At 43.9% G+C, this 70948-nt stretch overlaps 3 protein-coding genes across 3 annotated transcripts; 2 read left to right on the top strand and 1 right to left on the bottom strand.

The window, feature by feature from the left end:
- The first annotated feature begins 12097 nt into the window (after positions 1-12097).
- On the top strand, positions 12098-35191 carry CCHCR1 (coiled-coil alpha-helical rod protein 1). Its single transcript, XM_063291294.1, has 18 exons — positions 12098-12332; positions 15134-15220; positions 17470-17668; positions 19593-20097; positions 20668-20810; positions 20897-21017; positions 21443-21553; positions 23884-24033; positions 25194-25304; positions 27414-27520; positions 29104-29216; positions 31009-31084; positions 31883-32013; positions 32359-32568; positions 33733-33834; positions 34216-34367; positions 34445-34550; positions 35026-35191. Exons 2-18 carry the CDS (start codon positions 15151-15153, stop codon positions 35166-35168), a joined length of 2550 nt encoding a protein of 849 aa, XP_063147364.1. The 5' UTR covers positions 12098-12332; positions 15134-15150; the 3' UTR covers positions 35169-35191.
- A 3051-nt stretch (positions 35192-38242) lies between these two features.
- TCF19 (transcription factor 19) lies at positions 38243-42089 on the top strand. The gene is made up of 3 exons (XM_063296384.1): positions 38243-39668; positions 40466-41096; positions 41745-42089. The coding sequence occupies exons 1-3, from the start codon at positions 39395-39397 to the stop codon at positions 41977-41979; spliced, it is 1140 nt and encodes a 379-aa protein (XP_063152454.1). The 5' UTR covers positions 38243-39394; the 3' UTR covers positions 41980-42089.
- Positions 42090-47872: 5783 nt separating this feature from the next.
- POU5F1 (POU class 5 homeobox 1) lies at positions 47873-68706 on the bottom strand. The gene is made up of 5 exons (XM_063296382.1): positions 68077-68706; positions 57236-57347; positions 56199-56329; positions 50907-51071; positions 47873-48163 (listed from the first exon to the last, which is right to left on the bottom strand). The coding sequence occupies exons 1-5, from the start codon at positions 68704-68706 to the stop codon at positions 47873-47875; spliced, it is 1329 nt and encodes a 442-aa protein (XP_063152452.1).
- Positions 68707-70948: the final 2242 nt, after the last annotated feature.

Here is a 70948-nt window from a genome sequence, read left to right as displayed (position 1 = left end):
TTCCTGCCAAATCAACCAGACATCTATATCTCCCTTCCGCTATCGTTGACCTGGCTGTATTTCAGGTTGTAAGGCCCAGCATGGTGGTAGCATCTAGTTGACCTTGGCGGAGTCAGACCTGGTATTTCACCCCAAAAAGATCAGGATGGCAGCCGCAATGGTGCAACTGAAGCCCCGCCCCCTTTTAAAGTCCACCACTGTGGATGGGGACAGGGGCGGGGTTTTAACTGCATGATTGCAGCCCTCATCTTGACTTTTTGACGTGCCCTTACACACAAACACACACACACACACTGGACACCTCTCTCAGAGTCAGCTGCAGGAAATAAATACTGCATTTCAGATTATGTGGGAACAGAAGTAGCTGCATCCTGCATGTTGCTTTTCAAAGCAATTTCTCACTGAGCCTTCTAAACTGCTTAGCATGTCTTACATGTTAAGGCCTTGCTGAAGCTTTTTCATGGCTTCACAGTTTTACTTCAGATGCCCTCTTATAGCTTTTAGCAGACCTCCCCCCTGTATAATATACAGGCATGAAATGTCACGCAAATGCTCTCCTTCTAAACTGATTTTCTCTATGAAAAACTGTATTAATTTTGATGGAGCTCAGTTTCCAGACAGCATGAAAGCACTGCCCTTTTTCCAGAGGAAGCTATTTATGGGGGATTAAATAGTTTCTTTAGGAAAATAACTAAATAAGTAATCAGCATACCATTACACCCTCCCTCCCTTTCTTTATTCCACCCCTACTTGCTTTTTTTTTACAGCAGTCAAAATCATTATCCCCTTTCTTGCTTCTGTCTCCATTAGAGTCTCGGGGTCCTGATTCCTAGTTTCAAGTAACAGGGTCACTTTAGTGCAGCCTTCCTCAACCTTCTGACCCTGGGGGAACCCTTGAAATATGTTTCAGGCCTCCCGGCACATTCAGGCTCAAATATGGGCCAGGAGTTCCAAAATTATTATGTTCGTTCCTTGGGTAGGCCTGTCTATAGGCATTAACAATGTTCTTAAACTGAAAATAAAGACTGAAACGTACCTCTTTCATGTGAAGTCGCCCGAATTTGAAATAATTTTTTAAATAAATTGTGATCTCCCAGGGAATCCCTAGTGACCTCTCACGGAACCTGAGGGTTGAGAAACTCTGACTTAGTGTATCCTCCCAACATCCCCCATTTTCCCAATTTTTTCCTCTTTTTGGTGTAAGCCTGAGAGTACATCACAGATCCATGCCACCCCACCTTGCCCAGAATTCACTCACCTTTTATTGAGCCAAAAGATACGGGTAAAATATGCTCAGGTCTCAGCGGAAAAGCCCATATATATGTCGGGGCGTGTACAGACACACACAAACTTCCTAAACCTTTTGAAATATCTTGGCTGGACAAGGCACCTACAATTTAGTGCCTCCCAAGCTGACATTTAAAGCCTTTGCAAGTGTGGTGGGAGGTGGGAGGCGAAAGTCCCATACACAGAGAATTAGCACAAATATTCAAGTTGTTAAGATCTGATTGGCTGGTTGTCACATCAATCACTGTTTTTTATCATTATTCCTGGAAAAGAAAAGGAGTTGGAAACGTTGAGATTGCAAGCAAACCAAGGGAACACACTCAAGATTTTCAACTGGGTAAATTCTACTAACTTAAGAGGTAGGTGGACAGTAACGTTTTATTCCTTATATCAAAGAATATGTTTTATGTCATATATGCTTTGCTTGAAGCAATTGGACATACAAATAAATTGCAGAGGAATCATAATTTGAGCATTGAACAAGCTTCTCATGCAGGAATTACCAAGTCGAATCCCAGACCTCTCCAATTTAAAAAAAAAAGGGCAGAGAGAGATTAGATAGTAGATGATATGAAAGATTTTGGCTGAGTTCTGGTGGTACAGCTGATGAGTAAAGAATCTGACTTGGTATAAAGTTTCCCTGTGCAATTTTTGCAGCAATGCAGACGTTCTTCTCAAAGCAGAACTGAACTTGCCCCAAATCTGTACGTGACATGAATTACAAGGGATTTAAAAGATGGGAGAGCAGAAGTACCAAGTGGATGGAGATGGAGAATAGCATCACCATTTGGAAAACAGATAAAAAGATGTTGCAATTTAAAAAAAAAAAAATCCGGAAGGCTACAGAGAACGTGAAGCACATTGAAAAGTAATCTTGCTGTTCTTACTATAGTGCAAGCCCATCTTTAATTTCTTATTGTCTTAAATCATCTTGTCTACCAGATTCTGGAAGACCAAATCAACATGTTCTGCCAGTTTGCGTGTCATTAAATGCTTGCAAGTCATAGGTAATACTCTGGGCTCTTTTGTGCAAAGCCTACTGTTAATTCAGGATCTGAGATCTTGCTCTAGATATGAGCTGCTTGTTCAGATATCTTGATTAACTGTTTCCCAAATCATGAAAGCAGCCGTGCCTGAAAATGTCATACTATCAGATCACATATTTTCTCTCTTATCTAAATGCAGATACACTACCGGAACACCACCCACTTTCCCATGGACGGAAGAAAAGTAAAGATATTACGACAATTTCCTAGCAGGACCACAACTATTTTATATTGGTGGAGTTATTGCACGTTCCCTATGTATGCACTGCCTTACGTTTTATTCACAGCAATGGGCATGATGCGGTTACGTGCCTGAGCAAGGGATGATTCATCTTTGCATGACTAGAGAATGGCTTTGATATTAAAGATCATAATATTTTGGGTTGCTTTTAAGAAGTGCAGAAATGTTTGCAAGACTTACGTTTTTCATTCCTGTGAACACTATGTCCTAGATATATCATCCAAATTGAAATAAATTGAATTTATTTTAATCTGCCCTGCCTCCCCATTTAAGAGTGACTTAGAAGATGACCTAAAAGTGTGGTTCTTACCCTCATGTGGAAATAAAACCTTTTTGTGGAGTCCTTGGTGTTCTCTGAGCTTGGTTAAGCTACTGTATATAAACTATTATATACAGGTAGCCCTTGCTTAATGACCACCATTGGGACAAGAATTGGTCGCTAAGCGAAGTGGTCATTAACCAAACCTGACCCAATCTTACAACCTTTTTTGCAGGGTTGTTGAGCAAATCACTGCAGGCATTAAGTGACCCACGTGGGTGCTAAGCGAATCACATGGTTCCCCCTTGATTTTGCTTGTCAGAAGCTGACCGGGAAGGTCAAGAATGGCAATCACGTGACCACAGGACGCTGCGACGGTCATAAATGAGAACCGGTTGCCAAGCGCCCAAATCATGATCACGTGACTGAGGGGAACGCTGCCATGATCTTAAGTGTGAGGACCAACCGTAAGTCATTTTCAGCACCATCGTAAGTCCGAACTGTCACTAAACGAATGGTTGTTAAGTGAGGACTACTTGTATACTGTATATAAGCTACTGTATATAAACAGGGAGCAAACCCCACACTCACTCGCATTGATGTAACCCAGCTGGGTGATAAAACGTCTGCAAGCCAACAACCAAGCTCAGAAAGCACTGAGAACTCCATAGCTCAACTCTGAGCAAAAGAGATTCTCTTTTGTTTGCTTGTCCTTCCAGGGCCCATTTAAGTTCTTCCTTATTGGTAGTAATTACCTTTTTATCTATGATGCGATGACCTCGGCCACAAACCACTCCTGGAGGTTAAAGGAATGTGAAGGCTGCCTCAGGCTGGCTGACACATCTTTGCTGATCTCAGGGGAAGTTCTTGTTCAGAAAGCAGCGCCTCCTTCCAGATCCTTGGGGAGGGAATTCCCTCCCAATAAGGATAGGAAAAGAGATAAGGCCTTTAGAGTTGCCAGACTGTTGTAGACTTCTTCTCATGTGCTGGAGTTCAACTTCCATCATCCCCAGCTTTTCATGAACCACTTGGAATCTGGCGCATAACTCTGCCCATCACTTTGAAAAGGGACGCAGAACTGGAAAAGCTGCAGAAAAGGGCTCTCAAACTATTTGAAGTTGGAGCATTGCTGTCTGAAGAGAGACTATAGCTGTTTAAGCTTTTCAGCTCCGAATGAAGGAGTTGGATAGGAATGATGGAAAGGTAGGGAAGTTTTAGTGGACCAAGTTGTGGAGGGGGGCCTGTTAAGTCCAGTAAACCAAAGAATATGTCATGGTAGTATGCAACTTATTCTTAATTATATCAGGACGGCAGTATGCAAATGCAATAAATTGCAATGGAATGTGGTCGGCTGCTGGCGATGTCCATTGCCTTGAAGGCCAGAAGACTGTGGTTTCACTGTGTCCATGAATGACATGGGAAATGTGGATTAAAAAAAGAGAACTCTTTTTTTCTCCTCCTCCTCTTGCAGTGTCAGAATTTAGGTTCATTCATTGGCATTAACTATGGGAAGTGTCAGTACAGGGGGGAAAAGGAAGCATTTCACGCTGTCAAGCTACACAACGCACAATTAAATGATGGACTAAAGAACTGGTCTGCTGCCTCCCACCATTTTGTTTTCTTAGATTTCCTCTGGAGTCTATGAAAGGCCCAGAAGCATGGTTGGAGATGCAGATAATGTTTGAAGCTGATGGTTGTTTGACAGCAGTGTTTTTCAAACTTGGCAACTTTTAAGATTTGTGGACTTCAACTCCCAGAATTCCCCAGCCAGGGAACACTGTTTTACAGCATGCTAGCTTCCCGTATCTTTTCTTACATGAAAAATTCTCCATAAATCTAAAATCAAGTACAGGTGGTCCTTGCTTAGCAACCACAATTAGGACCAGAATTTCAGTTGCTAAGCGAAGTGGTCATTAAGTGAATCTGACCTGATTTTACAAATCACCACAGGGGTTAAGCAAACCACATGGTTGTTAAACGAATCACGCGGCTCCCCATTGATTTTGCTTGCCAGAAGCCAGCTGGGAAGGTTGAAAATGGCAATCATGGGACCACAGAACACTGTGACGGTCATAAATGCAAACTGGTTGCCAAGCGTCCAAATGTGATCACGTGACCGTGGGGTCGCTGCATCGGTCATTAGTGTGTTTTTTTTTCAGCACCATCATAAGTCCGAACCATCACTAAACGAATGGTTGTTAAGTGAGGACTACCTGTAGGGCTGGAAACATGGCGGGTGACATGGGAATTATTGCCAGCCAGATTGGTGTTGATAGATCCCACATAGGGCACTCACAAGTTCAGTAATGGAAATTAATATATTTTCAGAATAATTGTATAGGGCTGTATTATATTTCTGTTGAAGAAGAGATTGTTGATTGGTGGGGCCCAGGAAGCGAGCCTTCTCCCCTGTGGCCCCCGCCCTGTGGAATACTCTTTCCCCAGAGTTGAGGCAGGCCCCCTCTCTCCTGGCCTTCCGGAAAGGGTTAAAGACTCTGCCAACTTGCTTGGGGTGGGAAGGGGGGGAGCCAATCCTGGGGGTGGCTAGCGCCTTAAAGTGGTCCCAGTGTACTTTTGATTTAAATCAGAATATTTAATATTGCCATCCTGGATGCTATTTTATATTTAAGATATCTTGTTTCTATTGTATCTTAATCTCTTTTTAGCTTTACTGTAAACCTCCCTCCCATCTTGTGAGGGAGTTGGGAGGTGATGAAATTTGATAAATAAATAAAAGAAAAATAGAAAAATGTTCTTCTGTTCAGGCCAAGGGCTTCCCTGACCAAGAGCAAGGCTTTAGGGCTTAATCCCATAGTCACTTACCTCAATAGGGCTTACCTCTATGAAGGTAAATCATGTCTCATTGTTTTATAATCCCTCAAGGCTAGAGAACGTGTAAACTGTTTTGACTCATGTTACAACCGCAATATAAAACCATTCTTTGTGAACAGAAAGAGGCAGACCGGGGATGGGATTGTTTTATTAAGATCTTATGAATGACGTATCCTGTAGTTGCTCTCTTCTCCATAATATGCAGTGTTTGGGTTACACCAAGTCTGCAGTCAGGAGTCCAGTAGCACCTTTTCAGACTAACAACTTTTATTAGTCCGAAAAGGTGCTACCAGTGTCATGAGTGAGGATGGCGAGCAGGGGGCTCCCATCCAGGCTGTAAAGCGCATGCGTAGTACTGAGGAATTAGGTGGCCATTCCAAGAGACACAGATCGGGCCCGCCTTAGCCTTTGGGGTTTATATGTCTGGGTTTTTCCCACGCTTCTTCAGTTTGTTAGGATTTTCTGTCATGTAGCAGTAATAAAACACTAGAGACCTATTCCTTGTCTCAGCGTGGTTCCTGGCTGTTAGGACAACCAGACTCCTTCCAATTTTTGGCTGCCATAGACCAACACAGCTCTCCTACTGCAACGACTTTTTCAAGGGCAGTCTTCATGATACTATTATCATGACATGATTAATACATCATGAAACAATACAGTTACATCTGTCTACATCAAACCTGCAAGGAAGGAAGACACACACCTCTAAACTAAACTCTAAACTCTAAACAAATTCTTCCCTCAGCACGGTTCCTCAAGCAATGTCCTCCAGATCTATTGGATCGGATGCCCAGGAATTGAGGAGCCCGCTTCTAAAAAGATGTAGCTCCTAGCATGTCTGTTAGCCCTTCCAGGTAAACCAGACAGGAAACACGGCTAGATGGACTAATTCTACTTTAGTGTAAGGCGACATTAACAGAACCTTGCAAGTCTGGAAGTCCAAATCTCCCACCCTGCCTATGTATCACTTGAGTGGTCAGAGTGGTTCTTTCCTAAGCTTCTTCTTTAGACTGTTCTCCTCTCTTGGATCCTTTTCCTTTTATCTGATCGTTCCCCAGGCTCTTCCCTCTGTCCTCCAAGATCGCCCTCACATTCTATCACAAGTCTCTTCAAGTATAATAAGATTTCCTAAAAGGAAGAACTAAATGTAAGTTGACTTACATTGACTCAAACTCTTGATCTATCTAGCTTACCATCACCTCTAAAAATGGCAAGAGGTTTCCAGGGTTCAGGTAAGAGTCCTTCCCACGACCTCCTGAAGATATTGGATATACCTTGGTGTTAGGAACGAAGTGGTATCTAAATTAGGTAAGAAATGCTTCCTGGACAGACAAGGGACAGGGTAAGCTGAGCAGCAGAAAGCAAAGCTGGTGGGGCCCCTGTGTTCAGAGACAGCGTCTTGCAAGAAGAGGTGGGGAGTCACCACTCCGCTCACTAGGGTCTCCAGGTCACGGATTGTGCCTTGTGCTTAGTCCTTGATACGAACCAGAGTAAAACAACTAGGTAACATCTCAGGGGTTAGGACTGAAGCTGGAGAGATGGGGAGCCAGGGGTTCTCAGGTTCAAGAGAAACCTCTTGTGAACGCATTCAGGTTCAAGTGCAGCTTCCCCCTGCTCCCCCACCCCAGAACCTTGAAGAGATTAGCAAAGTATCGATCTCCTCAAAAAGGTGGGAAGAAAACCTAGAATTTAATCATAGATAGAGAGACAGAGAGATAGATGAGAAAGAGAGAGGCTTGTTGTGAACTGCTGTAGGCAGCTGCCCTACATATATATGACTTCATTTTAGTCTGCGGTAAAGTAACCCAGGAATCTCTTGTTGTGAAGCCGTTCCTGTATAAAAGATCAGTGATGTCCCGAAAATCATCTAGTGAGAACCCAACAGCGGTGAGGGATTTTTAGGTGCTGCTACTCACCACACTACATCTGTTCTAAAGTCTAAATGGATAAACTTTGAACACACACATTGCTAAACAAGTGTTAATTTTAACACATCTCTATTGTTATATTTTTCCTCCTAGCTTTGAATCCATCTCCACTTGTTATGGCTCCCTTGCAAAATGAGAAATATTACTCACCCACCAAGGAACACGTGGAGGCAGGAATGCAGCAACTTGTGTTCCTGTCTGAGCTTCTCCTTCTTCCAGGGCCAAATGAAGAGACGTGTGCTGAAACCCATAATTATGTTGACACAGCATTTAGCTACTTTTCAGAGGCTGAACAGAAGCTAGCATCTCACCTGCTACTGGTTGATTCTCAATCTGAGGCCCTGATAGCAATGAAGAAACTCTTGCAAGATGATCTGCAGGAGAAGCAAGGGGACTTGGTGGACTTGAAAGCTCAGATCGTTGCCCTTCAGGAAGCTGAGAAGAAATCACTGGGAATGCTGGAAACCGCAGCGTTGCACTTGGAAAACACAAAGGAGCAGCTCAAATTAGTTCATGAAGAAATGGAAAAGAATCGTGCAGGATGAGACATTGGTCTTCGACTGATGATCCTTCCAGGACTTGGGACAATTATTGGTGGGTCACTTAATTCCAAAACCACTAGATTTTGAATCCGAATCTACAAGACTAGAAACCCTTCCTTGCTAGAGATTTATAGCACATCTGGTATCACCCAACCACATCTGAGGTAATTTAAAGCCTGTCTTCGTTAGTTAGTCTGGCACAACGATGGTTGGATAATAAAGACGCTGTAAATCATGACTGAGATCTCATCAATTAAGTGTTGCCATCTTGTGTGACCCACAAACCCTGCCCTCTGGAACAGCATTCCTCTGGAGATCTTCCTGGTTTCTTGAAGCCTCTTAAGATGTTCCCAGGCTTGGCGCTAGGGTGGTTGTGGGGCTCCTGTGAAGTTTTTGTATGTCGGGAAGAGTTATTTTAGTCTGGACAATTATATGGTTTTTAATGTGTTTTTTAAATCTATGTATTGGACTTATATGCCATGCAGAGTCTTCTTGGAATTGGGCAGCCTTAACAAATTCAATAAGTAAGTAAGTAAGTAAACAAATAGATAAATAAAGTTAGTACAGGTGATTAAAGGTTGGTCTAATACATAATAAAGCATATAAAACATAATAAATTTTGTTGGTTTTTGCTGCTGGAAAACAATTGAGAATCAGAAGCCCTACTGTAAAATGTCAGTAAATCTCAACAGTCCTTTGGTCTGCCTCTGCATTACACACCATCACAGCCCACCTTATTCCCTTCCATATTCAAATGACTGTATCACTGATTTATCTTCGCTTCTAGGAGAGGGTGTATTAGTTGGTTACCAAGTAGCCCTGGAGTCAGCTGAAAATCTAGTCGCTGAGGCTCAACAGGCAGTGGAATATATACAGCAGAAGTGGCTGGCTATCACGATGAGATCACACACTTCTCCCAAAAGGAGCAGGATCTACAAGCTGGGATAAATGCCATGAATCAGAAGATCTCCCAGATCCAAGCCCAATGTGATGAGCTGCTTGTTCTCCATGGGGACATTATAATGAAGCAGTCCTGGATCAGAAAATGCCTTGCGTTGCTGGATACACCGGCAGGCAAGGCTCATGCGGCTGTAGTCATGTCTCACCGTGCTTGTTTCCCAGAGCTGTTGGTGGACATCTTAAGAGGACATTGCGCAAGTGATGGGTGGGAAGGATGGAGAAGCATTCCTTGAGGATAAGAAAATCCAGGCTTCAGTTCTGGAAATAAAGCAGTGAAGACCCTGAAAAGCAGGGTAGGAAAGTGCATGTTGCAAGATTGTCTCCATGGCCTCCTGCATGTTTTTAATTAACATGACTGTTTGTTCGTTCTATTTACCAGTTCCTTATACGGTGCAAACGGGGAACCAAACACCAAAGTGTACCTACCAGTTTCGTGTGTGTTCTTCTGGCACAGCTTTCCCCAACTTTGTGCTTTCCAGCCATATTGGAATACAACACCCAGATAGTATGAACGTTAACTAGGTCACATTGTCTTTCAGAAGGAACCTTTTGCTAGCAGGGTGCTTCCAGATGAGGTTTTATAATGCGATTGTCCTGCCTCTTTGTCAGGGAGGTAGATTCTGCTGCCTTCAATTTGGGACACTCTCATGTTTTCTGGCCACTTTCACCATTTTTTTCTTAAAACAGAAAAATCCCTCTTAGGTGGGAAAGGTAGAATGAGTGCTCAGTGTCTTTGCATTCATAACCCAAAGAGCCATTCATGTTCTAATTCACTTTCCCCAACCCCCTTCCTGACTGATCATTTCTGGAAATGCAAGGGGAAGATGAGGAAGTCCATCCTAATAAAAATATTATAGTCTGCACTTTTTGTAATTCAAATGTTACTGAACTCCTGCATTTACTTTTTTATTTGCAACCCTGTAAAAACTGAAAACCAGTCTTTGTGCATTTGTTGAAGCTGGCTTGTACCACAATAAATGTGTTAGTTTTAAAGATGCCGAGACTACTTGTTCTAAATGTTGATGCTTTGAAAAATGCCAGATTTTGAGTGACAAGCTCTCTCTGGCTTTGTGAACATACATCTCTCTGCCATGCCTGTAGCCTATCAACCCAGATATCTTTAGATGCAATTTTAACACTCTTTCAAGAGGGTAATAGCCGTTTGGAAAAACTCTACCAGGTAACTTGACAAGTGAGCAAACTTGCCATCCCAAGCTCCCACCTACATGCACTAAGCGCCACCACCCATAAAGGAGAGTAATTGTTTGTTTTTCCCACCAGATGATACCTGCTGGGAGGGGAAAGAAAAACGTGTATCCTGAATTGCTTTAACTCAGTATTCTTCAAATTTGGCAACTTTTAAGATGTGTGGACTTTCATTTCCTTTAATTTGCCAGCCAGCATGGCTGGCTGGAAAATTTTGGGAGTTGAAGTCCACACATCTTAAAGTTGCCAAGTTTGAAAAACACTGCTTTAATTTGTCCTGCTCTGAATCAACAGCAACACCAGCAGTCCCAGGGAAGGTGACTGGGGTGTAACATGGTATGGCAATGAAGGCAGCACAGGTTGTTTGTTCAGTTTATTGTCAAGCTACTCAATCATCCATACAATTCTAGGTGACATACAACATTAAAACAAGTAATAATAGATTATGTTAAATTTTGTTGGCATATAGGTAATCCTCGCTTAATGACCATTTGTTTAGCAATGGTTTGGATTTACAACCGGTATTCGCAATTACAACCATCACAGTGCCCACGTGGTCACATGATCACAATTTGGGCACTTGGCAACCTGTTTGCATTTATGAACATTGCAGCTTTCCGGGGTCATGTGATTGCCTTTTTTGACCTTCCTGGCCAGCTTCTGGCAAGCAAAATCAATGGGGAACCACGTGAGTCGCTTACTATGTGGTTTGCTTAACGCCCATGGTAATTTGCTTAATGACTGCCACAAAATAGGTCATAAAATCAGGTCAGATTTGCTTAATGACCACTTCACTTAGCAATCAAAATTCTGGTCCCAATTGTGGTCATTAAGTGAGGACTACCTGTACATTTCTTCTAGCTGAAGGACTGGAGGAAGGCATATTAAAGAGACCTCCTGGCTGTGTCCTAAGTGAAAAAATAGATATCCTGGGTTATACCAGTGTGTTGATCTTCTCCCCAAATGCCAAAGCTGTTCTTAGTCACAACTATTGTAACGAATCCCTTTTTATCGAACTTCAAATTACTTTCATCAAACGATACCGAACAAAAGCATTGAATAAACGACGTTAAACGTTGGAAGGGACAGATTACTCAGATTCTCAGCAGCGGCACTGTAATATCGTGTTGCTGAATGTGCGCTGTTTATTGCAACGCAACCAGTACGCCCATGGTCGATGCTGACGCGGCGCAACCCACGGCGACAGAAGGCAGAATTGCAACAGGGAGGCAAGGAGAACCAAAACGGTGATGAAGACGCACTCCTTTTGCAAAACGCTTCCACCAGCAGCTGGGCTCCTTCCTATCGAAAGCAAGCGGAGTCGGAGGTTCTACTGAGTTTGCAACCAGACAAGCGTTCCTCGCGCTGCCCAACTGATTCGTCTAAGAAAACGGACATCCCTTCCTTCTGGCGCCGCCTTTATTAGACTTAAGGGAAGAAGCCACTCCCTTAATTGGCTGTTTTGGAGCAGCGGTTATTTAAATATAAGATTCTCTGATTGGACGGAATCGATTCACTTTCACTTCGGAAAACTCGTCCCGCCTATCTTGCGCCGCCTTCGCTTATATTGCGTTCTCATTGGCTTCGCGCTCGCGAGTAGGCGCGGCTAGTGCGTCCTAGCTGCTTTGGCTCGCTTCCAACCGGCTCACGGCACTATGCGCATGAGCAGTTTGGATCCTCGTCCTTCGACGGAACGTTAGGGACCGTTGGTGATGGTTTGAAAGGGGCGAGGGGGGCGGAGAGTAGGCGTTCCCTTCTTGGCGGTGGCAAATTGGAACGAGGAACCGACCAATGAAAAAACGGGAGGATCTGGGGAGAAGGGGGTTCCATCAGCCAGCCAATCAGAAAACTCGCGGATCTTGGGTGAGCTGAAACGTGTGAGGGTTGTTTGGGGGAGCTGCTCTGAAGGGCGGGCGTTGTCTTGAGTCGCCAGTTTTGGTTTCTGCTTGGGCTAATCTCCCAGTAAGAGCTGGCTGGCAAAAATTGAGATTGAACCAAAGGAGGCTCTCACCCGAATTCCCCCATGCGCAGGTAGCTATGAAATGTACGGCAACGTAGCCGGGAGAAGCAGATTACTGTTTAATGTGGGGCTTTGGGGATGTCTGAATCTCAAACACTGTAAGGGAATCAATCCCTGGCTTTCGGAAATGGTTTATGCCGGATTGGTCAACCAGGAAACTAGATTAGAAATATATAAATTACTCCAAAGCACTGGATGAAATGGCATGAGTCGTGTTTCATCAGATGTTTTAAACCAGGGTTCCTCAACCTTGGCGACTCTGAGCTGTGCGGACTTCAACTCCCAGAATTCCCCAGCCAGCAAAGCTGGAATTCTGGGAGTTGAAGTCCACACATCTTACAGTTGCCAAGGTTGAGGAACCCTGGTTTAAACCACCGAGAGTTGTAAGACTGAGGAGCTTTAAAAATCTAATAAATGAAAAAAAAAATGCCTCGGAATTGCCCATGTAGGAATTAAAAGTAAGAATCACGTGGCTAAAATCAATGTTCCCCAATGTGGAGACTGCAGCAGCCCCATATTGGTTGTGTAGCCTAAAGCAGGCTTACTCAATCTTGGCAACTTTAAGCTGTGGAATTGGTGGCTGGGGAATTCTGGGAGTTGAAGTCCACACCGTTTAAAGTTGCCAAGGTTGAGAAACAATGGCCTAAAGCATCTGAGGTCATAGGACTGGGGAGGCTTGGTCTAAGCCAGAGTTTTTCAAACTTGGCAACTTTAAGATGTGTGGACTTTAACTCCCAGAATTCCCCAGCCAGACACTCAAATCTGTTTCTCCATGTCATCCCTCTTAGGTAATGGAATTATTTCTCACAATGCCTGTCTACAGGTTATAGGAGGCTCAGTGAGAAATAATGTTGTTGTTTATTCGTTTAGTCGCTTCCGACTCTTCGTGACTTCATGGAAATAATAAACGGAAGGAATTAAGGGATCATGATCTGGAAGATGGAAGCATGCTCCTGTTTCCCCAGGGAGAAAAATGTCTTGGTGTTTCAGGTTTCCGTTATGGTCAGCTTTTTATCAGCTGCAACTGATTTGGTAGCTCCAGCCATTTCTTGAAAAAAAAATGATCTTAAAACAGCAATATTTCCTAAAGTTTCCAACAAAACGGAATACTGCAGCGTGTGCTATATAATGGGGTAAATGTGCATACCACACATCTACACGCAGTTTAGAAATTTCAGTAAGGTGGCACATCGATTTGTTTGTTATTTAGAAAAAAAGTGATTTTTCCTTAAATAGTTGCACTGGTTTCCTGTAAATTTCCAGGTAAAATACTGTATAAAGTATTGGCTTTCACCTTAAATCCCTAAATAATTAGGCTAATGTTACCTAAGAGAAGAGGTTTTTTATATGATCTCTGCTACTCATTACAGTATCAGGAGAGTATCCTATTTCTCTATGTCAGTGTTTCTTAAACTTTTTCTCTCAGGACCCCTTCCCACTTTTAGAAGTTACGGAGGACCCCAAAAGAGCTTTTGTTTGTAATGGTTAAATTTATCCATATTTACCATATTAAAAATTAAAATTGACACATTCGCTGCTGCTACCACTTCCCACAATTGTTTGATGGGATTTTAATATTGTATTATTTTTCAACATAGGCTGGCAAATAATTTTGATTTCATGGATCCCTGAGAGGGTCTTGGGGGACCCCCTGGGGTCCTTGGATCACACTTTAAGAAACACTGATCTACATCATTCTTCTCAGGTAATTGAATTACCTGGAAAGATACTCTTGAGTGCCATCAACTAATGAGATTGTGACTTGTGATCAGTCTTCTCAGCCATTGCCTCTAGGGTTATGGGACATGTTTCCTTAATTAGGGGTCTAGCTTCTTTAGAGTCCTTCAAGAGAGCCTTCACGATTCATCTTTTCAATTATTTTAATAATTGTAATAGGTTTATTTATTTATATTTCAAATTTCATCACTGCCCATCTCGCACGAAGTGACTCTGGGCGGTTTATAATAAAACTAAAAATAAATACAAATTAAAACACGCTTAAAAAAACCAAACTTAAATACAGATATAGATATAAATATAAAATATAAAATCTAGGACAGCAGTGTTAACAATTATTAATTTAAATTTATAAATTCATAAAACCATGGAGCCTTTTTAGGACACTAACCACCCCCAGGATTGGTTCCCCCCTTCCCACCCCAAGCGAAATGGCAGAGCCAGGTTTTTGCCCCTTTCCGGATGGCCAGGAGAGAGGGGGCCTGCCCCACCTCTGGGGGAAGAGTATTCCATAGGGCGGAGGCCACGGCAGAGAAGGCTCTCCTCCTGGGCCCTGCCAACCGACGATATCTCATGGACGGGGTCCGCAACGTGCCCTCTGCCTGACCGGGTGGGATGGGTCGATGTAATGGGGGTGAGACGGTCCCTCAGGTAATCTGGACCCATGCCATGTAGGGCTTTAAAGGTGATAACCAACACCACGAATTGGACCCGGAAGCAAACTGGCAACCAATGCAGCTCCTGCAGCAAAGGTATTACATGTGCCATCCTTGGGGCACCCAAGACTGCTTGCACAGCTGCATTCTAAACCAGCTGTAGCCTCTGGATACTCTTCAAGGGTAGCCCCATGTAGAGCACATTGCAGTAGTCTATATGGGAGATGACTAGGGCATGACTGACTGACCGGAATTAACACTAAAATTAGTTTTAAAATGGATGCTGTGTTCATTTGATAGTGTAATTTTCTTTTAATCATCTGTTTAAACTTTTAAATTGCCATGAGGCATTTAGGAAGGGGTGGCATAGAAATGAAATTATTATTCAGTGATGGACAAAGTATTCATATATTTTGAAGGACTGTAAATTGAGACCATGGACAGAAGGAAGGATTCAGACAAGCAGCTGGACCCCCCTGCTGTGTTCCGGACTCCAAGGCCAACTGGTAAAGAATCAGCAAATTCCTTTTAGAGATATCCTAGCTGTAGAGTTGTTGCTACAGTTGCAGCTTCTAAGCTGGCCTACTTAATGCATTGTGTGTGTTCTGTGGAAGTGTCTCTGAAATCCACTAAGAACAAAGTAAATCTAGGTATTTCCTGGGACTAACCACAAAGAGCATAACTTGCCAGTTGTTAAATAGTGAGGCTGGTCCACTTCTGGTTGCAGTTTAAAATGTTGCCTGTGAAGCCTTTACAGAGCCAGTCTGGTCTAGTGGTGAAGGCACCAGACTAGAAAGCGGGAGACCGTGAGTTCTAGTCCCGCCTTGGGCACAAAACTAGCTGGGTGACCTTGGGCCAGTCCCTCTTTCTCAGCCCTAGGAAGCAGGCAAATCACTTCTGAAATCTGGCCAGGAAAACTGCAGGACTTGTCCAGGCAGTTGCCAAGAATCAAGACTGACCTGGAGGCGTGCACACACGCAAAGCCTTTAACAAAGCAGTCCTATAACTCACTATGGTGCTCTCTGACCTCTGAGGATTTCTGATACTCCGGGAGAAAGAAATTGATTGGGTGACCAGAAGAGCAGTGAGATATTTGTGTCTTTCCTGATTTTTCCCCCAAATCATTTCTTTCCTTAGTTTGCAAGGGCAGCACAGGTATACTTAAACCAGCACCAGGGCTGGTATAATTTTTTTTCAGTACATAGCCATGGTTCATATCACAGGGACTTAAGAGTCTCTAGCTGTAATCCCTCTCTTGGTCTCATCATTCACACTTTTCTTTTGAGCCTTATTCAGAGCAGACCTGGAGACTGATAGGAAACCAAGAACACCACATTATACTTCCTCTGTGACATTAGAGCCTTCTCCAGTCTCTGGGATGGGGGGAAGAGGTCTGTATAATCCTAAAACACCAGGGCCCGTAAGATTGCAGTCCAAGTGACTTGATACTTAACGATCTGATACTTTTTTTTAACCGTATGAACCTGCCCAAGCCTTCACTTGAGGTAGGTCCTGCTGCCAGCTGAGGTTTGGGAGGTGGTAATAAGAGAGACGGCTTTTTTAAAAAAAACTTGTTGCCCTGTATGGAATGCTTTTCTGAGACAAGAAAGCTGGCAATAACTTGGATGTCTTTTTTACTTTTTTATGTTTATGGGTGTCTGGTTTACGAGAAAGAGGGACCCCAAACAATGGAAAAGCAAAGGTTTTTATAGAAGTTGAGGGCTACAAGGCGGGAAATCCTAGGGATCTGATTGGCTGGCTACTTTGGGGGAAGCTAGCAGATCCTTGTCGGTGTACCTGGGATTAATTTGATTGTTAAGCAACATGGGCCTTTCAGGAGGACAGCATTGCTGGGGAAATCCGTTGTTAAAGGAGATGGAACATTGAGGTCATCAACTGATTGAGGACGGAAGACTGGGGTTTCTCTAGCTTAGGCTTTCCTTATAAAGGCTGCCCTTGGGCTATACTGTGAGCTTGTGAGGAGGCTTCTGTTCTTTGGTTTAGATGGGATCGCAGGGGGGTTTGTCTGTGGCAGGGAGAGTCAATTTGAGTCTGATGGGATTAGCCAAAGAGCGGAACTGGGTTTTGACCCTGGTCATATCTAAAAGACAGGAGGGAAAAAGGTGGAACCTCCATTTTGTTTGCTAGGTTTACTTCCTCCACTGCACTTTGAGCCCAAAACAGTTGCTTCCAGTTCAAATTTATTATCCTGACCTTATTAGAAATGTTCCAGAAGTGCTTGTGAAGAATTTTGAATTCGATGAAACAGCATTGGAAGAGATACTTTGAAGCTGAAATAAAGTATAAATGGGAAGTCTTACACCCATTTTGACCTTGACACATTTTGCACACCACTGTGTTCTTCCTCTGTGTATGATGTAGGCTTGGCTTAAAAATTGTCATTTGTCTTGCCTGCATAAAACTAGGCTCCCCATCCTGTGTTTTCATTAACAGGTTTTCTATTTGGTGAGTGCCTGACCTAGCATTATACCTCCAAAGAGATGTGCTGAACTGATCATGGTATCTGATCTTCAGTTAGTCACTTGCTCTCAGTTCTTGTGTGAGGCTGGTTTTAGAGTTGTTAACTATATTTGACTCAGATCTGGTTTAACCTTTTGATAATCTGTAGTAACGCCAATTCCCTTTTGAGGCTTTGTCTAAGCAGAAACTTTCTAATTCTTCATATTAGCCTGTTCTTAAGTTGCAGACTATATTTGAAATGTCTAGATGTTTTCTGTGGTTGTTTTTTCCATAGGATTTCAAGAATTGATTCCACCTTCACATTTCCAGAGCCAGTCAGCACCACCTTCAACTACTACTGGGTCCTGGGGGGGCACAGCTTACCCTAGCTGGGAGGCTGCTGAACTCAGACGAGAGAATTTGCGGTTGAAAGAAGAACTCCAAAGATGGACCACAAAAGTAGATAAGACAGAAGACACGAGAGATAAAAGCAGGTGAACAATTCTGTTTTGTTGTTTATTCATTTAGTCGCTTCCGACTCTTCGTGACTTCATGGGCCAGCCCACGCCAGAGCTTCCTGTCGGTCGTCAACACCCCCAGCTCCCCCAGGGACGAGTCCGTCACCTCTAGAATATCATCCATCCACCTTGCCCTTGGTTGGCCCCTCTTCCTTCTGCCCTTCACTCTCCCTAGCATCAGCATCTTCTCCAGGGTGTCCTGTCTTCTCATGATGTGGCCAAAGTATTTCAGTTTTGCCTTTAATACCATTCCCTCAAGTGAGCAGTCTGGCTTTATTTCCTGGAGGATGGACTGGTTTGATCTTCTGGCAGTCCAAGGCACTCTCAGAATTTTCCTCCAACACCACAGTTCAAAAGCATCAATCTTCCTTCTCTCAGCCTTCCTCATGGTCCAGCTCTCGCAGCCACATGTTACTACGGGGAACACCGTTGCTTTAACGAACAATTCTGTATCTTACTCATTTTCCCTCAACCTTTTAATTCTGTGTACAGTCAGTGAGCTAGGAGGGAAAACTACTAGAAGAAGATTGCTTTGAACTATTTCTTAGCTGAACAATTGAGAGTAGCACCTTTTAGGTTCATTTTTCTCTAGTTTTGCTCTGTTACTTATCTTTGGACACTTTTTTTTTTAAATAGTCTTTATTAAATTATTTACACAAATAATACAAACATAAAATGACAAATCAACAATAAACATAAAATGCAAAAACAAGAGAAAGAAAAAAGGAAAGGAGAAAGAAAGAGAAGAAGAGGTTTAAAAGAAAGGAAATGGATTTCCAACTCCCTAAGTAATACGGTTTTATACCTTAACTAATTAATTTCTTTTCACAGTTCACTAATTTGGTTACAATAATTCTACAGTTCTATTGAGATTATATAAGTCAAATACATAATATTTACATCTTGTATTATATTCATATGTTTTACACATTTATGTTAATTTTGGGGTCGATTCTACATAGTTGAAGAAGGGGGTCCAGTCATTTTGAAAATCTTCCACATTTTTATCATTTAGCTGGTCCGTAAGTTTTGCCATCTGCGCCAGATCCAGGGATTTAAATGTCCATTCTTCCACCGAGGGGGTCAGTTCTTCCTTCCACTTTGATGCATATGTAATTCTAGCTGCGGTGATCAAATATTGTAAAAGTTTTCCATGTTCATGTTCCAAATCCTTGTCCATGATGCCCAATAAATAGAGTTCCGGTGTTCTATTAATTTCTTTAGTCAACATTTTACAAATTATATTGTGTATAGATGTCCAAAATTTTTTTGCCTTCTTACAAGTCCACCACATATGATAAAATGTTCCTGTTTCTTTTTTACACTTCTAGCAGACATTTGAAGTATTCTGAAACATTTTGGATATTTTGTCTGGAGTAATGTACCACACGTACATCATTTTGTAAAAATTTTCTTTTAAATTATAATTTAAAGTAAATTTCAGCCCTTTGGTCCACATTCTTTCCCAAACATCATAGTCAATGTGATGTCCAAGATTTCTCTCCCATTGAATCATACATTGTTTAATTTGTACATTTGCCATTCTTATTTGTAATAACATTTTAATCTTTGGACACTCTTCCTTGGGTTCAGCTGGTATACAGCAGATCAACCCTCTTATGCTGTCTTTGACTCATGGCTTTTAGACCATGGAACTATGCGTTCCATTGTTCATAATAATGAGTGAGCAGTTCCTAGAATTGTCCTTCCTAGCCTAATGCCCTTTAAATTGTGTAGACATCAAATATCTGAATTCTCAGCAATAGCTATACTGGCTGGAAAATTCTGTGAACTGAAGCTCACATATCTGGAAGGTTGCCATCAGGATGGGAAAGTCTGCCTAGAGTATTCTCCCTGGAGACAGGAGAACTTCCTGACATCTTCCTCTCTTCTATCCAAGGTCCTTGGATAGGTTGGCTGAGCCCTCAAATGTGACCCTGGCAATGTCTCAACAGGCTGAAATCATCTCCCATCAGCTCCATGAGATCCAGCGGCTGGAGTCAGAACTTAGTGCCCTCCAAGTTTCCTCAGCCCATCTGGAGGCAACAATAGCTGTTCGGGAAAGTACCTTGTCCAATCTCCAAGGAGAGCTAACATTCCTCAAAAGCCAGAACCTTACTGAAGTTGCTGCCCTGAAGACAGAGCTGGAAGAAGTCAGGAAAAGCAGTCAACAAGAGAAAGAGGCCCTAAGGAATGAAGTAGAAGAGCTTAGGCAGCAAAGTCAGTTGCAAGTGGATTTCCTAAGGGAGGAACTTGAGTCAACCAAGGAAAGGAGCAACCATGAACTTGCCCTGGCACAGGGGAAGCTGCAGCAGATAATTGAAGAAGTAGGAGTGGAGCAGAAGAGGCAGGAGGCGAGGGTTCAGGAATGCCAACAGGCAGTCCTGAAAGAATACCAAGCAAAGGTAGCTGCTGAGTGAAAAGCATGTTGAGAGACAATGTTCATTAGAAAAGATATACAGGTAGTCCTTGCTTAACGACCACAACTGGGACCAGAATTTCAGTTGCTTAGTGAAGCGGTCATTAAGCAAATCTGATCCGATTTTACAACCTTTTTGATGGTGATTTGTTAAGCGAATCACCGTGTGGTCATTAAGCGAATCATGTGGTTCCCCATTGATTTTGCTTGCCAGAAGCTGGCCGGGAAGGTCGAAAATGGCAATCATGTGCCCACGGGATGCTGGTATGGTCATAAACGCGAAGCAGTTGCCAAGCACCTGAATCGCAATCACGTGACCTTGGGGACACTGCAGGGGTCGTAAGTGTGAGGGCCAGTTGCAAGTTGTTTTTCTGTCATAAGTCTGAACTGTCGCTAAACAAATGATTGTTAAGCAAGGACTACCGCAGAATAAATAACTTGCAAAGCTCTCTCGAAGAGAAGGCACTAGAGATTTCTAGGAGAGCAGTGAGCTTCAAATAGAGTAATAGAGGTGAGCCTGTGTACCCAAGCCTCCAGCCTCTCTTTCTTCCCACAGTTGGATGAGCTGTCTGGAGTCTATGAAGCTGAAGCTACTTCCCTGAAGCATCAGATACGCGCATCCCAGCAGGATCTGGAAGCTCAGTGTAAGGAGGCCAGCCAGTTAAAGGAGAAAAAAGATATACTCCAGAACCAACTCAGGTTAACATCTCTTCACCCCTCTTCACCCTTCTCCCTTAATGGTACTGGGATTTTATCCAAGATAGTCTCTGGTTTCTTTCTTCCAGTGTGACTGAGGCAGAACTAGCTTCCCAGAATGCTTTGGTGCTGCAGTTAAAGACCTATGTGGGGGAGCAGAAGTCAAGTAAACCTGGTTTTGAACAGGAGCAGCTGATAAATCAAGTACAGGTGAGAACATAAGCAGGGCCCTGCTGGATCGGTTCCCCAGCTGATCTAGTCTAGCAGTCTGTTCTCACAACCAACTCCATAAGGAAGCCCACTAGTCTACCAGCAGATGGCAGTCAAACTACCATTAAAGCTAATAGCCATGGCTCTCCTTGACGTCCATGAATTGGTCCAACCCTTTTTTGAAGCCAGCACCACATCTCGTGGTAGCAAATTCTAAAGTTGAATTACGTGTTGTGAAAAAAAGTAGTCCTCCTGATTCTTCCAGGACCAGGATTCAATTTCACTGGGTGACCTCTGGTTCTAGAGAACTGGGAGGGAAAGAGCATGTGCACTGAATGAGCAGGTTGTGTTTTTTGTCTGAATTGATGGGCATGCAACACTCTTTGTCTTCCAGAAGTGAACACACCATTTTTCTTTTGTTTCAGCAACTTGAGGATGAGAAGGAGGCTCTGAAAATTACAGCTGAACTTCTGCAAGTTCGTGTGACTTCGTTAGGTGATATCTTGGCTCTACAGGAGACAGAGCTTGGCAAAAAGGTGATTTCATTCGAGTACTTTGGAAGGTTCTGCTCTCTTAACTAAATGGGGTTTGCAATATAGCGATCCAGATAGGACTGCAGTAGTACTTGTAATGGAATATAAATTTGTACAATTTTATTGTAAACCGCCCAGAGTCGCTTTGTGCAAGATGGGCGGTGATGAAATTTGGAATATAAATAAAATAAAAAATGAAGCCCTACACAACAGGATGCTGTATATAACCGAGTGCCTTCTCCCGCATGTACCTGCCTGTCAGCTAAGGTTTAAGGAGGATGGCCTTTTGCAGGTACCCCTTGTGCCAAGGATCCACATTGTGGTAACCTGAGAGAGAACATTCTCAGTACAAATTCCCAATAGAATCACAGAATGTGAGGGTTAGAGAGGACTTTGTAGAGTGTCTAGCCAAACCCCTTGCTTTGTGGAGGAATCCACTACAGCTGCGGGTAGTGGAATTTTACCAGTTGTGGAACTTCCCCTGTTCGGGGACGGCTGGGTCCTAACTTTCAAGCTTTTGGTCAAGTTGAGACATAACTATTCATCGGGCTTTTAGTTAAATTGGCGCTGTTCTGGTCTGATCAGGTGTTGTTATCCTATTTTACAGTTAAGTTGATGAAGGTTGTGTTGTTTAACTATTTTAAATTGCTTTCCATTTCTTTTTAATTTTTAATGAATTGTACCCTACTTTAAGATTGCTTTTGACTTTAAAAAAGCTAGAAATTTTATAAATAATAGAGTGTGCCAAAGTAGAATCAACTAATTCTGGAGGAAACTTTATTGCCCGCTAAAGAAGATACTATCTTTGGATTAAACTTTGCCCAGCCCTTTGGTTCAGTGCTCATGATTATCTCCAGTTGTCTCCAAAGCACTACCCAGCTGTCTTCTCAGAAGGCCCTTTTTCATAAGCACTTCCCTCTTCCAAGAGTGGTGCACAGTCTAGGGCTCCTCCTGGACTCACAGCTCCTGCCGAATGAGCAGGTAGTAACTGTGGCCAAGAAAGCTTTTGCGCAACTCCTTCTGGTGCATCTGTTGTATCCTTTCCTGGATTGGAGGCCCTCCAGACAGTCACTCGTGGCTTGACTGTTTCAGCATGCTGTACACAGGGCTGTCCTTGAAGGCCACTCACAAGTGTCAAATGGTCCAGAATGCAGTGGCACGGGCAATGATGGGCATGCCAATATGCCCATGTGACACCTCTGCTCTGTGAGCTGCGCTGGCTGCTGGTTTGCTTCCAGATGCAATTCAAGATGCTGGTTATGATGTATTAGGTTGTACATGGCATGGGGCCTGGTTATCTGAGGGGCCACCTATCTTCCAGGTGTCTGCCTAGCTGGTAAGAGCTAACAAATTTGGCATGCTCTGGATCCCTTCAATTAAATACTGTCATCTGCTGAGACCCAGGAAGTGTGCCTTCTCTGTTGTGCTGCGTGTGTTCCCCCCTGCCAGAGTTTATAAACATAGTTTGAAACAAAACACTGGGCTGTAGCTGCCTGTCATGTTTACCTTCCAAGAAAACACACAGAGACAACAGCATTCTCGGCAACAGTGTGGAGATGGACATTTTGCTCCTCGTTTTTAATTACACAATTTTTTTAATGTAAAAAAGTCAGATGGGGTGGCAAGAGCCTGACAGGCTCTAAGGGTGGTAGTGCACATGTAATCCTTGACTTACAACTGTTCGTTTAGCGACTGTTCAGTTAGCACTGAAAAAAAGTGACTTTTGATTGCACTTAAGACCATCACAGTGTCCCTGTGGTCACGTGATCAGAATTCAGGCATTTGGCAACCCGAATGTATTTATGATGGTTGCAGCATCCCAGGGTCATGTGATCACCAGTTGCGACCTTCCCAGCTGGCTTCCAACAAACAGAGTCAATGGGGGAAGCTGGATTTGCTTAACAACCACAGTGATTTATGTAACGACTGTGGCAGAAAAGGTGGTTGGGCGTGACTCACTTAATGACCACCTCGCTTAGCAATGGAAATTCCGGTCCCAATTGTGGTCGTAAGTCGAGGACTACCTGTATCTATTTTCATACTTGTCTCTGGGTGCTATATTGTGGATCCTGGTCCTAGTTACAGATGCAGAAAAGGTTTCGAGGAAGAGATGTAGCCCTGATGTAATTGACTGATTCCCAGGAGCTTTCATATCGTGATAATTTTTGAATTGGGTTGTGTGTGTGTGCACCTGAAATGCATTGATCTAGCATTTGTGAGAACAAGACATATGCCACCAATGGTGTATTTGAGTTTCCTGGTATCTGCAGTCATTCCAACTGGAAAGGGATGATGCATACTTGGCTGTCTGCTTTTATGCTTTATCTTCTCAGGTGCATCTCCAGGACCCTCTCAAGTCTGAGTCATCTCAAAACCTTCAGTGCCTGCTGACAAGATGGCGGGAGAAAGTGTTTTCTCTCCTGGTGCAGCTGAAGTCTCAGGAGCTGAGCCATAGGGATGGCACTAAACATTTGGAGAAGAAGGTATACCGTGAATCGGGGAGGTAGGGGCTTGAGTGGATTAGAGTACACATGGAAAATACCATCTCTTATGCACTTTTATGCATTTTACAAATGGGAGCTCCTTAATGCCATCAGATTTTGTTGGTTTTGTTGGATTTATTAAATGCATGTACTGATCTTCCAAATAAATTTATTGTATGGGTCCATTCTCTTGAAAATCCCAAATGGAGCCTGAGCATTATAAACTAGGACTTCTAGGTTTGTCAGGAAAGATTGGGGGGAGGGGGGAAGATGCTGAACACCTGGATTTTCTAATGAGATGTGGGTAGTGGCTATGAAACATTCTAGTTGTCTGGGGAGATAAAAGTACTTGACGCTACGTGGAAAGGATGTTGGGCTTCCTGCTCAAGATGAGTGAGGTTATATGACAAATACCTGGGTTGAATCTGGTGTAGTGGCTAAGAGACTGAAGTGAACAAGGACACGTATAGTTCAGATTCTGCCTTTGGCCACGACTTACTGATAGCATTAGGTGAGCCAATTTCAACCTCAACTCCTGCATCATTTGCATCATAATACTGACTCTTTTAAACCAAGAGTGCACTCCCAAAGTCTTCTGGAATGATTGGATTGTATGTTTCACTGTTACAGAAGGGGGAAGTTATTAAAAAGTAATATGGACTCATCATATTTACTTAATTTGATTTCATGTGATTGGTTTTGATCACAGCTGTGCCTTCTGCTTTAACTGGCTCCTGCCCGTTATTTGAAGTGCAGCTCACAGGATGCCCCTTAAATTGCAGATCCAGCTCTTTGTGCTAAAGAAAATACACGGTTTTGGATTCTGGCAGCATATACGTGTGAGAAGTAAAATATATAATTTAGCACATGAAGGATTTCACATGCTTGGACGTACAGTATAAATCAGTGTTTCTCAATCTTGGCAGCTTTCAGATGTGTGGGCTTCAACTCCCAGAATTCCCCAGCCAGCATGGGAGTTGAATTCTGGGAGTTGAAGTCCATATATCTGAAAGCTGCCATGATTAAGGACATTGGTATAAATACTAAGTAGCATTATATCTGGCCTTATGCAGTCTTAAAAACTGTAAGCTGCCCAGAGTCCTTTTGGAATTGGGTGGCCTTGAATCCCAAGAAATCAGTCAGTAATTCTCCATCCCTAGGTGAAAGAACTGGAGGAAGAGGTGGAGTCTGGAGAACAGAAAGCGGTGCTGCTGCTCCACAGCCTTGAGGACAAAACTGCTGAAGCTCACATGGAGAGAGTAAGAAACAAGGTAATCCCTTCGCATGCGGCTCCTCTGGAAACAAAGATTTGTGCCTGCAGTCTTCCTGTATCATTTGGAAATAGCTGTCCCTGGAGCAACTGATAATAGTTGGTAGCTGGTGGAAGAAAACAGGAGGAGGAGGATTAGCTGTGGTTCAGGAGAGATTTCTTCAGCGAAAGAAAAGATAGAGTAACCACAAAGAGAAGGGGAAGTAATTAGGAAAGGGGGGTGGCTTTAATTTTGATCAAGTGCATCCTGCTTGTTCTTTAATATTCCCTTTGCTTGGATAACCAACGCATGTGCATTAAAACACTGTTTTTGTATGCAGGTGGTCCTCAACTTACGACCATTCATTTAACAATGGTCTGAAGTTATGATGGCCTCGGAATGGGTGCTTTACGGCCTGTAAAGCACTTCTGAACGTCATAAAACGTCACGTGCACACATATACCCCTGCGGTCACGATTGCATTTCAGGCGCTTGGCAATTGGCTCACATTTATGACCAGTTGCAGTGTCCCGCGGTCAAATGATCGCATTTTGCAATGTTTTTTGCCATTTTCTGGTAAACCGCGCAGAGTCCCTCCAGTCGGAGATGGGCGGTGACAAATTTGATAGAAAAATTAAATAAATAAAAAACACCCATTGGGGAAACTGGATTTGCTTAATGACCGTGGTGATTCTCTTTAACAATCCATGATTTGCTTAAAAATGGTGATATCGAGTGCCATTGACCTTAAACTGCGTCAGCTCATTAAATGGTTAACCAAGGGCAGGACTTTCCCTTCTCTCCAGAGATTGTTCAGTCAGCCTTCCTCAGAGACAAGATTTGAAGGACCTGGGGAGATCACTTAGTCCAAAACATTTCCTGTGGAGATATTTGTTCACACTTCCTCTCAGTAATAAAAAGAACAATGTGCAGCTTGGGTAGAGTCAGGCAGCGTCCTCCTGAAAAAAAAATTTTTTCCCCCGAGATTGGTATATTTAGATCCTGAGCTGTTTTTGTCTCCTTCACAGGCCCTGATAAATTTGCAAAGGCAACAAGAGAACTTGTTAGTCCCTCAACTTGGCTGCAGTTGATTAATAAACATATCATTGATTAAGCATGGGCCTTTTCCACTTTTTTTTTTGTTGTTGGGTCAGGGGAACAGAGATAGCCACGTGTCCTGCTCAGTGAATTAGAACTTTCCCTGGGGCTTCAGAAGTTGTGAGACTGTTCCATCCTGGACAATCACAAGGAGAGTTTTTAGCTGCTGTAGTAGCTACAGTTAATTAAAAATGAATCACTAATAAAGAGTTTTCACCGAAAGAATTCTAGGTTCCTGTAGCAGATGAACCTGTGATTATGTTGGCAATGTATTTCAGAATTGTGGATAAAATCAGCTCGGCTTTATCCATTTAGATGCCTGTCTTGAAGAGCTTCAAGCCCTTGGCTTGTAAAAACCTTGAACTGCGTATCCCAGCAGTACTAAGTACTCTATAAAGTTTTTGGCTAATGAGTATAGACTTCTGGCTTTGACAGTAAATCCAAGATTAGTTGTCATACATTCTTCTGCCTGTATCTTGGCAGTAGATGTGATGAGTAGAAATATAACATTGTACTATATGGAGGGGGTGAACTAGTTTGTTGTGTACGTTCCGAAATCATAATTAGAATGCATTAAAACACTGTTTTGTGTGCTTGACTGAACTGCTGTCATCCCAACAACGAAAGTGAAAGGCAAAGCAAGTTTGTTTTGCGTAGGAGAAAAACGTCCCCACCAAAAGAGATGATGGCAGCCTGCCCATGAATGAAGACACTGCTGGACCAGGAGGTACCTCTGTACTCTGCATTGGTGTCTGCCTAGGAAAAGGTGTTAGGAATTCTTGGTAGCCAACAGAAGGTGGGAGGCAAACCAGAAAGGGACAGAGCTGATCTACTACTGTTCCCACTTGCACGTCCAGAAACCCAGTTGAAATTGGAACGTAGAATGAGAAAGGTGGTTGTTTAGTTCTAAGATACGGCTTTATAAAAAGCATGAGTAGCTTCTACCTTATATGATATATTCCGAAGTGATCACCAGAAGGAACTATCCTATTCAGCAGGCCACATTGGTCTGGAATCTTCCTTGTCTTACAGACTCTGCAAACAGAGATGTTACGCTCAAATGAACAAATGCATGGTCTTCAACAGAGGGCAGAGGCTGGTGAAAAAGCCCTTCGGGAACTGGCAGACTTTGTCAGCAGGTAATGGGGAGCAGCAGGCAAAAAATGGTTGGATCCTTGGCTGTGCGTCAAAATATCAATTCAGTTTGCAATTCTTTGCTAGCTCCCCCAGCTGCATTTGCCCCTACCTCATGCTGCAGGATGCCCTGCGCTCTAAGCTCTTTCCTCACAGGATTGTTACTGAGGGAAATAACAAAAAGGGGACCCTCACATCAGTCACTTGAGATCCTAGAGGAAAGGGAAAATACAAATCTAAATAAGAACAGTTAGATTAGCTACCTTCCGTGGCGCCTCTTTCATTTGTGAGGCACTCTCTTGGCACAACAACGAACAGTGCAGGATCTGTTGTGATTTTTACTCCACTTCTTTTTGGTTCTCTCCCCTCCTAAGCATAAGAAGAGCCCTGTGGGATCATGCAGCTGGCTCATCTAGTCCAGTTTTCTGTGTCCATATTGGCCAGCCAAGTATATCTGGGATATTTACAATCATGGACAGGATGGCCTGGCCCTTTCCTTTTGTTGCATCATAGCAATTGGTACTTACAGTATGCTTATGATTCTGGAGAATCATAACTTGGTGCTTGCATGGGGGACCTTTCCCACATGATTCTGGAGATGGTAAAGAACTATCAGCAGCATAATCCTTCATGAATTTGTCCAGTCTCCTTTTAAAATGATCTATATTAGTGTCCATCAACACATGTGACAGCAGTACATTCCACAATTTAACTGTTCGTTGTGAAAATAAGTGCTTCAGATCTAGGGTGATCCTGATTGTCCCTGCACTTAGTTCCAGTGGATTATATAAAAACCTAATATTGTGAGATGGAAATGCTCCTACCTACATTTTCATTATCTTGCATGTTTTTACATGCTTCAATCGTGTATCCCATACCTGCCTTTACATTACACCAAAAAACTAATCACTGTAGTTGTTCTTCATTGGAGCACTCCCTAGCAATTTTTTTTTGCTTGCCTTTTTTGCATATTTTCCAGCTTTGCGGTATCCTTTCTGAGGTACTGACAGCACTGATCCAATATCGTATGTTCTGTTTGGTGCCAGTTAAGCTAGAGATGCAAATTCAGCTTTAGGAGGTTATAAAAACCTGAAATGGTAAAGGACTCAAACTCCCTATCTGGATGATTGTCAGTGTTTGTGTGATATCTGCTGCACGCTGCAATATTTCACTCACTGAGTATATCCTAGGGAAATGTTGCAAGATTAGTATAAAATGAAGGTGTAAAAAGGATTCATTACTCTTCCTTCGCATCTGGTATCTGCTGAACAGGGAGAACAGGTTAGGTAATCAGTAGTGTTTCTCAACCTTGGCAACTTTAGGATGTCTGGACTTCAACTCCCAGAATTCCCCAGCTGGGAATTCTGTTGCCAAGGTTGAGAAACAATGAGACCATTTTTAAAAGACATTTCCAATTAATTAGACACTGTATTTTGAGAAAATTGGTTTTAAGTATAGAGAGTACCAGTTTAGAGCCTTGGTGTATATTATGACTCCTCTCCTTTCCAGGTTAGAGATCCCAAATGTGTTGAAAAGTTTTGATGCTTACTCTTGATGCAAACTGAAACACAAACCAATTGCTTCTTAGGCTAAAGCAGCAGCTGATGGGGCAGGAAGAGAAATGGAAGGCAGCTTTGTCACGGCTTCTGGGCCTGGGAAATAGGGTCAGTTTTGCAACCAAGAGAGTGGATACCATCCAAGGTAAGCTACTGAACTATCTGGGCATTATTTATCTTAACTGTAATCTTGTCTGGCATGTTTTTCCGCAACCATTCTATTACCTCCTTACAACAAGAAAAGAGAATTCAACACCGTTTTTACAAAACTTTTGCTTTGAGGCAAGCTTCCTGCTCCTCTTATGGTAGATGTTATCTTTAGAAATCTGCAGATCCTGTCTGCTGAAGGTTGTGGCACTCGAGATGGAAATTCTAAACAATTCTCTTGGCTTATTGCAATACAAATACTAATTCAAATAAAGGAAACTCCCTTTAAGCCTTGTTTTTGTTACAGTAGTAATGAGTTTGCAACAAGTTTCACAAAGAAGTTCAGAACTGTTCTCAATCACTTCAGAGTATAGGACATGAGATAAAGTTTAAAGCTGATGCCAGTTGATTATTAGAAAAAACATCTTAAGTATGAGCAATTAGTGACTCCAATTATCAGGGGAAGTGGTGGGCTCCCATTTGCTTGAATGTGTTCAAGCAGAAGTTTTAATTTGGATTCCTGTATACATAGATAGTCATAATATTAACTGTATTGTTTTTGGTGTCTTAGTGCTAGTATTTGTTTACTGGGTTGCTTTTAAGTTCTGGGTTAATTTTATTAGACTGATTATTTATTTGGACAACTGGTTTGGTAAAGTTGTTACGGTGCTGGACTAGGAGCAGGAAAACCTGAGTTCTAGCCCTACCTTAGGCATGGAAGCCAGTTGGAGGTGTTGGACTAGTCATTTCCTCCCAGCACCTAGGAAGAGGGCAGTGGCAAACCACTTCCAAAAATGTTGCTTAGAAAATTACATCGACTTGTCCTTGTAATCACCAGAAATTAAGTCTGACTTGCACACATACATACATATGTATAAATATATTTGTACCCTGCTTCATTGTAACTGCAGTTAGTAACTTACAGAATATACAGTGCTTGTAAAAACCGTTAAAACATTCATGGTATGATATAAATTAAATAACATCATAAAACCCCAACAAAGACAAGAAACAAACAAACAGGGACAAAAATAAGAAATAAAAGTGGTGTGGTGTGGTGTGTAAATTAATGCTCCCCAGAACAGCTGTGGTGGCTTTTGCACACCTTAGGAAAGGTGTGAAATAAAATAAATTTAAATCAAAGTCTTACTGTCTTTACTAAGCTAGTTTGTGGAAGCCATGATATGAAACTGACATTAAACAGCTGATGAACTTGTGGTATGCCAGAAATCTTTCCCTTGTTTAAAAGGATTACAGCTGCTTGCCTACCATTTCTCATCCTGTGGTTATTGCAGGCAGTGACCACCGCCAAAACACAATTACTGTGATCAACATATAATACTTATTTTTGGAGCTCTTTATTTGGGGTATTCCTTTGCGGGAGATGGGCTCATTGCCACTGAAATGGTCACTATTTGTTTTTTCTTTTCATCCTCAAGTAAAAATAACCTTTTCAGACTTTTGCGTATTGCTGGGGTTGGGGATGATTTTAATTAAATGTAAAAATGTTGACATTCTGTTCACTGAGTTGTGCATTAGATGACTTCCTGCACTCTGGTATTTCTGTACTCATGCAGATAACCAGAGATATTTCATACATTATGCTTCTTCCCACACCGTATTTATGTACTTTTGTTCAGGTCAGCTTGAGCGGTTTATCTCTGCGGAAATTTGTGAATAAGTCTCTAGTTCCCCATCTAGCCTGGATAGGCTCTTGCCACGTTAACGCCTTGTTAAAGTATAAGATTTACAGTTGAGTTAGTTTCTAGTTTATCTGTTTTGCGTTCTAGGGCTTGTATGCCGGAGAGTAGCACTGGCAAAACTTCAGCAAGAAGAAAAACTCTGTGTTGCAGGGACAGACCAAGAGTAAGTTCAAAATTCTAATTCCCAGAAGAAGTAAAATTTTGTTTATTTATATTTCAAATTTAGTCACTGTTCATCTCACTCAAAGAGTGAGATGCAAGTTGGTTGAGCCCTTGATAATCCAGTATGTTTCTTTATTTAAAGGTGCAGTGCCAATTACTTTCCTCCCCACATTTGCGCCCTACAGATTATTCTGACTCAGGTCTTATGTGTGGGTATTGAGGCTGATAAACTACTTCACATGGCTAGTCAGTACATTTATGGCTGAAACAGTGTTTGAGTTCCAACCAAATGCTGTACTCTTCTGCAGGTAGTTCATTTTGGACTTTTAGAGGTCTAACACAGGGATGGGCTATCTATGGCCCACGGGTCACCTGTGGCCCCCAGCACCCCATTTGTGCCCCCGTAGAGCCCTGGAATGGGGTGAAATTTTTTAACTTTAAAACTCCCCAGACCTCCCCTCTCCCATGCAAAAATGTGTCAGAAATGCTTTTGGTGATGGCTTCAAATCATCCAGATCCCCTTACAGACCCCAGGTAGGACACAGAGATGGTGGAATTTCAAAGCCCAAAACGGTTTCCCATCTGTGGTCTACATATTGTGAATTATATCAGAGAGAGACAAGGCTGGAATGAATGCCTCCTCCAGCTCTCAGGAAAAATATTTTGAGTATCGTGAGGTAGGGCTAGAAACCAGAACTTCTAAGCATCGGTGAGATTAAGTCACAGTATGTATTTTTCTAGTGAACAAGGCCAAAAGAGAAAACCCCAAGTATAATTATGGCTCACCATTTCTTTTCAGGATTCAGCCATCTTATGAAGACCTGCAGGCTGAGTTACATATGCTGCATGATGAACGAGACCGACTCTCTGTGGAGCTTAAACGTGGGGCTCAACTCATAGAGAAGAAGGTGGCTGAAGCAAGAGAGCGAGGTGATTTCTGTACTGTTGTATTTCAGACAGTAGGTGCAGGCTGGCAGGATATTCCACACAGATCAGCATTCTAGAAAACGGGCAAGTCAGAGAAAATGCAATTTTAGCCTGTTCTTTACCGATATATAGGAAATCTTTCACGTGGAAGAGAATTCATCTGTGTCCACAGCTGCAATCTGAAGTAGTATGGCAACAAGGCCTTACTCATTCATTGATGCCTCCCCAGTGTTTAGGGCTGACTTGCACAGCTTCTTCCTAGCTCTGGGGAGCGAATGTAGCGATGTTGGTTTGCTGGGTCCTGCTCTCTTTTGGACCCTTCCATTTCACCCTTCTCCTGCCATACAGCGGAGTCTGATCTGAGCAAAACGAAGGAGTCGTTGCAGAGCCTGCAGGAGACGCTAGGGGCAAAGGCAGCCGTAGAGCAGGAACTGAGGCAACGGTTGGAGGACACAGAAAAGCAACTGGAGACGACCAACAACAAGCTCCATAGGAGCGCAGGCGCTGCAGATAGCTTGAGACAGGAGGTGGCACAACTGAGAGGAGAGTATGAGAGAGGTATGTTAAGTCCTTCGGAGGCAGGAAGAGTTTATTTCTGGAGATAAGCAAACTCTTGCATCTGAAGGATCTTTTTTCCCCCCCTATTATGATGAATAGAAACAGTGACCTAAAGTGTAGCTGCAGGAATGCAATTGCAACACACAAGCTCTATATTAAGATTGATCTTGTATCTCAGGTACATTATCTGTAAACTGAGTTTCCTGTGATGGGTCAGGGTCTTATTCCTGGAGCAAAAGTTTCCTAGAATACCGGATCAGCCCCTTCTTTCCTGAATAGTAACAAAAAATGTATTTTTTTAGCTTAGTGAGTAAGGCTGGGTTGCAGAACCAGGAGGGTTTGGCTTATGCCAGTTACCACCTGAGATATGAACTTAAAAGAAAAGGTTCTTATTTATTTGAAGCCCCCTTTAATGGACAGCGGGTTTATTTTTCCCTAGTGTTCCTTCTGAGATGGTTAGATTTTTCTGGCTGACAGAATGTGGTCAGATTGGAGGACTTCTGAAGTCTTTTCCAGTTCTTCCATTTACAGTATAGATTCCAACCTCTTAGATGCAATAATATTGTCAATACCATCAACAACAATATGAAGACAAAAGGCTACTGATATATTCAGGTGATGGGTGCCCCAACAATCAAATACATATACTTGATGGGCCACCCATCACTGGAGTCTTCAGGGCAGTTTCTCAACCTTGGGAACTCTAAGATGCGTGGACTTCAACTCCCAGAATTCTCCAGCCAGCATGGCTGCATTGGGGGTGTACAAACACTGCATTGGGGGTGTACAAAATACCCCAAATCTCACTAGTTATTATAAAATTGAGGCCTGCTGAACCTATGATTTGATTGAAACCGTAAGTAGCTAATGGCCACCAGAGGCCTAATAGCTGTGAGTGGGGGCAAGGGTGGGTATAGTTAATTGCTCTCTGATGAGCTACTCTGCATAACCAAAGGGCTCCATTTTGGTCTGGCAGTTGCATTTAAGCGTGGAGAGCTGGCAGTGGTTAAGAAAGGAATGGGAAGGAGCATTCGCCACCAGCAGAGATCGTACGGAATTCAACAGTGTATGTTCAGTCTAGGAAAAACAAAACGCAGAGGAGTCCAGGGGTTATGCGCAGCAGTGGGAGGCACTTTAGTTAAGGTCAGTGCCCTTTCTTCACAGCCCAGCAGGAAAAGATAACAGAAGTTGAAACACAATTGCAAAAGGATCTCTCAGAAATGGAAAAAGCACTGAATACAGCACGGAGAGAACACGCCAAAGCAGGTAAGAGTGACGCACTGGTGGCAAAGGAAGAAGGCCAAAGATGTTTTGTTATCCGTGGCGGAAATATTTTAAAAAGCCTTTAAAAGGATAACAGAGCAAAAGGGTAACAGAGGGTTTTTGCACAAGGCTGAGTTACAGTTACGGTTGCAAGATGGGCTACTCAGGTCCATGCTAAAGATTGCAATTCAGGGGGAAAACATATTCTATACAGAACTCTGAACACTTACCTGGAATGACCTTTGCCTGCAGTTCCAAGGAGCTGCTGCCATTCCTAGTGGACGGCACGGCTGATTCCCACAGCAGTCAGGTGCATGATGGTAGGAGCCCTGCGTTCCTCACTCCCAGCAATACGAATCCGTTTAAACGTGCTTACATCCTTAGTGGTTGCCCTGCGGCAGGCTGAGCGGCAGGCAGCGAGAGACAAAGCAAGGAGCCAGGAACTGGCGAAACTTCAGGAGTCTGCAGCACAACAGGAAATGGCACGGCTTGAAGGGCGTCTGCAAGAGCTTGAGAGGGACAAAAACGTGCTGATGGTACTTTCAAGCAATTAAGGGGAGTTGCTGCCCCAGGGGTGTCTGTTTCCATTAAGACTACATCCTTCCTTGTACAGGCCACCTTGAGGCAAGAAGGGCTCTTAGCTCAGTATCGGCAGAATCGGCTGGCAGCGGTCCCAGCTAAGTCAATTGGAAAGACAGGAGCTAGTCCTCCATCGAAAGGTATAGATTCCTTCTCCAGAATTCTCGTTTCTCTTCCTGTGCTGTCCTCAGTTAACGTAAGTGTCATATCTTGCTTCCTTTGCAATTCTAATTTATTTAATTTTTATCCCGCCTTTATTATTTTTATAAATAACGCAAGGCGGCAAACATACCTAATACTCCTTCCTCCTCCTATCTTCCCCACAACAACAACCCTGTGAGGGGAGTTGGGCTGAGAGAGGGACTGGCCCAAAGTCACCCAGCTGGATTTCATGCCTAAGGCGGGACTAGAACTCACAGCCTCCTGGTTTCTAGCCCAGCTCCTTGACCGCTAGACCAGACTGGCTCTTATTGATAGCTCATTTGTGAAAGTTCCAGATTCTTCTTTTCCAGATCTTAGTGTTGCTTTTCTTTCTGGCTTAAGGATGCTCTGGGGCCTTGTGGATCCCTTCCTGCCCCTAACGCATCATGCCCTTAAAGGTTTCTCTTTCCACAGAATCCCTGTTTGCTGTGTTAGATGACCTGCAGACTCTGGGTGCTGCTATCTTGGAGGAGGAAGAGGCTGACAAAAACACAAACACCATTACTGACACTGAAAAGATACAGTGGGAAGATAAAGTCTTGGAGAAGCAACAGTGAGAGATCAGGCAGATATTTGTAATAAAAAATGTAAATAACCATATATTTTAAATGATGTTTCTTTTATCAAGTGCTTACGTTCTCATAGAGACTATCATGGACCTCCCATATTTTAGGGGCGGGGAATAGTTCAGGGCCTCTGAAAGTCATACCAGCTGATATCACATGACACAACTAGGCTCTAATTCCTTACTAAGGTAAAGGTAAAGGTTTCCCTTGACGTAAAGTCCAGTCGAGTCCGACTCTAGGGGGCGGTGCTCATCTCCGTTTCTAAGCCTTGGAGCCGGCGTTGTCCATAGGACACTTCCGGGTCATGTGGCCAGCATGACTCACGGAACGCCGTTACCTTCCCGCCGAAGCGGTACCAATTAATCTACTCACATTTGCATGTTTTCGAACTGCTTGGTGTGCAGGAGCTGGGATTAACAACGGGAGCTCACCCCGCCGCGCGGTTTCGAACCGCCGACCTTCCAATCGACAGCTCAGCGGTTTAACCCGCAGCGCCACCGCGTCCCTTATATATATTATATATATTCCTTACTATATACTTCTTAACATTGTATTTAGTAGACAGTTCACACTTTGTTTGCAGGACGAATAAAGCAGGAAAATAAAATGTTATGCTTTTAAGGGAACATACCAATATGACCAAGGAAAACCTTTCACCCTCTACAGATAGTACATAGTGCTACTTGAATTCTTTAAGAAAACATCCAGCTTCCTTAGAATTCCTGCTGCCACTGCTTAAGAACCTCTGCTAACAAGTTAAATACACTTTTACAGACTGGACATACATAATTCCATACTTTGATTCTAAACCAAAATGAAATTGGGGAACCTTATTTGCAGCTATCGTTTCAAGCTCTTTAATCTGTGGATATGAGACTATAAAACTATCCATATTAATATGCTGTAAACTGACCTTTTTCCCTTTATTCCTCTCTCAAGAAAGATGAACTCATTCTTGGGCAGGAAGACTTAATCAGGATGCCTATGACTCTTGCTTCCCAAGCAGATAGCGTCTTTCCATAGGAGCCAACCTAGAAATGCTTATCACAGGAACTGACATCCTGCTGAGATTCCTTATAACCTCCTAACAAGAGATTTGATTGGCAGTGAAAGTTTCCCCCCTAGATTTTGGTTTAATTGTTTAACGTTCCCAATGCTCTTTGAGCGAGTGGCTTTGACGCTGATTTTTTTAATGGCATTGTTTTTAAGACATTTGCATGTTGGGACTCATGGCACTCATTTGTTCAGCCTATAGGGCCAGTAAAATAAACAGCTGGCAAAGGCATACTCAGTGTGTGGAATGATGATTTCCCTAAGTATTGCCAAAAGTTGCAAGTTGACCAAAGCCTATTAGTCTTTGGAAGACTTCGTTAGTATTCCTGATTTAAGGGCAATACATAGACTAGCCTTGAGCCTGGCTAGATCCTAGCAGCTTACCTTACATTCAACACAAAGATTTAAAAAAAACTTGACCAAACTCTGTCATAGGTGCCTGACCAAGGCATTCTAACATACTCCTTATAAATTGTCATGGCAGAGAAGTGTTCAGTTTAGTTGTTACTCTGCAACCGGGAACAGCAGTTAACACATTATAGGGAATCTTCGTACTCCTGAATGAACCTGGCAGAGTCCCGCTAATGTGTGGCTGAAAGAAGTACAGGACTGAGCACATTGAAGTGTTTATCCTAGAAATGACTCCTGTAGTGCTTTGTGCATGGGCAGGGTTTGGCTACTGTGAGCCTGCTGTGCTCTGTAGGATGAGCAGGTAGTAGCTGCGTTCTTGCTGATCTCCTGTCATTCCCCTGTATTCTTCCTCTGGGTCACTCAGTAAATTGGGCTCTATTCTCCCCTACTGTATTATCCAAAGAGGAGGAACCCACAGGAAGAGGCAACCACTCCCATGCTTTTACTAGGTGGTGCAGTGGGAGAGTTAGAATCTGCTTCTCCCTGAAGACCGAATGCCCCCATTTACATGCCCATGCTCACCATTTCTCCACCCAAAAAAACCCATTGGATACCAAAAGATAAACTGCCCAGTGTTTCCATATGAGCAAATTTATTCCACGTAAAGGCTCCAAATGGAAAACCTTCCCTCCCTGACCTATTCCACACCTCCCTCAGTTTGTTTCTTGAGGAATTCTTCCCCCTGGCATGCAGAAGAGCAGAATGAATTGGCAGGGCAGGGATTTAATAGAAATACGGGAAGGGAGGCACCACATCCTACCACTTCTGCCAAGAGCACTGGGCATAGGGAATTCCACCCTGCTTCTGCCTACTAGAGGGACGGGGGTTTCCCAATCTTTCCTCAACTTTTTTAGAAAAGCGTCTCTTGATGAACTGGTCTGAACGGTGGAAATGTGTGTTGCTTCGGATGATTTGGGGTGTTAAGGCGTGAAACGTAACATTCAAAGCCTCAAAAGTTGTCAAACACAGATCGTTCTCGTTTTATCTCAACATCCAGCATTTATGACACCCGCTTTATTTTAAAAGCCCCCGGCCCGGCGGCTCTATTCCGCCTTTTGTACTCCGCTTTTACGCAGGAGCAACTGCCTTCCGCTGTTTGCCAGGAAGAGGGCAGGGTGAGGCCGTTCAGAAAGTGCTGCCCACCCGGGGGCCCCTCCCTGTCGCTTGCTTCTTCCAACGGAGAGCGTGGGAGAACAGGCAAGGGCCGCTCTTCTGGCCGTCGACTGGCGGCCTCTTAAAGGCGGCCGCGTTCAGCTGCGCCTTCAAACAAACGCTTGCTTCCGCGGACCCCCGCCCCGTGGCACCTCCCTCTGCCCACTCCTCGAGGTATCCTCGGGCTGCCCTACTTGGCAACTTTCTACCTGGCAAGCCAAGCTGGCAAGGCGCGGCCGGAGCGGCGCATCCCGCCAGCAGCCGTTGCTCCTCCTGCCCCGCAAGGGCGCGTCCAATCGCCTTCTGCCGGCCGAACGCGCCTCGGCGCCGGAGCCCACCCCGATGCGCCCACCAATCAGGGCCTTCCTCCGCCCCAGCCCGGCGTCGGCCTCGCGCGCTTATGCTCCCCGACCGCCCCTCGGGTCTTTCAGCCAATGGAACGGCAGGCTTTTCCTTCAAGCGGCCAATAGGGAGCGGAGGCTTTGCCCTTCCTTCTTCCGCTTGCTGCAGCTGGGCCAATTGGGGGGCAGCGCGCGCCGCTCGGAGCCCAGGGAGCTCCTGCAAGAGCTGCGATCGGGGAAACTCCCGAATGGAGTGCCAGACGTCGCTCCTCGCCCATCGCCGCCACCTCGGCAAAAAGCGAGGCGACGGGATTCTAGAAGAGCGTTCCTAAGTAGTTCGAGGCGTCTCTTTGCGTTGCCTAGGAGACGGTGGCTCAAGGGCCCTCCCCCAAGATCGTGTTGCTACGGTGATGCCCGGGTTCTGGAACCGCGTTGCCTAGTAGAGTGGTGCGTGGGTGTTCCAGAATGCTTCCAAGGAAGGGCGGTCATCATAGACTTCGTTGCCGGGGAAACCGGAGAGACTGACAAGAACCTGCTACTTGGGCGTGCATGGAAATCCGGATTCATTCGGGGATCCTCGTCTTCTGAGAAGTCGAGCCGATTTCCAGCCAGTCCATCGAGAGCTGCATCCTCGTTCGAAAGGCCCGGCGTCGCTGATTTCCGTGGACTCGGCAGCTGCGGATTGTTTTAAGGGTCATGATGATTATTTATTGTCTTGCAGCAGATGCCTGAAACAAGCGTGCGCTAGCGGCAGAGAAGAGACTTCTGCAGGCTTCCAAAGGCAATTGGCAGAAACGGGTATTTGCACCCACAATGCGGGTCACGAGTCAGTTTGACTCAAAGAGCTCTTGAGGAAATTGTTCTGAAAAGACTGAAGTTGTCTTCCAGCTGGGGGTCAGCCAGTGGCTTTCTGAAGTCTCATGATGAGATGAAACAGGTTGCATGACTGAGGAAGCCTTGTTTGTAGCTAAGTCAATCAGGGTTAATATGAGTGAGTTGTATTGATGGAAGTACCCCCAGCTGCCCCCTTTCAGGTAGAGATGAGCCTGCCGTTGCACAGCCTGTGGTCCCGGGCACTTAGCCAGCTTTTGTAGCAATCCCAGTTGGCAGTTGACCATATCCTCTTGCATCCTGTGCTGCTGTCTTTCCATTAAAAGGTCTGCTGCTCCCACAGCTGAAAGTCAAGTTGGTGGCTTGCAGGGGAGTGAGCGGACACTGCAGATCTGCTTGTCACCTGACCACTGCCTTTGAAGTCAAGCCATGCTTTCTGAAGCTCTGCCCTGCTTCCAGTTACTCCGGATGGGCCCAGCCTCTTCTGGGGATTTGCCAAACCGGGATCTGTACACCTTCCGACCTGCCAAGCCCAGCTGCATTTATCGCCTGGGTCGCCGAGCTGAGGTTTGTGATGTCATTCTGGTGTCAGAACAGAACCCAGCCTTGATCTCCCGGGTCCATGCCGAGATACACGCAGAACGGGATGCTGACAGCACGGCTGGGGAATGGCGAGTTGGCCTGGTGGACTGCAGCACTTACGGTGAGTTCTTGTAAAAGTTATGCTGCTAAATCCTGGCCTAATTTTTGTGAGATGTCAAAGCGTTCAGAGGCTTCTTCCTAAATGAATGTGCACAGGGCTGGACTTTTGAGAGTTAAGGAGGATTGCTTCTGAGGGCTTCAAAACAAAATCCCAAACTCAGACGTTGAATATTGCTAATGCTAGTACAGTTAACACTTACATAAGGGGCTTCAACCTTTTTGCAGAACTTCTTGTCTGCAGAAGTTCAAGATAGTTCCTGAAGGAGGAGCATAGATCCCAAAAGACCTGATCTGAAACAAATTGCAACAGCTGGCACTTAGAAAACATGCTGCTTCTTCTGGTTCCTCTGCTGCTCTCTCGGTGTATTGCTGTGCCTGTGAACCTGTCTGATCCTGCAGACATGCAATTCTTTTAGATAATGCCTTGTTGTAAAGTTGAGTGTTAAATGGCTAGCAAGTACTTCTGAGCAGCAAAGCACTCTTCAAAATGTCCATCTTCTCCTCCTTTCTCATTATCTGTTTCTGCTAAATGGGATGATTGTGAATGAGAGCCTGCAGGCTGCAAGGGAGTTGTGAGGGCCTCGTGTGGCCCGTGAGCTGTGGGTTGCCCATCCCTGTCAGGAAGCAGTTACGTGTCTCATGCAAAGAACCATTTCCCTTTGTATGTCTTGCCCCAAGAGCCTTGGACTTCTTGCACGGGCAGTTCTAATGCACATTTCTGCCTGCTTGAAAAAGACGTTGATCTGGCTAGCTGACATTTAAATAACGCTTTTCCCTCCTGTCCGATTATCCTTTCAGGTACATACGTCAATGCCCTCCGCATGTCCCACGGCCAGCGGGTAGATCTGAACGATGGAGATCTTTTGACTTTCGGCCACCCCAGCCCAGTGCCTGAGGGCTGTGCATTGCCACTGCCTCACGGCGACTCTGAGTTTTATTTCCTCTTCCAGAAAGTCCATGTTCGGCCACAAGACTTTGCAGCTATCACAGAACCCAAAGCCCCGTGGGCTTCCTCCTCCGGTTTCCGGCCAGTGTTGCCTTCCGGCAACCATCGCATCCGCCCGCTCTCCTGCCATTCGCCCACCTCCCTCTCTTGCCGCCCCAAAGCCACCCTCATCCTGAGCTCCATCGGCAGCCTCAGCAAACTGAAGCCCCAGCCGTTCACTTTCTCCCTCAGCCGGAGCACGGATCCTCCCGCCCAGCCGAAAAGTTCCCGCAATCGCCGCAAGTCAGTTCATACGGTGCTTCCTGAACTTGAGGATGAAATTGCACGTCTCGAAGAGGAACAGCCGGCCCCAGACAAGGAGCAGCACTTGGGCACTTACCGGTGTTGCCCGAGCAACCATCTGCGGCTCCAGCAGAGAGGGTTGGAAGGGAGCAGAAACACCCAGGAAGATGTGGGGCCAAAGCTTCACGTCACACCGAGTGGGTGAGTCCCTTTAAAGTCCACGTTATATGCAACATGGCTGGCACCCAGCCATGTCTGATGGTCTCCAATTCGAAAGGTGACCAGCGGCAATGCTGGGAAAGATCTGTGCCTCTGAAACCTGGTAGAACGGCTGCTTGTCTGAGTAGCCTGCTTGGAAAAGGTGATGCCGAAACAAAGAGCTGTGGAGCGTTCGGTGTCGTTCCGTTTCAGTGATTCAAATCCAGAGAGTCCTAGAGGCCAGCCCTAGGCATTTTTTCACTTAGCAGAGCTAGCATGCTTTCCAAGTAGATGCCTTCAGCAGTTCTCCAGATATCAAAATGTTCATGGATGCTGAATTGGCCTATAAATGATGGTGCAGGGGGCCAAACTAGAAGGAAAATGGCTATACGTGCCAATTATACTCAGTTCTTTGTTCCCCTTTGCTTTGATGTTCTGCTTAGTTTTGACTAGATGTGACCAGGAGAAGCCTTGCTTGTCTGGCATTCTGTGTTCAGCAGTGGGAAGGCCATAAGAACGATAGAATAGCCCTTTCCTGCTTCTGTTACCTGGTACATGAGAGGAAGGCTGTCTGTCATCCTAGAGCAGTGTTTCTCAACCTCAACAACTTTAAGTTGTGTGGACTTCGGTTCTATTTTGGTTCTTTTTCAGGAAGCGTCGTGGTCGGCCCCGGAAGAATCCTCTGGGAAGTGCCAGCCAAGTTTTCTCTCAGACGCTGTCTGCCTCAGAGCCATGTGCAGCTCCCCGATGCCGCCTTCCCCAGGACGAGATGGTGGAGTGGGTCCAGTGCGATGGCTGTGACGCCTGGTTCCATGTGGTGTGTGTGGGCTGCAGCTACAGTGTGGTGAAAGAGGCAGATTTCCGATGCGCTGCCTGCCGCTCATAAGGTCAGAAGATTCTCCACCAAAAACGGGTCCCATCAGCGACTTCAAAAAGAATTTTTTAAATAATGTCCCTGATGGACATAAGTGGACTACTGAAAATTTGCACAGGGTAAATCTTTCGAGGGAAAGGAAGCAGATGTGGTGAGTATGGGTACGTGCAAAGGAAACCCCTTATGGTGTGAGCAACCTGTGACGTGTGAAGGAGAGAGACTCCTAAGATGCCAGCTCCATTTCTCTGGAAACCATTGCCTTGAGGAGAAGATGCCAAGCAAGCATTTGTGGGAATCTATCAGACGGGCTCCTATGCTATCAGCAGCCACCTGGCAACCATCTGGAGAAGGTCAGGAAGAGCCTGGAGATCGATGCAATGGACCCTTGGTGCAGAGGCCCATTCCGAGAGTCTTGCATTCCTCAGGCCCTGCAGAAGGAGTGCAGGGAAGAACAATCTGTATGTCAGCTGACTTAACAAACTCATAAAAAAGGCCAAATATGTCAAGCTCAGATGGGCACCAGCTTTCTGACCACACAAAATGGCCTGATCACCATAAGTGCCTTATAACAGAGAGGGGTAACACTGTTGTGTGAGCAGCCAGCCACCTGCTTCCTGCCTTTTGAGCAGTGTTTCTCAACCTTGGCTACTTTAAGATTTGTGGACTTCAACTCCCAGAATTCCCCAGCCAGCATGAATTCTGGGAGAATTCTGGGAGTTGAAGTCCACACATCTTAAAGTTGCCAAGGTTGAGAAGCATTGCTTTAGAGGGTCAACAGAGGCCCAAACACAGAAGAAGCCAACTTGGGAAGGCATCTCCAAGTGTTGCATCTCCATGAGGCTCTCCAAACCTCCACTAAGTTCACATGAAGAAAGAGTGGGACCATTTTCCAAGAACAGGATGTGCCTTTAAAGAGTGACACCTTCTGCTCTCTCAAGCATTTGGGTGGTGGGATGGCAGACGGAGAAGCAAGCATGGGGTTGAAAGGTGAAGACGTAAATGAAAAGAATTAAATTCCAGAGAAAGGAACGGGCTTTGACTTGAACCGATGAGGCTGTTGCTGATAGTGTTCACGATCTGCTTGATCCCTATTTAAAAGCACGTGTGTCTGCTTAAATGTGCTCCAAAAGCAACATGGAGAGACCCTCCCTCCCTCCCTCCCTCCACTTTTTACCATCTGTTTCTTGCCCCCAATACAGGGCTGGAACTGGTGGGGAAAGGAAGGGAAGGATTTTACTCTATTACCAATCCCCTTTTGACTTTTTAAGGAAAGCTTCTTGCACTTTATAAGCAAATAAGGCAGACACATAATTGGGTGCTCCTTTTGGTTACACTTGGCTCTCCTTATGCATTAAAAGCAACAGCCTTGTAGCGTCTTGAAGGTGAATGGGTTGCTTGCAACAGCAGGGCCAGTCTCAGGAGGTTCCTACAGCATTATCCTCAGTGTATATTGTGTATATTTGCAGATAGAGCTACTCTATAAAATGAAAGCCAAGTAGGGAGTCTGGTGCTGGTAAAAGGCAAATCCATACGCCCTCACAAATCAACCAATACCGCGGTCCCTTATCTAGCTAAGAGGGCAAAATGCCTGTAGGCTGCAAAAACTTAACGCTTCCATAAATTTCTTGAGCAGTTTTTTTTTTTGGCCTAAGAGTGAAGGGGCATGTGATGAAGGGGCAGGGTTGCTGTTTTTAATCTTTCTTGAGAATGCTCAGTAGCCTTGATTTCTAGCATAGGAACTGAAACCATTTTTAGCCTGGCCGTAAGCCTGTAAGCAGCAGCGTGGCTGGTAGGTTTTCCTGAGAACAGCCAGATGCGTACAGATGTGTTTGCACAAGGCATCCCAGACAGATAGGCACTTTCATTTACTGGAGAGAATGTGGAAACTGAGGAGATACCATTTCCCTTGGAAAAGTGGAATCCTGCTTCTATTCTCTGTACTTAACTACAGGTCAGTGCCAAGGGATAGGGAATCTGTGCTTGTCTAGATGTTGAACAGCAGGTCCCAGCCTCTCAACACTGGTGGAGCATATGGGGCTGCACATCTGGAATGAACAGTATCTGCCAGCTGGGGAGGGAAGAGGGAAGTGGTCAAGCCACCGAATGAAAGATCTTCAGCCTGGGGAAATGTGAGCAGCAGGCTCCATCTCCAGAGGATCTGCCCAGAAGCCAAATACAAGCCTTCTGCTAGCAAGAGGCGTTCAGGAGATCAGAAAATTAACACGTTGAAAAAAAGGGCATTTGCTGTAAACCATAGATTCTTCTGCCCTAGCAGTTGACCTGCTTTCTCAGGCAGAGTGAACTAAAGCACTTTGGCAGCTAAACAAAATAGAAAGGGTGGTTCTTACTTCAACCCTGTTTCTGTTCCTCCTGGGTTCAATATCAGGCAGGGGTTCTTAGCACAAGACAACATTTGCTGGCTTTTGCTGTCTGTAGTGCAGTGTTTCTCAACCCGAGCAACTTTAAGATGGGTGGACTTCAACTCCCAGAATTCCCCAGCCAGCAAAGGAATTCTGGGAGTTTAAGTCCACCCGTCTTAAAGTTGCTCGGGTTGAGAAACACTGCTCTAGTGAGTAGAGGCTCATCCTGGGAAACCTGCCTTTCATGATGCCAAAATCAAAAATAAGCTACTCCTGTAGGTTTACAGGGAAATTTCTGCTGCAAAAGCAAACAAGAAAAAAATCAACCAAAGACTCCTGTAGTTTAGGGAAGAGACATCAGGTTTATTCTTGCGCATTTGGCAAAGTTGTTTTGTCTTTGGGAGGGGAAGGAAAGAAAGGTGTCCTTTTCCTGTAATAAGGTATTTCTTGTCTTGCAACAGGCCTGATCTTAGTACTGAAATAAACCTAAACTGCAAACTTAGCAGCTCCATGCATGTTGTGAGAGAACGCACATTTACGCTAGCTGTGTTCAAGCTGTTTTTCCTTGAAAACAATCCTACGACAGCAGGACTTTGGGTCTGACCAGTTAAGAGAGTGCTCAACATTCTCATTGTGTTCTCAGATATCGTAAAGTTCCTTGCAAGCAGCTTAAAAAAGTAGACAAGCCTTTTTGAGTGCTTGTCCACCTGTTCCTCTTTAGCTTCCTCTTTGGTATGAAATGGCCCTTGGATGTCTTTTGCTCACCATAAACAATGGCCAGCCTCAAGTGCTGGCACCTAGGATATTCTGCAGGAATTCTGCAGGAATTCTGAAATATGCCAGTGTAAAGAACGGGTTCTGCTTGAAAGGTAGCAGCAAACAGAGTTCTGGTTCGGCACCTAGACAAACTACCTTTTATACAACTCCATTCAGTTTTGTCACTTCCATTTTTTTTCCCCCACACAACTTGTCATTCCACCTCCACTGGATACGTTCAGGGCTTGTTCAGCTGTTTCTTCCTATCCTCAACCACTGTTCCCCAACCTTGGCAACTGCTAGATATCTGGACTTCAACTCCCATAATGCCCCAGCCAGTGGGCATTGCTGAGCATGCTGGGAATTGAAGTCCACACATCCTGAAGTTGGGAAATGCTGGGAAGAATTGCAGTTTTTGTGCCACTGAAACCCTTGAAGGGATTGGCAGGGAAGACCCCGCGCTTGGAAAATCAGTGCACCAGCAGCCTATGGGTGCTAATGGCAAAACTACAGAAATACAGTAGGAAATTATCTAGAGAATTAAAAGAAGGCCAAGATAACATGGAAGCTAAATTTGATCTTTGACTTGAGTTGAACAATTTGCCAGGATGCTGAGCCCAAATCATGTCATGGCTTGCTGTGTTGTTTTAACTTGGCTTTTATGTCCGTCTCCACTTACAGAAAAAAATATCAATGCATGGACCAATAATTTTGAGAAGAGAAGCCTAATCCAGAAAAAGCTAGAATAAATGAAGTTCTAGATCTGATTGATAAACATCATTGGGTAACAATGATGCCAACAAACAAAAAATATGTAACTACAGCCATGGAAGCTTGCTGGGTGATTTTGGGCTAGTCACTCTTGGCCAATCTACCTTGCATGTGGTGATTGTGGAGGAAAAAAAAACGCAGGTTTGCACTGCGCTTAGATACACGCACTTGCCAAATAGAGAATATTAATGCTAAAACACTATCATGCCCCCAAGAGTGATCTCTCTGCAAAGGGACTGGCAAATGGCCAATATTCAAATCAATATAGCAATATGTAATAATAGGAGAATCCCCTTATCTGTTACTGATTAGAAAGAGAAAGTATGGAGCAGGGATACATGGCAGCTGTCGTAGAAAGCTTTAAGCAATGCGCACTGCACACACACACACCCAATATAGGCACTGGGATTTGGAGAGATGTGGATGAACAATGAGGTAAGTCATGTTTATGGACAGCACTTTTATGCATGGTGTGCTATTGTCATGAGCCATAAATCATGCCCACAAGCTTTAAACTATGGTTTGAATAGCCCCTAGTGTCCTGGTTTTCATGCAACACTGATCCGTAACATGCACTAATACTGTGTGCAAACTAGGCCATTTGAACTAGCATGACGTGTGAACTCGTCCACATGAAAACAAAAGGGGGGAAAAGGGCGTTTGGTATATCTGGCCAACATCTTCGGCCTGCTGGGTACATGGATGCACCTGGTTTTTGCAAAGAAATCACATTCACGCCTATGCTAATCAGCACCTTTTTTAATAGAGGCCTCTTATGCATGCAATTGAGTGCATTATGCAAATCAAATACAATGGCAAATCATTATGGATTTGTGATTATAAAAAGAATACAGCCACCAACATTCTTCTCCCATGCCAGATACAATAGTACATATGAAAGACAAAGAAATGAGGAAGGGGGCATGGCTTTCAACATTTCTGGCTAGATGCCATTCCATGTTTTGTTTTTCCTTTAACATATTGCTGTTTTTGAATTTCTGACAGGGTAGGGAAGAAAAAGTGGGACGTCTGAGCCCCTTAAAAAGTTTCCTGCTTAAAAATATATTTTGTATTGTGCAGTCTTAAGATCATGGTTTTTCAAAGAGGGAGAAGATGGATATCCAGACTTCTGCCTCTCTTCAACCCCATCACAGACAGCATATCCTGGTTTCAAAGCCTCTTTCTCTGTGTGCTCAGAAGACAAGGGCAGTGTCTAAAATACGATTGTGAGGAATGCAATGGCAGTCAAGGTCAAAAGACATGCTACAGACACTCCTCGTTCTGTATCTTGGGTTGCAGGGGGTACAAAGAAGCAAACCAAGATTTCCTAGTAAACTTCTAAGAACTTTTCCTGGTTGGCTCCTACACGTTAGAACACAAGAACGCTTTTACATACATCTGTCAAAGAAATTCTCAGATTTACTAGATGAGATGGGTGGGGAGGTAGGGAGGATAATAAAAACAGAAACCCAAATCCTTTCCACCTGCAGGGGAGTTGTGTTCTGCAGAGAACCTCAAAGTCAAATCGCTTTGTATTGGATATTTATGAGAACAAGGCCCACTCTTAAACCTTTATAAGCCCCGCTGATCTCAACATGCATCAATTAAAAGTGGGAATGTAAGTCCAATTACGCTAAGTTCTCCAAAGTCTGTTAAGATTCTTTGGTCCTTGGGAGATAGAAGCATCTGGATTTTGTGTGCAGGGGTGCCTATCAAACTAATAAGGGTCAGCTGTTACTGATCTTGTAGAGGCAAAAAGGTTTAGAAATAAGAGTGGGTTCTAGAAGCAGCTTTTATTTTGAAAATATAGGGGAAATCATTTTAGAATCTTTTAAAATTCTGATTTAAAAAGTGTTACCAAAAAGTTCTGCATCCCTGAGTGTAAAAGACAGATGGGCAAACACCTAAGCTTTTGCCCCTCCCTTTCCTAAAGGATAAAAAAGTTAAGAAATAGAAAGTAGCTGGAGGGCCTCCCCAGGATTAAAAATTAAGATGCAGAGGTTTACTAAACAGACTCCTCAGCTTGAATGCATTGGGTGACCCATCACTGCTGAGCTGGATGTGGGAGAGACAAAAGCATCTCCTTCATGGAACTGGGGCAGGTAAACCGCAGCAAATGTAGTTGTGTTGTAGCCCTGTGGTGGTGGAGGCAGCTGGTGATGGGCAGGACCAAGCCCAGGGGACGGAGCTTGGAGTGGGCCATGAGGACATACTTGGGGCAGGATAGGACCCTCGCACTCATCCCGGGACCCGGCTCCTGAGCTGCGCTTGCCCTTCTGACGGCGGTTGCAGAACCACACACGGACCACCTACGAAGATGGGAGACAAGAGAAAAAGCACATGCAACTTATTGTCCAACCAATATGACGAGGGGCAGATGACTGTGTGCTAATGCTCTCCACAATGGCCTTCTCTCCATAGCTCCTTGCACAGCCCATCCTCTGGAAGGGCTCTGCATGACCTGCCTTTGAATGTTGCGACAGCAGAGGACTCTCTGGGCCAAGTCACCTATCCTTGACATCCCTGAGTCTAATGAACAGTGCACTCTCAGGCTTGGTTCCTGGCTTTTAAGGAGGAATAATGGGGAGGTTTTGCAGTTGTTAAGTATTCGGTATGTTAAAAGGGGTGTGTGTGTGTGTGTGTGCGTGCACGCGCGCAAGCAATTTAAGAGACAATGTAGAAGGTGGACATCCCAATTGGGTTCACACATTGTAATCAAGCATGGTTTATTTCACCAGGTGGATCTTGGGTAACCCACTGACAATTCAATTCACACCAGCTAAGCAATAATCCATGGTTTCCAAATGGCAATGGCTGAATTCACACAACACCCACTGAGCTTAAAAGCAAACAACTGTATGAATCATAATGAAATGGCAATCCAGTGAAAACAGGGCATAAGAAAGCTTGGTGAAAACCTCTGTTCAAATTCTCTGTCGGTTTTCCAAGGGATTCACTATCTCCCAGTTTCATCCACCTGAGAATTGTAATAATAAAAGTCCACACCAGGGTGCTTTGGACATGCATCACGTACAGGCACAACACTTGCAGCTGTGGCTCGAGTATGGTGCCATTTGTGAGCGATCAACAAGCATGTAACAGCCCCAACTGATACCCTCCTGAAGTCCAAGCACTCACTGGGTTGTCCTTCCCTGGCTTGAGGATTAGAATCCAAATCATCAGGATGACAGCAAGTTGGGGAACACCATACATTTGAAAACGGATACAGGTAGTCCTCGCTTAATGACCACAATTGGGACCAGAATTTTGGCTGCTAAGCAAAGCAGTCATTAAACAAATCCAATCCGATTTTACCACCTTTTCTGCAGTGGTCGTTAAGTAAACCATGTCCTCATTAAGCAAATTATGCAGTTCTCCATTGATTTTGCTTGCCAGAAGCTGACTGGGAAGGTTGAAAATGGCAGTCATGTGATCACAGGATGCTGCAATGGTCATAAATGCGAACCAGTTGCCAAGCACCCAATCATGATCATGTGACCATGGGGATGCCTTACAACTAAGTGTGAGGACTGGTCATAAGTCAGGTTTTTCCAGCACCATCATAAGTCTGAACCATCACTAAACGAATGGTCGTTAAGGGAGGACTACCTGTATCCCTGCTGTCACCCAGGTATCACTTACAGGGCCTAAGTTATTTGTGGACAACGGAAGAAAAGATCTTGGGAATCAAAATACGAAAGATTTCATCAATTAGGTGTCTTATGGCAGTAGAACCAACATTTCATTTTTAATTAGCGTAATGCCAACACATAAATGTGCATCATGCAGCCACTCTTGGAATACTGTAGACAGTCTAGCAACCTCTCAGATAACTACCAAACAGAGCTGGAGAAGAGTGCAGGAAGTGGCAACCATCAAACCAAGAGACTACATCTAATTTCACTTCCTCAGTAGGACTTCCTTATGTGTAGAGCAGATGACTGGAAAACTGAGCAAGAAGATTCTTTTGCCCGTCTTCCTTAGCATCTGGCTGGCTATTACGGGACATCTGATGCTAGGCTATATGGAACCTGAGCTGATCATCAGGATTGCTCTTCTGTTATACAACAAACATTGTGAAGGAAGTTGCTGTGGTCCTTGTGTGTTTCCAGAGGCATCTGTCTGATTGATGTTAGTAGGACACAAGGTCAATGGTCCCATGATGAGAGTTGTGACGGATGACCCTTAGGTTTATATAGGCAATCATCACAATGTTAAGAGCCAGAAGCAGGAATTCAGCTTAATATATCTAAACATAAACAATGGCCAGCAGAAAAAAAAAATATTTTCTGCATCTAAATTAAAATTAGTCTTGGCATCCCAGCTTAGAATTATAGAAACTACAGTCCAACACATTTTACTGCCACCAAGTTGGTGAAAGAGTGCCTACAATCAGGTATAATGGAACTGTAACTCAACAGGCAAACTTTTTTCCAAATTAAAGTGGTTAAGGTTATTATGACAAAAATGAAGTTGTCATGTGAGGGGGACAGAATGTTCCAGATCGACATGTTGAGTGTTCTTGAACTCAGAAGAAAACACATCATGTTCTGGAATTTTGTCCTGAGTTAGGTCAGAATGTGATGGCATATACCAGAACATCTTGCATGGTTTCTGCAGTAGGCACTCTGTTCCCTTGCTTTTTGTCCTATGACTGAAAGAGTAGGTAGACTGATGATCTCTGCAGAGCACTGCTTACCCCAACCTAAAAATCATTTTCTAAACCGATTTTTCTGTAAATTAGGTGGTTGGAAATATTCAGATTGGACTATCACCCTATCTTCTTCTTTGGGCCCAGGACAGAAAGAGAGTTTTAAATTCCCACTGTTTTCTAAGGCAAACAATTTTAAAAAATATTTTGTCCTTTTGGTATGCAACCCACTCAAAACTGTCAGCCTGATTTCTTCCAAGCTCTGAGTCAAAAAACAAAACAAAACGGTTTTGCGTGCACCACCCCACATCAGACATCAAAATCTGACCCGGGAGAGCAAGGATTTAGTGCCGCAAAGTGGTGGATGCTTGGGGAAATGGAATAAGATGGGGGTCACTCACATCCTTCTCCAGGCTGAGGTCATCAGCAATCTGCGAGATCTCCTGCAGGTTGGGCTTGGGGCAGCGCAGGAAGTACGACTCGAGTGAGCCCCTCACGTTGTTCTCAATGCTGGTGCGCTTGCGTTTCCGAGCCTGGATCATGGCCGACTCCATGGAGCACAGTTGCTGCACAGAGGGGGAGAGCCATGTTGGGTGTCACTGCTTGGCGATCACAACCCCATCGGACCCACCCAACAGAGAGCTCCTTCTCCTCCTCAAGGCACTAAAAGGTTTGCTAAATATACAGATTCTTCTAAGCATCCTGAGCCACTTCAAATGACTCCAGGGTCTACCGTACTCCTCTACTACTTATGTGGCTAAGCAATGCCATGCCGTGATCTGTTCCAGACTGTCTCCCTTGGGTACCTTTTTGTCGTTTTAATCCTCCTCTCTGTATATCCTTCTCATTTCTGCATACTAGCACCCGAACATTATCCCATTCCTCCATTCAAGCCTGCTGCCATCTCCCCCATTTGAAAAGCCCCCCTCTTTGACCCATGTTTCAGTGACTGACAGATCTAAACCAGGGATTCCTTTTACCTCCAAGCTCATGAAGCTTTCCAGTCACCAACTTTTCTCTACCAACTCCAGCTTTGCACCCCTGCCCCCAAATCTGTGTACATCTTCTTCCACGTGTCAAGATACCAGAGCAACCCTGCTAGATTACGTCAACGGTCCATGTAGTCGAAAAATCTGTCTCACACAATGGCCAACCAGACTTATTCAGAAAGCTCGCACGCGCAGACAGATTGCCCTCTTCCACTGTTATTCTAAACCAGCTGTTATCTAAAGTCTGCTACCTATGATTCAAGAAATAGTAAACAACCATAACGTTTAGCAGCCATGGATGGCCTGGGTCTACTTGAATGCATCCAGTCCTCTTTTGAAATTATCTGAATTGGTAGCTACCACCACATCTGATGGCAGTGAATTTCACAATTTAACTCTGGGTTGCAGCACGGTGCTGAATCTCTCTGCAATCCCTTTCAAAGGATGACACTGGCCTTTTCCTAACAAAGGGATATCCATGCTGTTTTCACACTTTTTCCAGCTCTACAATATACTTTTGGGGATGTAGTGACCAGACGTGAACGCAGTATTCCAAGAGCGATCTTTCCATCTATCGTTAGCTTAATTCTAAATTCCATTCTCAGTGATTCCAAGCATAGAATGTCCCCTTTTACAGCAGCAACACTGTGAGTTAACATGTGATCCACCACGATCCCAAGATCACTGCTAGCTCAGGTCCCCGTCATGTACATGCAAGTTGGATTTTTCATGCTGGCGTGCATCATTTTGCATTTACTTATATTGAACTGCATTTGCTTTTCTGAAGTCCATTCACCAGCTTGGAAGGATCCTTGCGGAGTTTTTCATACACTTATTTAGCTTTTACTGCCCTGAATAGTGTTTGATGTCATAAGTGGCTTCCTTACCTTACTGCTCACCTGTAACTCCAGAACACATAGAAACTATTTAAAAAGCAATCGATCCACTTTGAACATCTCTCCAGTTTGAAAAGGGTTAATTTTTATTCTTCTGTTTTCTTAGACAGCATCTCTCCTCTTATCAAATGGCTGTTGTATATGATTAGGAACTTTACATGAGAGAATTGTCAAAGGAGAGCCAGTTTGGTCTAGTGGTTAAGGTGCGGGCCTAGAAACCAGGAGACTGGGAGTTCTAGTCCCGCCTTAGGCATGGAAGCCGGCTGGGTGGCCAGTCATTCTCTTTCAACCCAACTCACCTCAGAGCATTGTTGTTGTGGGGAATATAGGAGGAGGAGGGAGCATTAACTAAAATTCACTGCCTTGAGTTATTTATAAAAAATAATAAAGGCAGAATAAAAAATCTAAAATATAAACCAAGTATGTTGTCTAAATTACCCCTATCTACATTTTTGCTGACATCCTAAAAATAAAAATCTAGTAAGACAAGACTTTGAGGAAGCCATGTTATTCCTTTTCAGCAAGACATGTTCTTCTGTATCTTTAAATTATTTCCTCTTTAGTATTTTCTACATTTTATCCAGAATGGACATTAAGCTAATTTTTAATTAATCCATTAGGCTTATCCCTTCATCTCTATTTATTTCAGTTCATCCGATTTTCTCTTATGAAAGCTTAACTCAGTCAGGCATGTTCTACATCTTCAGCAATGGAGACAGAAGCAAATACTTCCTTCAGTTTCTCTATAATTTCCTCTCTTTTTTTAGCACACCAAATTCCATCATTCAATGACCTCCTATTTATTTTCCTTTCCAATATATACATAATTTTTTAATTTAATTTAATTTTTTTATTGGCCATTATATCTTTCTGACAAATTTCTGCAACTTTTATGTAACACTTGCATTTTTTAATGTTTTGCTTTTTCAGTTTTTCATTCATTCTGCTCAGCTTGTTTCCGCTATGTCATTACTCATTACTCAGGCTATGTCGTTGCTACTTACATATTAAGTAGGAGGGGGAAGAGGAGAAAAGGGGAGGGGCTCTTCCCTAAACAATATGTTGCATCTTTTCCAAGGCAAAGATGCAACATATCATTTAGGGAAGAGTTCCCTCCCCTTTCCTCTTCCCTCTCCTACTTAATATGTAAGTAGCAACGACATAGCATGAGTAATGAGTAATGACATAGCAGAAAAGAATGATAAGGTAATAAAAGAGTGTGGATTTCAATGCCACAGTAGCATATTTAAAGAACATTCAACTGCGTGTTACTGAGGAATCAGTGAGGATATTAGGGAGCTTTAAGTATTGAGATGGCAGAGACACATTAGACTGATCATCCCCCCCATAGAACCATCCTGGTCTCAATAAACTGAATGAATGAATGAATGAATGAATGAATGAATGAATGAATGAATGAATGAATGAATGAATGAATATCAGCAGAAACACTGAGTGGAGAAAGCTGATCCGCATATTCATCAACCAAACTGAATCTTTGCTGAGCAACATAGCAAAACTTCTCCCAACTTGCTTTTCCACTTTCTCACTAGCCTGCCCTTCCTAGGCCTCATTTTATCACTCCAATAATTTTGAACCCTACTGCACAATGTATCCACCAAGGATCTGCAAAATGTATCAGTTTGAGAAAATAGAATATTCTGTCTTTGTTTTGGGCTTATTTGACCATTCTGAACATTTTCCAGCAATGAATCTTTTGAAATAACGAATTGTTTGTGGCATTCTGGACCATCAGAATTCTGAAGGGTGCCTTATATATTAAAAATATTAAACAAAACAGACTTCCGGTGGGAACGTGGCCGACTGAGCAGCTGTGTCCGCGGGCTCTGTGGGCAGAGCTGACAACGTGCACTTTTTTGGGGGCCCAGGCAAGCTTTTTCCTGGACCCCAGAGCTTTATCATGAATGAAGAAGCTTGGAATCACCCTACCTGCTCTCCTGAACTTCATTTTGCAGCCAGAGAATTGCAGTGTTTGTGACAATCCAGTAGGAGCGGGGACGGCACCATTTCCTAGCCGTGTTTGTAGCCTGAAAGGGACATTAGGTCGAGCCACCCCATTTCTAAATCACCCAATGCATATATTTTTTTTTAAGTTTATGTACCCCAAGAGAGGCTTTCTACATCAAGAAAAAGCGGACTCTCTTGGTGCTTATTGTTATTTCTGGATTAAATTTTAAAGATTTTTTTTTTTTTAAGTTTTGGCTTGTTTTCCTGTTTAAAAATTGAGGACTGAGAATGGATAATTGCCTTCCTGTTACCATTTTTGTACTGAGTTAGAAGGAGTGAATGTTTTCCTGCACGTTGGACTTGCCATTTTGAATCTTCAGTTTCTGTTCACATTCCCTGGGACCTGCTTGTTAGTGCACTTTCTCTTGTGCCAATTTCATTCAGAACTCCTGTATTAACTCATTAACCCCTATGTGCAAGAATCAAGTATCTAGGGGGTGCCATAATCTACTGCCTGAAACATGGAGGATTTCAAGGAGGCTTTTTCAGAGTCTCATGGTGAGTCAGAGCAGACCTTCAAAGAGATTTTTTCAGAGTGCTATCAAGCTATTCTGCAGAATATTTGGGACATTGGGGAAGAAATTATTTCTAAAGTGTGTTATCTGGCTGAAGATGTTATGGAGGAAGATGAGGATTTCGGTGAAGATGGAGATGTTTTTACTGACAGTGAGATTGAAGTAATGCCAGGCGAAGACTACATTTTGGTGAAGGGGTTAAAGCGACAGTCTTTGCTACAGACTACAAAGACAGTTGTTTTTCTGGGGGATTGTTATGACTTTCTGAGGGATTGTTAGGGAAGAGAAGAAAACTTGTTTTGTGGGAGTTTTTTTTTTGCTGAGAAGTCTGAGTTTTTAAGGAGGGCAGTTGGGCTATTTGATTTCTGTATGAAAAATGCCTTGTGTGTAGAATGGAGATACGTAAAGTTCTTGGTATATTTCAAAGTGGGATAAAAATTTAAGAATGTTTAATTGGATTGACACTGAGGATTTTTTATGATTTCATGTCTTTTTAAGAACTTGGATTAAGATTTCCTGGTCTGTTTTTAAGGTTTATTTGATTTTTTAAGATTTACAAGGTATCTATAAGGTATAATAATAATTGTTTGGTTTTAGGTTTAATAGGGTTAAAATTGTTGTGGCATTATTAATTATAAAAGCTGACAATATATGTTTTTATAATTTGATTTTTTATTACAATGGACAGAAATATATGGAATAGTGTTAGGAAGAAAATAATTGAATAAATGTTGTGTTTAGGGAAGGGAAGCTGGTTTAGAAATAAGTAATATATACACACACACACACACTTTTCTTTAATATAAGGGGAAGGAGCAATTATTTCGTGATTTCTATGTGTGCTGATGGATTGATTTATAGAAATAATGTCATCTTGGTTTGATATAGAGTAAGGGATTGATTATGGAAATTGCTGTATATCCTTGCTGAAAGTCGGAAGTAACTTCTTTATGTAATCTTTAAAATTACATAAAGTGTTTCTCACTTTTTTAGTTTTCTTCTTCTCTTTGTAGTTTTTTTGCTTTTTTGTACTTTTTATCTTTGCTTTAACCTTAATTAAATTCTTATTAGTAAACACTAAACAAAACAAACCCTTTAAACGTTATACTCCTTGGGGCAGAGGAGGCATGTTCATATTTGCCTAGAACCCTCAGCAAGGTGCCATTGTTAATAATTACTGCTAACGATTAATAACTCAACCTCCTAAATGAAGAATTCCTTCTGCCCCTGAAGACATGACATCCATTCCCGTCCTAGGAACTCACCTCCTGTAAATTCTCATTACTGTCAGCCTCTTGAAGCCAGCGCTGAAGGAGGGGCTTCAGCTTACACATGTTCTTGAAGCTGAGTTGCAGAGCTTCAAAGCGGCAGATGGTGGTTTGGCTAAACATCTTCCCTGCATGAGTGAGTGAGAAAATTAAGCAGACTGATATTTCGAAGAGGAATCTAGTAGAACAGAAGTTGAGATGCAGTGAATATTATTTAAAAGAATCCTACAAGTATCTACTCAGAGCTCAACCTCGTTGATTTCAAGGGGCTTTTTGTAAAGCTTTTACGTTTTGTAGTAACTCAAGAAAAGTAGGGAATATTCAGTATTGTTGTCAACTAGTTTGCTAATAATTCAAGAGTTGGAAGAACCTTGGAAAGTCATCTAGGCCAACTTCTTGCCCGGTGTTTTCAACACACTTTATATTCAAACGCACAACTATTTTCAGTAGAAAAGCAAATAAAATTAGGATCTCTATTTCATTTTACTTTCACTGCTGCAACAAAGAGCAGAAAATTACTTTGGTCAAGGCTCCAGGTCACAGAGAAATTCCTCCTACAAGAGCAGGCAGTGAGAAGTGGCCTGTGGAAGTGCGGCAACAAGATTTAATTGATTAGATAAATCAAAACACTTTAAATTTAAAAAGTTCCCTGCAAATCAGGTGCCAGTTATACTTTTTACTATAAATGTGACAGAAGAAACATCTCGTTAGACAACAAAGAAGAGATGCTTCTGATTTTGGAATTATTGTTTGGACTCAGGCGCCAATCCCATCAACAGATCAAGATTAATTCAGTTCAATCCAAAACATCTCTTTACCTCAGCCTGCTTCTCTCCAACTCTTTTGAGCTACGAGTTCTATCATCCTGAGCCAGAACTGTTAGTGCCACAGACAGACTCTTAATCTGAGTCAAGTCTCTTAATCTTAGACAAGTCCATGAGGCAAAAGTTGAGCTTTCTCCTCATCCTAGTTAAAAACACCCCCAGGTATTTCTTTGATACCTTACATGCCTACAACCCATAGCTTGCACCCACCATAGAGTAAACCCAGGGCCAGTCCCACATCTGCCTGAGTGAAGCCCAAGGTAATTCTTTTGTGCTTCAACTCCTTCGCAAACTGTTCCAGCTCCACTGTGGTGGTGGTTTCCTAAGGAAAAAAGCAAAGAAAAAGAAGACCTTGAGAGACATCCCATTTCTTTGTGGGAAGACAGCAATAAGACCTCCCCCGTACACACTCATTTTTCAGAGAGGACGTTACAACTTTTGGCTACTAATACCCCATCTAGAATTCATTTTACTGATTTTTAACCTTTTTTGCTACTACCACCTCATTTGGAATGCATTTGACTCATTTTTAAAATTGTGAATAGGTTCAATTCCACCCTCCCATTCAGAAGCTGACTGGATGATTTTGAACCAGTCATTATTCCCTACCTATCTCACTGGGCTGTTGTTTCAGGGGGAAACTTGGAAGATGGGATATACATCTAGCCATTAAACAAACATCACTCAGAAGGGTGAGTTTCTTCTTTTCATACTAATCAGGATAAGACCATCAAACTCAGTCTTGAGGACAATGCTTTTAAGTCTCCTGTATATGTATACATATAGAGCGTATGATGAGTACATGTCAAGAGAAATGTAGAAATCAGTCTGTTTAAGAGCCAGATGTTGAAAGAGACTTGAAATGATTTACTGCCAGAACACAGTCTATATATCAGAAAAATCAGATGGATTCCTTTTAATTACTAGAAATCAATCACATCCAAACTCAACAGGCCCAAACTCAACAGACCTCAATGCCTCAGGCCCAAACTCAACAGACCTCAATGCCTCGTCATACTTGAGCCTCTCTCCATTTGGAGTTCAAGCTCACCTATCACTTTGTTTCTTATCTATTTCTTTCTCACTCTTTTGAGCAGTCTCAGTAGATAAATCTCCAAAAGAAAATCCCTGATTTCTTGACATTTATGATAAGAACAGGAATCAAACCAACAAGTTGGCCTTTTGTGTTGCTTCCAAAAATAGTAACAAGCCAATCTTCCTAGCCTCCGGCCAGGTCCCCATTTAATTGCCCATCAGAGCTAATCATATCTTCTCCAGAAGAAATCTGCAGGGTTTTTTGTCCCCTCAAGCTCACATTCCTAAAAGATTTTTCCCTTTCTTTTTAACTATCTTGTTTCTGGCACAAATGGCATTATTGCTAGTACACATTTTTTGCATTCTCCATGGTCTGGGGAGAGCAAACTTGTTTACAGAGGGTATGGCTCCTCCAAAGATCTATTCAGCTCCAATTATCGCTCGCAGCAGTTACACCTGCATTCTCCAGTAGGGTGTCCTGCAGAAGTCATCCTGGCTGGAGATTGTGAAAGTTGGAATCCCACACTTGGAGGATTCCAAATTTGGGAAGTTGAGCAGATAAGCATCCCTGGAACCTTGTACTTCTTAGAAATAGCCATCATGCATCTTCCCCCAGTCAAGAACATTGTCCCCCCCAGCTGGTGAAAACAGAAGCCCCCATGTAGCTGTCATGCTTCATAGCCATGGATTGTCCTGTTTGCTCACTGGGATCCTGCTGGGTGATCCCAAATACTGACAAACCTACAAGGTAATGATTTATATTTATGCTCAAGTTTTTAAAACAGTTTACAAATGCTGGCTGGGGAATTCTGGGAGTTGAAGTCAACACATCTGAAGGTTGCCAAGGTTGAGAAACAGTGGTTTAGATAGAGAATATATCTAGCCCTTTCCCTGCCCCTCTTCAATAACTTGTGCACAGGTAGTGGTCACGCATTACATTACATTACATTACATTACAGAAGACCTGGTATTGGCTGGAAGTCTTCAAGCAGAGGACAGACTTATTCTATTGGGGTGGGAGCTCAAACACCAGATCCCTTGCATCACACAGGGAAGTGACACAGATGGCCTGCAAGACCCCTCCAATTCTGTAATTCTTCATATTTCTATAGCAAAGATGACAATCCTGTATTTACCATTGTATCCACTAGGGAGAAACAGAAGACATACACTGTGGCTGCAAACTCTTTTTAATCACCCATGTTGGCCATGGGGTCGAACAGAGCAACAACACTGCACACAGGCAGAAGCAAAGAACGGCAAATTTGTCCCAGGTAGCACCTAGTCTTAAGTTGGGAAGACATAGCTCTAAGGCTGGGGTGAAGAGCAAGCCAGCATCCAAGCCAGCATCCAGCGGCTGGAGGCCAACCACAAGGCCTGCCTTGCCCACGGGCAAGGGGGTGAGCTCTTTCAAGGCAGCAACAAGAGTGCTTTGAAGTGACTTAGCACTACAAGGGGCTCTCCAAAAGCCTCAGCCAGACACTACTGGAGGAGGGTGGTGGTGGGAGGAGGAGGGGACTGGCAGCCCCAAGGGCAGGATAGAACCGACAGGATAGAGCAGACTGCAAACACATCTGCAGGAGATGTTGGGCAGACATCAGCTCCACAAGGGGTGCACTGTCTGCGTATGTTGCAAAAAAGGGACAAGGAAGCCATAGCAGATGCTCCAGATCTGGCAACCTTGCTTAACACACAGGCCATGCTTGCATTGCTCTTAACCGTCATATGATTTTGGCTTGCTGTGATGTGAAAACTGGACACTGTATAAACCATGGTTGATGGCTTAAGTGAACCAAGATGCTATTGTTTGTTCAATGAACTATGGTCTTCAGGGGCAGGTGCACCTTCACTGGTGGAAGCTCACTGCGCAGATTTGAGCCAGTTACTCTCTCTCAACCCCACCTCCCCTGTCCAAGGGTTGTGGAGAAAAACTGGAGGAAGAAATGCTATTTAGTGTCCAGAGCTTCTGAAAGACTGGCAGGATAGAAATGGGAGGGAGGGAGGGAGGAATTTCCTGACACATGTTGGACTACAGCTCCTATACTTCCTAATCAGATAAAAGGGTTGATTAGGGATTATTAATTTTTATCCCTTTATTATTTTTTATAAATAACTCAAGGCAGTGAACATACCAAATACTCCTTCCTTCTATTTTCCCCACAACAGCATCCCTGAGGGGTGAGTTGGGCTGAGAGGGAGGGACTGGCCCAAGGTCACCCAGCCGGCTTTCAGGCCTAAGGCGGGACTAGAACTCTCCTACCACGCCTGATTGGCTCTTGCGCTGAGAGGGCGTGACTGGCCCAAGTTCACCCAGCTGGCTTTCGTGCCTAAGGCGGGACTAGAACTCAGACTCCTGTTTCTAGCCATGAGCCTTAACCACTAGACCAAACTGGCTCTCCTTGTATTTTGTATTCCCCCCCGCCTTACCAATATCTCTGGGATTTGTGACTGATAAGAGCTCTTGCACCTAGTAAGGATTGTTAAAGCTTTCCCTTGACATTAAGTCCAGTCGTGTCCGACTCTAGGGGGCGGTGCTCATCTCTGTTTCAAAGCCGAAGAGCCGGCGTTTGTCCGTAGACACTTCCGTGGTCACGTGGCTGGTGTGACTAAACGGAATGCCGTTACCTGCCCACCAAAGCGGTACCTATTAATCTACTCACATTTGCATGTTTTCGAACTGCTAGGTTGGCAGGAGCTGGGACTAGCAACGGGAGCTCACCCCGTCACACGGATTCGATCAGCAAGCTCAGCGGTTTAACCCGCAGCACCACCGCATCCCTTAAGGATTGTTACTCAATACTTAATTGATTGCATTGGATTATCTTTTTAATTGGCTGTTATCACTTCTGGTGTTGGCTAACCAAACAACTACATATTTAGGTGGCCAGGCCGTCAGATTTATTCAAGACCACAAAAAGACATTTTAGTGTGGTCAATAATCCTTCAATCTGAGTTGACTTTAACTCTCCCGCTGTCTTTTAAGAACAGCTTGGAGTGACCAGAGATAAATGATATGCTACAGCCCAAAGGTTCAGCTGAACACTTCCATATAGCTCAACCAGTTACACTGTCAAGAGTTCACATAACATTAAAAGAAATACATAAGAACAGCTCTGCTGGATAAGGCCAAGTCCCATCTTGGTCCAGAGGCCTCTGAAATATTCACAACCAGAAGATGGAGTCAGGCCCGTCTCCTGCTGGTGTTCCCTTGCAACTGGCATTTGGAGACACAGGCTGCCCCCAAAACAGAGATAACATCAGGTCCTCAAGACTATCCACTTGTCCTCCACAAATTGATTACTCTTGCTACATCCTGTGGCAATGAATTCCACAGGTTAATTATATGGTATATGAAGTACCTTCTTTTGTCTGTTTTAAATCTCCTTCCAGTCAATGTCACAGATATGCCCAGGACCTAACACTATAAGGGGGAAAAGGGGGGGGGGCTTCTTCCTGTCCCCTTTCTTCATGCCATTCATGATTTTATTCACTTTTATTTATTTAAAACATTTTAACTCAGATGTGACTCTGGGCAGTATAAAAAGGAGAGAGAGAAAAATCAACTAACAAATAGAAAAACAACACATATTATTACAATCTACTAAGAGTAGATGTGGTGATCAGAACTGAAATATACTATAATTCCTCTTTTGGGAATTCTACTCATCCTGACCTAAAGGCCAGGGGAAAGAGCCAGGTCTTCACTGCCTTTCTAAAGGTCCTGATCCTGCAGCCAACTCTGAACCCTTCTGCCTTTTGCCTAACTTAAAAATCCCAAATATTCTAGCCCTTTATGGAAGGTACTGTTTATCAAATTTGTCACCACTCATCTCCGAACGGAGGGACTCTGGGTGGTTTACAGCATAAAACAATAACTATACAATAAAATTCCAATATAAAATATAGACTAAAACATTTTTTACAACTACCAAATACAATAAAATCCTGATGGCTGTGGTCTCATTCAATCCTTGTGTAGGAGGGGCACTTCAAGGCACTAGCCAACCCCAAGGAAGATTATTCCCCTCCCTGCCCCAAGCCCAATGGCAGAGCCAGGTCTTCAATTCCCTCCAGAAGGCTAGGAGCGATGGGGCTAATCTCACCTCTGGGGGCAAGATATTCCAAAGGGCAGGCGCCACTGCAGTGAAGGCCGCATCCAATTCATTGTTGCTCCATGATCACACTGAATGGACTCTCCTGCACATGTTTCAGCCCTAACATATCCTTTTTCAAATGCAGCAACCAGAGCCATGCACAATAGTCCAGATGCTGATGTGTTGCAGATTTCACAGGATCACAATGTTGGCAGTTCTATTTTTGATCCCTTTCCTAATCATCCTTGGCATGGAATTTGCTTTTTCCCAGCTGCCAGGCAGATGTCATCTCCACTGAGTTACCTACTTGGACTTCGAAAGTTTTTCCTAGTTACTCTCTGATCCCATCATTTTATCTGTGAATTTGGGGAGGGGGGAGGTTTCTCCAGCGTACACTCTACACTTGATTGAACCACATTTACCATTTGGTAGTCCATTCAACCAGTCTAAAGAGTTCCTTCTGGACTCTTCACAATCACTATCGGTTTTCATGACCCAGGAGAGTTTAGTATTATCTGGAGACTTGGCCAGTTCATTGCTTACTCTTAAGTCAAAATCATTTATAAATACATTAAAAAGCACCAGTCTCAGCACAGACCCTGATGATCTTACTTCCTTCATTGAAAAAACTGCCCACTTATTCTTACTCTTTACTTTCCATTTTTAATCCCTCAGCAATATATGAAAAGACAGGTTTTCTTATAGCATCATAATTAAGTTTCTCAAGAGACTTACTGCTAAGCTGAGTCAAGAGACTGAGATGCAAAATAGCAGCTCAAGATCCTGCTTACAGAATAAAGTGCCTCTGAGCATACGCTCAACCCAGGAATTCGCATTTAGTGCCAGAACAGAGGCTATCAAGTCCAGTCCCTAAAAGATGTAGAAAATCCAGAGCTACAGCATCCCCAACAGATAGCTCTCCAGCCACTGCTTAAAGTCTTCCTACTGCCATAACTTTTATTAATACGTTTCTTCTAATGTTCAACTAACTCTGTTCTATGATGCAGGTCCAATTTATCTGGAAAGCTTCTCTCTTCTTTGAGCAATCCTTCAGATATTTGAGTAGTGTTTTAGTTTCCCGACTGATTCCCCTTCACACTTGTCATCTCTCCTCTAGGCTAAACACACCATCTGTCCTTCATCCTTTCTCCAGAGAACATAATTTCCACACCGGTGACCATCTTTATTGCCCTCCTCTGTATTCATTACAAATTGTCCCCATCCATTTAACAATGTGGAGCCAGACCAGGACACAGGATTCTCAACGAGGCCTGATTAGTGTAGAATAAAATGGAACAATTCTTTTTAATTTGGAAACTACCTAATTTAAAAATCATGGTATCCTTGCTGCAACTTTTGTAGTTAGATGTTAGCCTTTACTCTAGTTAGATAACACTGCTGATCTACATTTAGCTTACTGTTAATAACAATCCCATGTTTTTCCTATAAGCTATTTACAATGCAAGTATCAAATGCCATCCCTGTGCATTTGATTAATTTTGCTAAATACGGTATTCTGAGCTACCAAAATCACAATAGCATTCTAGTTTTCTGAACTATATTTAGCAGGCCGAGTTTGGTCTTTGAGAACCATCTAACTCAGCCTTCTCCACCCTAAAACATCTAGATAGCCAGACTGAAGAAACCTTATTTAAATCATAGAAATGCTGAAGAGTACTTGCAGGCAGAGCACCAAGTTTCTTACTCAAAATCTTGCTAAACCCCGATGAAGAACCCAGTGAATCTACCTCATTCTATCATCATCAAAGATGCATCTATCCAACTGGCTAACCAATGCATACGGGGTAGTGCAGAGACACATTCTCATCGTCAAATGGTTCTGCTGCATTTTTAAAAAGTACACCTTTACATTCCCAAAATCCATCAAGTCAGAAATAGACCCATAGATTGGGATCTGCTGGTAGTTTGGGTTTTTTTTTTTTTTAACCTAGATGAATAAGCATAAACTCTCAAATATTTATAAACGTTCACTTTAAGTGTATATTTTGATGCCTGACTTTGACTGGTAGATTTTGTATTCAAGCAAAATTCAGGGGATTTGAGAAGACTGGGCTTCCTGTCTCATTCTGCAGCAAAAAGTAATCTGATTACAGAAAGACACCGGGCAAAATTGATACCTAACAGACTCACATTAGCTCCTTCCAGTTATTATGCATATCACTAGCAAGGGGCTTCAAAATTGACTTCATCAGCTCTTCCACCATCTGCCCAGAAATTCAGGTTGGATCTCTTCCCTCTGTGGTAGATCTTGGGGGAGGTGGGGGGAGTGGGTTGCTTCCTCTCTCTGGCAACTTTTAAAGAAATACTGCACAAGTGTTTTCTCTGGGCATCATCTTTGAGAGGAGAGTCACAATGTTTCATTGATTAATGTTCTCCAAGGAATGAGAACCTCAGAAGGGTTCTACTTGACCAGGCTAAGGGCTGATCTAGTCCAGCACTCAGTTATTTCACGTAAGCAGTCATACCCATTCAGAAAGCACAGAAACATGAATAGAAGGGTGATAGCCCTCCTGTATTGTTGCTCCCCAGCAGCTGGTATTTCAGAATAGCAAAGGGCCCTGAAGACCAACAGCTGTTGATTATCCTGTCTACCATAGATTTGTCCAGTCCTCTCCTAAGCAATCTACACCATTGTTTCTCAACCTTAGCCATTTTAAGATGTGTGGACTTCAATGCTGGCTGGGGTATTCTGGGAGTTGGAGTCCACACTTCTTAAAATGGCTAAGGTTGAGAAACACTGATCTACACTGATGACCATCACCACCCAATGGCCATGAATTTCATAGTTTTATCCATGGGTGGTATAAAAAACTCCTCTTTATTGATCTTGAATCATTGACTATTTAGTTTCAATGGATGACACAGAATTCTAATATTTATTTATTTATATTTATTTATCTAATTTATCCCTGCCCATCTCCTCCCGTCGGAGGCCTCTGGGCGGTTTACAACAATATTGGGAGAAGGGGGAAAACCCTTCGATCTACATTTTCTATATCGTGCATTGATTTTGTCTAAAGCTATCCTGTGTTCTCTCTAATCTAAAAGAACCTCAACAATTGTACCCTATCCTCATAGGCAAGCCTTTCTAAGCCCCTCATTATTTTGTCCATCCTTATCTGCACTCTTTCTAGCTCCACAACAACATTTTGAGGTTTGGTAACCAGAACTATACACACCACTGCATTCCAACAGTGGTATCACCATATAACAACATTGCTACACTTTATTAATTTGAGAGAAAACTGACATGTATTTCATCCCTTGCTTTGCAATACAGATATAATAAACTGAACAATTTGCAGTCATGTCAAAACTTCCCATAATTTCCAGCCAGGAGGGCATCAAGTTGGGGAATGCTGATGGGATTTTGTGTGGTAGCATGAAAGATCTCTATTGCTGATATGCAAGAGTGAAGGAGGGTAAAATCTAAAAAATCCTCAGTCTGCTTGGAAAAACACCACTCGCTGTGGTCTCTGAATGTCAGGAACAAATCACCGAGCTGTGGCTCATTTTACAACGTGGCTTTTCACCCAGCACACAACATAAAATGTGGCTTAGTGTGGCCACGTACACAGAAAGATGTGCACACCAGGTCTGCACATCACTGTGCCAAAATGTGATTTTTGTCTTACTAAGGCAAACCCAACCAACTGCAGACTGCTGTATGCTTTTTTTAAGTAAGAATTTTATTAAGTTTGAAAGATAAAGACTATAACCCCCCCCAAAAAAACGACAAAAAGAAAAAAGAAAAACTAAAAGAGTACAAATGTTAAAAAAAAAGAATTTTGGAAATTACACAAGGCAACTTCTGACTTTCAGCAAGAATCTACACAGGCTGCTGTAGGGTTTATGAACCCATCAAAGGCTAACACAAGGAGTGAATCCAACTAATGAGTGAGCAAAACTGATCACGGAGCTGTGACACAAGACAGCAAGCGAATAAGCGAGAAATCCATGCCAGTGGAGCATCTTCTGGGGGAGGAAATCTTAAGAGAAATTTTTAGTTGAAAAATATAGTTGGCCCTCCGTTCCTTCAGAAACCCAGAGTTCTGCCCAACCGTTTCCTCCAACTTCTTAAGAAGTTTATAAGCAAAATATTTCCTCCAACTTCTTCAGAAGTTTATAAGCTCTGTCAATCATAGTTCCACATCTTGTTCATAATCAATTTTAGAAGCTGCCAGAACAATTTGTAGCAGCAGCTGCTGGATTAGCTGACTTTAAACAAATTGGGAGGGGTGGGTGATTTTATCTTATTTAACACACGTATATGCTGCTTCCCATTAAAAACCTCAAAGCTGTTAATAACATTCAACACATTCTGGAGGAGGATGCACTAATAAGCTAGAATCACCAAGTTAACTCTCCTGATTCCAGAGCAGTAGATCTGAATACTAGTTCTTGAATAGGAAAAAAGGGCGGCTGTTAGTTAGTTTTACATCGGTCTCAACTACTATGGCAAAGGGTGCTTGAGTTGATGGAAGTAACCTGACACAGCTTTGCTATGTAACTACTTTTAGAAGAGGCACATTTACGCTTTTATCTCCAAAGGTTCCAGTCTGTAAAGAAACAGATCAGACCAACTTATGAGGAAACTAAACCTTTCTTGATCCTCTGTAGAAAGATTTGTGGTCACAACTCTCATAATCTCTGCCTGCTTCTATTTTATGGTGATTACGTAGCATGGCATGAACTTTCACGAGCTACAGTCTACTTCTAGTGTATAAAATATAAACCTGAATCATCTTTTTTTCCCCAAATCCTACAATACCCACCTACCCGTTATATATGTATCTAACAGGGGTGGGTGTGGAAATAAAAAAGAAATACAGAAAATACAAATTTGCATAAGACCATTCCTAAAAGCATCTTACCACGTGGATCACTTCCAAACAGATGCCACGCTCTGCTTGGTTAGTATTAAACTCAGTTAGAGATTTGTGGTTTAGTATGTTATGCATAACCAGCAAAACTGGTTAGTTTAAGATTCAGTGTCTTGTGCAAAACCCAGACTATGGTTAACTAAGTAACCAGATTGGGAGTTGTGTAAAGACAGTAACTGAACCACAGACTAAGTCATAAAGTCTCTGTTCACACAGTACAACAGGATAAGACAGGGTTAGCTGGTTTGTGATCCAGTCTTGCAAACCCAAACACAAAAAGCTAATTTATGTTTCAATATACGCTTAGAGGCTCTTAGTGAAGCATGACAGAAAGCACCATCAGGAAAAAAAAAACCCACTTTCTTTGCAATAATGAAATGCCAATTCATGGCAGGATCTCCAAGTACATGATGCTGAGCTGGGATCTAAAGTCCTGGTTGCAGATCTTCCAGAGGCTTTATGGATTCCACCCTCAACCCAGTTTTTAACCAGCTGGGAAATCCATCCCTACTCCCAAATAGAGATGGCTTATCCCATTTTGTCCTGTCCAGCAACAATAACACACACCCGCAAGCAACCGGTAATGAATGTGAAGTCCCAGTGCACTGAATACAACTCCTCAATCCTTTATGAGCTCCCCATTCTATCTCAGAGAGCATTTCCCTAGCAGTCTCCAAAACCAGAAAGAGTAAGACTACACTGAAACAAACAGATCAGACCAAGGTTATGTGAATGCGAAAAGGAGACTCTTCCTCGGGAGGGCAGAAACCATGGCTGCAGGGGAAAAGCATCCTTTTCTTGCTAGGCAAGATGCACTTAAAAGGGGTGGGAAAAAGGGAACCGCTAGAATTGCCTTCCCCTCTTGAGTAGGCATGAACAGTTTTCAGAGCAACGCTAAAAACTCTAAAAACTGGCCAGGACAAGGGAGATCCGGGTTCTCCTGCTTTGAGAAGCCCCAAAGGAAACCTGCGGTTGGCCCAATTCATCGCCCCCCCACCGCCTCTCGGCCCATTCCTACCTCATCCCCGCTGCCGCCTCCTTCTCTGGCCTCTTCAGAGGCCAGCTGCTCGCTGGGGCTCTGACTTGCATCGCTCCGGGGGCTGCTCTCCGCGCTGTCCACCTCCTCTACCTGGCCCGCGGGGCTCCTGGAAGCCTGGGGATCCGGGCTGGGCGGAACGGCCTCCCTTGCGCTGCAAGGGACAGGCCGGGCGGCGGCGGCGGCGGGAGGGACCAAGCAGGCTCCTGCCCAGGGATGCCCTCCGTAATAGGGGCCGCCCGGCTGGTCGAAGTCACGCTCCACTTTGATGTCCGGCTTTGATCCCTGGCAGGCCTCTCCAGGCTGAGGGACCGCGTAAGGCCCCATCACGACCCCCGGAGGGTGGTGGCTCCAGGCCTCCCCCCCCGCAGGGAAGGGGTACCAGGTGCGGGAAACTTCGCCCCCGGCGGGATAGGGCTCCACAACCCCTGCCTGCGGTCCGTAGTCCGGCTTGAAGCCGAAGGCCTGCCCGGGGGTCGCCCCGCCGAAGGCTTCGGGCAAGAAGCTGCCCGAGGTTTCATGCTGAGGAACCGCGGGGAGGTTGTTGAGGTGAAGACCTTGGACCGGGAAGGGGTAGGAGCGGCCCAGCTCCCTTCGCAAGGGCCCTGCCATGACGCCCGGGTGGCGAGCAGGGAGGGCAGCCAAGAGTCCAGAGAATCACGGCTCGCTCTTGCTCCGAAGGAAAGCTGTCGAAGGCGCCTGGCAAGGAAGGGGGGATGCCTAAGCACCTCTCCGAAGGGTTGCGCTGCGCAGGGAGAAGGAGATCCAGCAAGCTGGAAGGCATAAAAGTCCAAGATTTCCTTCCTTGGACGGCTCACCGGGCCAGATCCTCTCGACCAATTAACTACGAGGTGGATGGGCCCCTTAAGAGCCTCTAACCCCGACGCCACGAGCCCCGCGCTTGGGGAGGCCAGGCAGCCAAGAGGCGACGGGCCGCTGTCCCGCCGCTTAGGAGCGGTCAAGGGAGAGCTTCGGGTCGCCGTCCAAGCACCCGGGCGCTGCAGGAGAAGCCAAGTCCAAGGGGAGGGCTGAGTCCGGCCCTTAGCCCGGGAGGGAAGCCAGATCCGGCGCAACGTCCAACAAGCCCACCAACGGCCAGCGGCGGAGCAGGGATCCCCACCGCCCAGCAGAGAGAAGCCCGCTTTCAACCCCAAGAAGCTCGGCCGGCTGGTGATGGCTTCGCAAGGGGTCGAAGCCATCCTGAAGCGACCCGCCCCCTGCTTAAAGTGGCCCTGGCCACACCTCTCCTCCAGGTATTGGCCAAAGGCCGGCGAAAGGCCCCTGGCCGTCCCACCTCCCGGGCCCGGCCCAGCCAGTGGCCTCTTCAAAGCCCAGTCAAGGTTGGGATCCAGGGAGGCCCCCTCCCCACCGCAGCCACCCTTGCGCAATCGATCCCGGGCTGCCCCGGGGGAAACCCGGGCTGGAGGTGGCTGGTGGGAGGGAGAGGGCCGGGGCCAGCCCACGGAGGGCTTCAAAGCCGAGGGGGAAGCGAGGGAGGGGGCAGAGCCTTCGGATAGGGGCCACCGAGGGGCCTGGATCCCGGGGGAAGACGGCGGGGGCGACGCAGCCCCGAGCTTGGGGTCCCCGAAGCGGGAAGGGGTGCTAGGGTTGTTGGCTCAACAATAAAACAAATACAACAAAAGTCAAGAATAGCGGACCCTTCGCTCAGGATCTCCGCGCGTCCCATCCTGGTCTGGACTATGCCGCCCTTCAGAGTCGAGCAGCGTCGCCGACTGTCGCCTCTTTCTTTCCAACCTTTTCCAGCAAAGTTTCAGGAAGAGTCTAACTGGCAAGCAAGCGTTCATAAATAGAGCCTTTCCAGCTAGGCATGTGGCTTTTAAGGAGGGGAAGGGGCTGCATCTGTTGGATAGCTGCCTGCTGAGCAGCGGTGAAAAGCAAAAGAACCTTGCAGGAGAGGAGAAGGTAGGGCAGGGCAACCTTAACAGTAAATTTGAAAGAGGTGGGAAACAAGTGATTTACTTCAATCAAAGAGGCTTATCCTTCCGAGCCTCATTGCTTGATTGATTGATTTGCAGAACTTATGGCCACCTATCTCATATAATGATCCTAAGCAGCTCCCAACAATCAATAAAAACAAAACCACCCTCTTAAGAGTTTAGAATTTATATTTATCTCCCGTTCTCCCATTGAGATCAAGGTAGTGTGTATTTTAGCCTCACAACTATCCAGTGAGGTAGGTTAAGAAATGGTAGTTGGTCCAAAATACCATAGCTGTGGGAATTTGGATCTGGTTCTGCCTAGGCCAAGTTAATTGTTGCAGAGATTGGAGTTCTCTCGAATTATTTTTAAACCCTGCCTATTACAGATGCCTCAAAGCTTCAAAATGTACAGATTAACATACCTAATCCCAGCAGTTGCACCTCACTCATCACTGATGACTTTACTACCATCCTTTAAGAACCTTTTTTTTCCTCCCCTTTTTATATATTGTTTATTTATAGCCCCACCCAAATATATTTATTCAAAATTAAAACCCATATAGGTCAATGGAGCTTTCTAGTATCTAACTATATTTAGGATGGGGCACTTTAGCCGCAATCTTATGCAGATCTGCTTTTTTCCCATGCAATTCACTATGTGTAACCTTACCTATTTAGACACTTAGCATAATTCTAAATTGTTTATTCAGAAACAAGCATCACTGCCTCCTATGGGGGCTTGCATCCAGGCAACTATAATAAGATTGCAGCCTTAAAAGTGTGTTGTGTATTTCTTCTCTGAAGCAAGTCCTGCTGAGTTCAATAACTCTTACTCCCAAGTAGAAATGAATAGAATTGCAGCTTTAATGTTCGGGATCCTGCTGCACTGCATTCCACATAATGTTTCTATCACT

The sequence above is a fragment of the Candoia aspera genome, chromosome 2 (genome assembly GCF_035149785.1).
Source record: "Candoia aspera isolate rCanAsp1 chromosome 2, rCanAsp1.hap2, whole genome shotgun sequence".
In the NCBI taxonomy this organism is placed as follows: Eukaryota; Metazoa; Chordata; class Lepidosauria; order Squamata; family Boidae; genus Candoia; species Candoia aspera.
This window is presented reverse-complemented; position numbering and strand designations above follow the sequence as displayed.

Coding starts and splice junctions, on each gene's coding strand:
- CCHCR1 (XM_063291294.1), top strand. CDS start 15,151: ATGGACAGAAGGAAGGATTCAGACAAGCAGCTGGACCCCCCTGCTGTG. Junction 15,221..17,469: donor CCGGACTCCAAGGCCAACTG/GTAAAGAATCAG, acceptor TTTTTTCCATAG/GATTTCAAGAATTGATTCCA. Junction 21,554..23,883: donor AGACAGAGCTTGGCAAAAAG/GTGATTTCATTC, acceptor TTATCTTCTCAG/GTGCATCTCCAGGACCCTCT.
- TCF19 (XM_063296384.1), top strand. CDS start 39,395: ATGCTTTCTGAAGCTCTGCCCTGCTTCCAGTTACTCCGGATGGGCCCA. Junction 39,669..40,465: donor GGTGGACTGCAGCACTTACG/GTGAGTTCTTGT, acceptor TTATCCTTTCAG/GTACATACGTCAATGCCCTC. Junction 41,097..41,744: donor CTTCACGTCACACCGAGTGG/GTGAGTCCCTTT, acceptor GTTCTTTTTCAG/GAAGCGTCGTGGTCGGCCCC.
- POU5F1 (XM_063296382.1), bottom strand. CDS start 68,706: ATGGCAGGGCCCTTGCGAAGGGAGCTGGGCCGCTCCTACCCCTTCCCG. Junction 57,348..68,076: donor GAGGCGGCAGCGGGGATGAG/GTAGGAATGGGC, acceptor TTTTTTCCTTAG/GAAACCACCACCACAGTGGA. Junction 51,072..56,198: donor GTAATGAGAATTTACAGGAG/GTGAGTTCCTAG, acceptor CCCTCTGTGCAG/CAACTGTGCTCCATGGAGTC.